This window comes from Stegostoma tigrinum, chromosome 29 (genome assembly GCF_030684315.1).
Source record: "Stegostoma tigrinum isolate sSteTig4 chromosome 29, sSteTig4.hap1, whole genome shotgun sequence".
NCBI classification, from domain to species: domain Eukaryota; kingdom Metazoa; phylum Chordata; class Chondrichthyes; order Orectolobiformes; family Stegostomatidae; genus Stegostoma; species Stegostoma tigrinum.
This window is the reverse complement of record NC_081382.1, coordinates 32,008,631-32,069,578: the sequence shown is the minus strand read 5'-3', so window position 1 is coordinate 32,069,578 and position 60,948 is coordinate 32,008,631. Positions and strand designations below refer to the sequence as shown.

At 45.1% G+C, this 60,948-nt stretch overlaps 1 protein-coding gene across 1 annotated transcript; it reads left to right on the top strand.

Moving 5' to 3' along the window:
• The first annotated feature begins 750 nt into the window (after nucleotides 1-750).
• stom (stomatin) lies at nucleotides 751-49,526 on the top strand. The gene is made up of 7 exons (XM_048558799.2): nucleotides 751-924; nucleotides 10,504-10,607; nucleotides 12,249-12,321; nucleotides 32,326-32,408; nucleotides 32,523-32,726; nucleotides 37,980-38,114; nucleotides 45,934-49,526. Exons 1-7 carry the CDS (start codon nucleotides 777-779, stop codon nucleotides 46,126-46,128), a joined length of 942 nt encoding a protein of 313 aa, XP_048414756.1. The 5' UTR covers nucleotides 751-776; the 3' UTR covers nucleotides 46,129-49,526.
• The last annotated feature ends 11,422 nt before the right edge of the window (nucleotides 49,527-60,948 follow it).

The following is a 60,948-nucleotide window of genomic DNA, read 5'->3' as shown; positions in this document are numbered from 1 at the left end:
CCAGCCACGACAAGCCCTTAAACCACAATTGCGCCCCCCCCCTCTCTCTCTCTCTCTCTCTCTCCTCCACACACAGTCAGTGTTGGGTCACCTTCGTTTTCCTTTCCTTTTTTCCACTGTTTAAGGGCCTGTGACGAAAGGACAGGAAGAGGCTGTTGGAGAGGGAGACAGTGTCAGAGAAGGAGAGAGAGGGTCAGGGAGAGAGACAGGGTGTCAGGGAGGGTCAGGGAGAGGGTGTCGGAGAGGGACAGGGTGTCGGAGAGGGACAGGGTGTCAGACAGAGTCAGGGAGAGGGAGATGGAGACTGACTGGATGTCAGAGAGGGTCAGAGGGAGAGAGTGTCAGTGAGAGGGAGAGAGTGTTGGAGAGGGACAGGGTGTCACTGAGAGGGAGAGAGTGTTGGAGAGGGACAGGGTGTCACTGAGAGGGATAGGGTGTCAGTGAGAGGGAGAGAGTGTTGGAGAGGGACAGGGTGTCAGTGAGAGGAAGAGAGTGTCGGAGAGGGACAGGATGTCAGTGAGGTTGGGGAGGTTGGGTGTATGGGAGAGGGTGAGAATGAGAATGAGGGAGAGAGTGAGGATGAGGGGCTGGGAGTTTGAGGATGAAAGGAAAGGAAATTGAGGAAAAGTTCGGGTGGAGTGAGGCTGAAGAGAAGGTTGCTTGAGGGTGAGGGAGAAGAGTAAGGATAAAGAAGAAACAGAAGGAGGGGGTGGGAGAAGGAGGTTTAAGTCCAGCCCAGAGGGAGGGACAAGCAGTGACGCGGGGCTGGAATGTAAATGTTTCTGGCGGAGAAGCAAAGCAAGCGGAGTCCCTCCTCTCGGGCGTTTGTGTCTAACAGAGTGATCCCGGAGAGCGGGCAGATCCCAGCGGCAATGGAAGCGGATGCATCCGATCAGATCAAATCTCGGCGAGTCGATGAAAAAGGTTACAGCGGCCGCTCTGTAACGGGATGGGGGGTGGTCTGTAATGGAGAGGGGGAAGGGTGGGGGTGGTCTGTACGACCGGGGTGGGGGGAAGGCAGGCGTGCGGTCTGTAATACCGGAGGGGGGGTGGGGTTAGGTCTGTAATACGGGGGGAGGGGGGGAGGCCTGTAATACGGGGGGGGGGGGGGAGGGAAGGTCTGTAATACCGGAGGGGAGGGGGGAAGGTCCGTAATACCGGAGGGGGTGTTTTCTGTAATCCGGGGGGTGGGGTGCGGTCTGTAATCGGGGGGGGGGTCTGTAATACAGCGGGGAAGAGGAGGTCTGTAATGCGGGGGGGTCTCTAATACAGTGGGGGAGGTCTGTAATACGGGGAGGCGGTCTGTAATACCGAGGGGGCAGTGGGGGCGGTCTGTAATAGGGTTCTGTACTACTGTTGGGGGTGGGGGACGAAGAGGAGAGCGATTGTAAAATCGGGGGCGGGGGCTTTATTATGGGGGTGGGTACTGTAATACCGGGGGTGGGGGAGAGACTGTAATCCGGGGGGGTGTGGGATTGGGGAGGGAGGCTGTAATCCGGGGTTGTAATGTAATACGGTGTGGGGGCGACTGTAATACCGGGGGAACGGGGGCTTTAATCTCCGGGGTCGGGGGGGTACTGTAATACGGGGATGGAGACTGTGATACGGGGGAGGGGGTAAGGGAGATTATAATAATGGAGGTGGGGCGTCAGGGTTGACCTTACTCATCCCTCTGTTCCCCACTCGGACCCTGCCTCACTCCAGCTCTCTCTCAGTTTCACAGCTGCTGCCCCTGCTCCCCTTCCCCACACGGGGCACCTTTGGCTGCCTTAAAGGATGCAGATGGTGGTTTTAAATCAGCTTATTTTTATTTTGGAATGTGCACCTTGGTGGGCAAAACAGTGCAAGTTGATCATATGGAATTTTCGGTGGATCTTATACTGATTGGTATGTAGAGGGACTTATAGAGACTGCAGGAAAGAGACATCGTGTCATAATGATTCATGTTCGTCAGTTGCAGTCCTATAAACAGTGATCCCAACAGAGGTGTGAGCCACATAAGATGCAGTATTTGTTTACTGTGTGAAGCATTTGTTTTGTGGAAAACATGTTTAAAATGAGGAATGTGACTGGAGGTAGATTTTTTTGTTGGCCTTTGCAGTAAATGTTACAGAAGCTGACAAGGAAAATTATATCATTTGATTTGGATCAATAATTCTTCCTTTTAATTTAGTTTTATTTTGTATGTAATTTTGGTTCTGATTTGCTTCCTGTTTTCCTTGCAGCATTTAGTTTAATGCACATAATGGGGAAGGCTGCCTGTTGATAGTTTATCAACCCCAGTTACTTGCACCATTTTTTTACATCAAGGAGTGGATGTAATCTATTCCCAGCTGACCAGAGTGACTCTGGGCAGGTGGCTAAAAGCCAGATTCCTGGCCACAGATGTGGCTTCTTTCAGGAAGTCAATATTATTGGAGCAGCCAAGTTTGTGAAAACAGAAACAATATAAGAAACAGAAGCAGGGTGGTGTCCTGGAGCTCGTTCTGCCATTCAATATGTTCAGAATTTATCATTCCTTCAGCACTTTATTGCCTGCTTACTGTTTCCTTTAAATTCCCTGAGCATCAAAACCTCTGTCTCAGCCATGAATGTACTCAGCAGAGGAATATCCACAACCCCATCGGGTGGAGAGTTCTACAAATTCACAACCTTTAGTGAAGAACCTTCTCTTCATCTCAGTCCTTATCCTGAGACGTGATGTGTTCAAAACTCCCCTGTGATGAGTAAACTCAGTAGGTCACACTGTTTTGAGATTCCCATCAATTCTAGTGGCCAGGTTTCAGTTTCTGGCAATAAATTATTGAACAAGGGCCTGTTGTAAATCATCCTTGTGAGGTGAACCTGTTCGATTCAAATCTGCACTTCTAGTTTCTCAGTAACTTTCTCAAAGGCTGTCACTTTCATCGAGTGGTTTACTTAGGAAACTCCCTGCTAACCTGCAACTGGGCTTGCGTCCCAGTCAAGCAACTAGCAGAATGCCCGAATCAATCCTGTGTGAGAATAGAGCTGGGGTCTCATTGTGATGCTTCTCACAGTCAAATAGCAGACCCAGACCCACCATGCAGCTGGTTGACAGAATGGCCATTACCCATGGGCTTCCATTACAAGAGTGAGTTGGAAAATATTTTGGGTGGATGGGTAGAGACAATCTGGCAGATGGGAAAGAAATTCCACTTATTTTGACACTTTAAATTATCACTTTATTTGTGACACTAGCGCAAGTGTACGATCAGAACCATTGTGCCTTGTTAATTCCTCGCACTACTGCAACTGCAAGTTGCAACCACAAGTACTTCAGACAAGTATGTTATCTTCTTTGAGTGATTTGGATTAAAATCTATAGGTGTACTGCTGGGTATAACGATTTCAATGATGTGAAAATTTCTTGATGTTCCAAGCATCCACCAAGCTGTGAACATATCAAAAAAGAAACATGCCCTGCGCATTTCCTTTAAGTTTACCTCCTTCACTTTAAAACAATGGCACCCAGAATTCGACATTTCCGTCTAGGAAAATGACAAAAGAATCCTTGTCATTTCTGCTGTTTTGTTTACTGCAAATGTATTTCCCATCGTACTTCAATATCTTGGGTTCCATTTGTTAAGTTTGAGAATAAATAGTGAGCAGGCTGTCTTGTTTGTGCGCTGGGTCAAGTTTTCAGTTTAGCAGTTGTCCAAAATGGTAATAATCTTTCTTTCGGCTTTTCCTCACATGACTCCTAAAGACGACTCAGAATTTCAGGTTAACAAAAAAAGTTTTTTAGTCATAATTTCATCTTCGCCTGATTTTTTTTTTATTTTCAAGCTCTTTGTCAGCCCTCTTCACGTAAGTTTGTTCTTGATAATTTACAACAGACCTCTGTTCAATAGTTTGCATCATCTGCAAAACCGCTCTGAAAATGCTCATATAAAGTGATCATATTCTGTTGCCAGAAACTGAACCTGGCCACGAGAATTGTTGGGAATCTCAAAACAGTGTGACCTACTAAGTTTAGACCTCCTCTGCCCAACTTCTTCTAGACACACAGAGAAAGCAATGTTTCAGAGGAGACAGTTCTAAGCAATCTAATTGAGGGAAGGCAACAAAGCATGTGCTGAAGGGGCATCTTGCATGGATGTGAGTGAAAGATACGCTGCACATTGCTGAATAGTGTGCAGTTGGCTTTTAGCTGGTCTGTTTTCGGCGTGCAGAACAGGAGGCTGCCAGTATAACATTGTCACCACTAAGTCTGATGATAAATGCAAGCTGATGTTCTTTGCCCTGAAATTGATGTGAATGCGGAACCCATAGCTGTGTGGAGTGGTTGAGTAAGATTGTGCAAATGAATTTTAAGGGTTTGGGGGTGGGAAGCTGGATGAATGAGAGAGGTATCAGTAGCGGGATATGCTTGTACAAAGGGAGGGAGAGCAGGTTCATAAGGAATTATAAACTCCAGTATGGACCATTTGAACTGAATATCCTGGTTCTGTCCTGTAGATATTTTTTTAGATTAGATTCCCTACAGTGTGGAAACAGGCCCTTCAACCGGGCTCCTTGAAACATCCCACCCAGACCCATCCCCATCCCCCTATAACCCACACACCCCTGAACAATAGGGGCAATTTAGCATGGCCAATCCACCTAGTCTGCACATCTTTGGACTGTGGGAGGAAACCGGAGCACCCAGAGGGGACCCACGCAGACACTGGGAGAATGTGCAAACTCCACACAGCAGTTGCCCGGGTCCCTGGTGCTGTGAGGCTGTAGTGCTAACCTCTGAGCCACCATGTTGCCCTATTTCATTGTCATCGATGTGCTGTACTGTATATCCTATTTGTTATTCAGGGCTATTTCAACTGAGGTAGCCCTGTGCTGTTGGCATAGAACAGTACAGCACAGGAACATATCCTTCAGCCCACCATGGGTGCGCTGACCACAATGCCATTCTAAATTAATCCCCTCTGCTTTCGCATGGTCTGTATCCCTCTATTCCTTGCCTGTTCATGCATCTGTCTAAGGACCTCTTAACTGCTGCTGTTCTATCTGCACTTACCACCTCCCCTGGCACCTACCACCCTCTGTGTGTTCAAACAAAAACTTGTCTTGCGTCCCCCCTTCACTTTAAATCTGTGGCCTTCAATATTCCATGTTTCCACCCTGGGGCGGGGTTGGGGGTGGAGACAGACTTAAAAAATATCCTTGCCATTTCTGCCACTTTGTTTATTGCTTGTTACTTAGTGATGAATAACTACATTATACAATCCCTACACTGTGGAAGCAGGCCTTTTGGCCCATCAGGTCCACAATGATCCTTCGAAGAGAATCCGACCCAGATCCTATCCATGTGATCTTGCATTTCCCACCCAGGCTGCACATTCCTGGACACTAAGAAGTAATTTACTGTGGCCAATCCACCTAATTTGCACATCTTTGGACTGTAGAAGGAAACTGGAGCTCCTGGAGGAAACCCATACAGTCATAGGGAGAATGTGTGGAATTTGAACAGTCAGTGGCCCGAGGGTGGAATCGAACCTAGGTCCCTGGAGCGGTGAGGCAGCAGGGCTAATCACTGAGCCACCGTGCTGCCTGATGGTTATTTAGCTGTATTTATATTTTTGTAAACTGCAAGTGTTTTCCCCATCTTTCTTCAATATCTTGGATTTCATATGTTAAGTTTAGGAATAAATAGTGAGCAGCTCTTTTGTTTGTGTCAGAGATAGTAGGAACTGCAGATGCTGGAGAATATCCAGAGGGAAGAGGGTAACATCTTCAGGATTTCCGGAGGGAGGAAGGTCTAGGCCTGAAATGTCAGCTTTCCTGCTCCTATGATGCTGCTTGGCCTGCTTGTTCACCCAGCTCTGCACCTTGCTATTTCTTGTTTGTGTGTTGCTTTTTAGCAATAGCAGGTAAATCATTGACTAAAATGGACATTGCACATCGGTAATTACCTTCATCTTGGCTTATCGTCATATGACTCCTCTGCCTAAGGTTTGGGGATAAAGACCATTGTGCTGTTTGTGCCAGAAATCTGCACCTTGCCATGTGTCTGATTCATCAGCAAAGCAGGATCTTTACATTTCTCTCACATTTAAATCATTGGTTCCCCCTCCTCTATCCAATCTTTTCCAATCTCTGCTCCCTAACATCACCCTTGTGCAACCCTCCTCACTTTAACTTCATCAATGGCTGAAATACCTTCAGCATTTCCTAAACCTGTCTCTGGTCTCCTGACAATGCCCCACTCCAAGCTACAGCGTGGAGCTGGATGAACACAGCAGGCCGAGCAGCATCTTAGGAGCACAAAAGCTGATGAAGGGCCTAGAGCCCGAAACGTCAGCTTTTGTGCTCCTAAGATGCTGCTGGGCCTGCTGTGTTCATCCAGCTCCACACTTTGTTATCTCGGATTCTCCAGCATCTGCGGCTCCTGTTATCTCTCTCCAAGCTACTGCTGCTCCTTTCACCACTTGGTCACTGTCTTGCTACAAAATGTTTCCTCAGCACTTCGGCTTCAAGAGATCCATTAAAATCCCTTCCCATCATGCTTTTGCCCCGAGTCCCTCACTTCCTGTTTCTATCACTTCCCCTCCACTACACTCCTGTTCACTGGCTAACCTGTTTGCCACTCGTGAAATGTCGGTTGTACAAATCGCAATGATATATCAAAGAAAAGTGGTCAGTATTTACCCCTTAACCAAAACAAGCTAAGCTGATATCCGCTCATTTCCACATTCCCTTTCCCACATTCCAAACGGGGCTGCACTTCATAATAATTAATTGAACACAAAGCACCTCAATGCACTCTGGTATCAAAATGGGTGCAATACAAATGCAAGACTTTTTTATTGCCTCGGTCACCACTGGCATCCCTTTGTATGTAATGAAACATCAGTTGTTTGAAGCTAACAGAATGTCGGCTTTCTGTAGTCCTGTTTGAGGTACTGAGTCTGATTAAAGTCTCTGCTGTGGGTCTTAAAGATGAATACTGCAGTGTTAATTACCAAGTTAAATAAAAGGGATTTATGTAACTAGTTTGCATCATTCAAAGATCGCAACTAAGCAGTTTGTTGCAGAGTGAGGCTCATTACAAATGCAGAGGGGAATCCTTCTCCTAGTTGTCGTGTTGTTGCTAGAATTTCATGAAAGCACAGCAGTGGAATGTGTCGTTTTTGTGTTGTCCACTCAGAATTGTGAAATCTCCAGCCATGCAAACTGTAACTTGACTTGTATTCTAGAAAGAGCACTTTCAGCTCTAGTGCTGGTAGGGATAATGATGAGATGATAAATTTAAAATCAGTCTTATTAGCTCATGCGTAGGGATGATAGTAGCATAGTGGTAATACCACTAGACTAAAAAAACAAGATGATAAATCCCTGGGGACATTTGATTCCAGTGCAGCTAGAAGTTAATGAATGAATTAAATTGAAAGTCTAGGCTCAGTCATGGTGATCACAGAACTATAAGAAAAGTTTCCATCTGGCATACTAATGCCAACAAAGAAGGAGAGCTACCATCGCTACCTGGTTTATCCTCGACATGACTCCAGACCCACAGCAGTGTGGTTGCTCCTTAGCTGCCCTCTGAAATGCCCCTAGCAAACCACTCAGTTTAAGGGCTGTAAGGGACAGGTGAAACAATTCAGACTTAACCAGAGAAATCAAACATCTGACAAAGAATAGCGTTTCTTTCCTCTCTTGCTTTCCCCTTTTAATGTATCATACCAAATACTCTCAGAATGTGTTAAAATTAAATTATTTTATCACGGCCCAGTGGGAAGTGTGGGGCTTGGGTTAAGTGCACAGAATGTATATGAGGAAGATGGGGAATCTACTTCCTTAGTGACAAGGCCTTCTTAAAAGATTGAAATAAAAACAGGAAATAATCAGTTAAGGAGAGAGAAACTGAGTTAACATTTCAGATCAATAAGCTTATTAATCAAACGGAAGGATCATCAGCCTGAAATGTTTAACTTGGTTTCTCTGTCCACAGATGCTGCATGACTTTGCTGAGTATTTACTGTAGATGCTCAGCAACTGAAATATTTTGATTTTAGCACAGAGAACAGGACAAGTAGAAACTCACGGACAACAAAGTAGATTTGATGGACGTCGGTGAGACTCATCTCCGTAACTGCAGAAAATTATTTCTTTTTTTTTTATAATTGTATGATCAAAGCCAGAGCTGGGAGATGTAAATGTGTTGCAATAGAGAAGGAGCAAATGTTGGATTTCTCACATCCTTCACAATCCAATTAGGAATAGGATTAACAACTGGGGAAGCTATACTGAATACAAGCCAGAAAGTTGGTGCCTTTAAATTTTGAAAAGTTTCGAATGTTTATTTTAATTTCATTGATATTTGTAATTTGCCCAGTAATTTAGTTTCGTGAATATGAGTGTTGGCGAGCATTGACTGGAGATTGCAAACTGCCCTTGAGAGCTGGTGGTGAGCTGATGGCCTTTGGAATTGCTGCATGCTGTGGGTGTGGATGTAGGGTGTGTTCACCGGGTGGGTTTTGACCCAGTGACAGTGGAGGAATGGGTGAGGCGTTCTAAGTCAGGAGGTGTGTGACATGGAGAGGACCTTGCAGATGTCGGTCTTGCCTTTCTCACTAGGAGGGGTCCTGGGTTTGGAAGGTGACTTGGCAAGTTACTGCAGTGCATCTTCTAGGTGCTGCACAACTGCTCCTGTGTATCGGTGCTGGAGGGCAAGACTGTTTTCAGGGGTGGATGCAGTGAAGATCAAACAGGCTGCTTTGTCCTGGCTGAGGTTGAACTTCTTGAATGCTGTTAGAGTTTCACTAACCCAGGCAATTGAGGAGTATGCCATCCTACTCCGAACTTTTGCCTTGCAGATGCAGGACAGGATTTGGGGCATGAGGAGGTGAGTTACTCGCCAAAAAATTCTCAGTCTTTGTCCCTGCTTTTTTTTTTGTTGGGAATTGCTGGCTCAATTGGTAGAGGGCTGTACATTCAAGTTTTATGCCTGGCTGCTACTTCATTTTGGGTCTGGTGGTGCAGTGGTAGCGTCCCTACTCTAGCCCAGAAGATTTGGGTTCAAATCCCATCTGCCACTAACAGTTCTAACCTGTTCTTGTGGCCATGAATTTACACAGCTGCTGCAGTTCAGTTTTGGATCTCCTAGGATGTTGATAGTGGAGGAATTCAATGATAATGATCCAATTGAATGTCAAAAAGAAATGGTTAGATTAATTTTCTCAGTGAAGTTTGTCATGGCCTGGCACTAATGCAACATAAATGCTACTTGCCAAGTGAAGTTAATTAATATCTAGGAGGCAGATAGTTTCTGATGTTTTGTTATGGAGATTGTTGAATTTTTGATTTTAAGTTTTTGCTTTAACAAGTGAATTGCATACAGATATAATGTGTGCTTCAAGTAATGCATCTAAGCAGCTTTTACATTTGCGTTCTCGTGTCAGATAAAAGTGAATAATTAATGAGGGACAGAAACAGATGTCTGCATAATAAAAGTAAGTAAACAAGGTACTTCTGTTGCTGGACAGAAAGGGTTTTGCATTAAATATCTCAGCTTTGTGTTCTTGGTTTTGGATGCTAAATAGCCATATCAGGATTGCACAGATAGTTGTGTGATGCAGTAATTTCACAATTCCTTCTGTTCCAAATTCCAAAACTCTTTCAGAAGACATCCTTCTTAGAAAAGCGTTCACACCCAACTCAGTTTTGAATAGACGAGCCATCTAACCCATTCTGAAGAAGGGTCCTGACACGAAAGGTCAAGCTTTCCTGCTCCTCTGATGCTGCTTGGCCTGCTGTGTTCATCCAGCTTCACACCGTGTTATCTCAGGTTCTCCAGCATCGGCAGTTCCTACTATCTCTAATTTATATATGCTATAAATATTCTATAATTTCCCACTTCCACCCCACTACCTAAAAGGTCTGGATTTGAAATTTTTTATAAAATGTCGGTATTTCTGTTTTTGCCGTACTTTTGCATTGAGGCACTGACCTGTTGCATGCGGATTGACAATGCCTGAATATTTAATCCTATCACTAGCTCCGGGTTTGTAAAAATTCTGCTAGGAGCAAGTTCCTTGTTTAACTTTCTAAAGAACTAATCAAACTTGGGGCTATTTTTTTAAAAAAACCACCGTGGCCTTGCTCTCTCCCTATTCACGGACAATGCAAGGATCATCATTTGGATGACACCAGAGGGAGGTTACAGATTGAAGTCACAAAGACCCAGTACAGATGTGATGGGTTGAACAGTCGTGTGTGCTTCAAGCTTTGATCAACCTAAACCAGTAGGGCCAATCATGATAGCTATCCCATTTGGGTTTGTCAGAGGCTTTTCTAAATATCGCAGCAGATGGATTAATCTGAGCTTCGTGTTGCTGCTTCTGGAGTACCAGTGAGTTTGGGGCTTTCTGTCTGGATCCCATTTCTATCATTAGTGTATTGTGTCTGATTCATTGTGTATTGGTGAATAGCGTCAAGCTATTTTATAAGAAAACACTCAAGTCCATTATGTATTTGTCTTGACAGATCAGACCAGCGGCAGCCTTGGATGTTGCGGTTGGGTCTTGGTAATATTGTCTTATTTCTTCATGGCCGTCAGCTTCCCCCTGTCCATCTGGTTGTGCATTAAGGTAAGGCCACGGATATATTACAGAATCAACCTTAACAAGAAGGACATGAGTAATTAGACTCCAGTGCTTGCAGTGTGAATGCCTGACTCATTTTTAGTGCAAGGGACCAGTATTGATGCCTTTTGTCCAATGCCTTCCCATAGCAGTGGCTTTAAACTGATTTATTTTCCGTGCGAGACAAGAATTCTGTACCTAGAGGTTTTAAATTTTTAAAAGAGCAAAACAAAATGGGAGTAGCCCCAGTGGTTACTTGGTTATCCCCATTGTTCCGATGTTTTGATAATTTGAATGAATGTCTCCCTGACCAGTATGGATTGCAATGTGTGAACTGCATGAATAGGTCCAACCTTTGAGTAAGAAATGCTACTCATGTTTGACTCTTAAATCATCAAAGAACCTTTTCAGTGTGTGAAGAATATTGTTGTGCCATTGCCAAAATACCTTACAAACCAAGGGATTGGAATAATGGGGCAGGTTTGAAGCTACTCCTTTGCAAATTACCTTGTATTTTGTATCCCTGTGAGTGGAAATTGTAATATATCTTTGAAGCTGGCAGTTACCTTTTTAGAGCCTCGCACTGCCTCCGACTTGATTGTAGTGCCAGGAGCTGTATTCATCTTCCTAATGTGCACTCTGCGTTGAAATGAGGGATCTGTCAAACACACAGAATGAGGAATGACTGCCTGAGCATTGTGCACTGTTTGCATCTTCATTGCAGTGGCTATACAATCAGATGTGCTTTGCTAAAGTTAATGAGATCTTTCAGGGCTGCTTGAGGCCCAGCAATGTGGGTAATTGTGATACCTTTCCATTTTGGATAACCAGGCACTTGCTTGCTCCCAGCACCACATACACCCCATTTAAGTGCAAAGGCATGCTTCCTGTTACATTACCCAATGGCTTGAATCCCTCCAGCCCTCCAACAACTATTTCCATTCGCATGAACTTCCAATTAAGATTCTTCAGTCGCTTAAAAGTGACTTGACTTGTATTAAGCTAGCCAGAAAGTGATTGTATCCAAAACCTGTCCCAGATTGGCAGTATTACAGTGACAGTTTGCCCTTTTTAACTGACAGAAACACCAGCCCACAGCGTTGGAATTCATGAAATCGTAGAACCCTCATAGTGAGGAAAGAGACCATTTGGCCCATCAAGTCAGCACCAACCGTCCAAAGAACATCCCGCCCAGACTCATTTCCTAGCCTATACCTGTAACCCTGTATTTCCCATGGCTAATCTACCTAGCCTACACATCACTGGTCACTATGGTCAGTTTTCCTTGGCCAATCCATCTAACCTGCAGAACTTTGGACAGTTAGAGAAAACAGGAGCACGTAAGAAACCCAAGCAGATGTGGGGAGAATGTGCAACTGTCTTACAAACAGTCGCCCAAGGATGGAATTTAGCCTGGGCCCCTGGCGCTGAGAGGCAGTGGTGTTAACCACAGTGCCACCCTTATTTCTTACTGCCTTACATTTCTTTAAAATGCAACGGTTCTTTCTTCGTCTTTCACCATTTGACTGCAGCCCAAACTCTTGGTAGTTTCTGAACAATGTATATTAAACAGAACCAAAATGGGATTTTTACATTTTAAATGTTTAATTCTTTTCTTCCCCTCCCCCCCCACCTTCTGTGTCACAGATTGTCAAGGAGTATGAGCGAGCTATAATATTTAGACTTGGGCGCATTCTGGCAGGAGGAGCTAAAGGACCAGGTAAGGGCAAGGGAAAGTTAAACACCAATCTAAGTTGTATTTCTGAATTTTAATTGGTTTTCTTATAAAATTCTTTTTAAAAATCAACAATCTTTTTGTGTAAATCTTCCTTATGCATGTCCTTCTTGTTGTCATGAATTTGGGTGATGCTTTGATGTTGACATTTAACTGCCTAGAATGGGAATTCTAGATTATGTTATATAAACTAACCTGTTCTGCTAGAATCTGAAGTCCTGAAATCTCTCTTTACATTTGTTTGCAGCACAAAGGTTGTGGGGGCGGGGGATGGGGTGGTGTCATTTGGTCCCCTATTCTGGCTCTCTAAAAGAACACTTCTGTGTCATTCTTACCCCCCCTCCCCCCCACCCAATAACCCTGCATTTTGTTTTTCTCTCCCAATTCACTCCTGAGCCATAATCACATCTGCCTTCATTGCAGACTCAGATCCTAAAGACCTGCTGCATGGAAAAGATATCCCTCCGGTCATTGATAATGGGAACTGCAGATGTTGGAGAATCCAAGATAACAAAGTGTGGAGCTGGATGAACACAGCAGGCCAAGCAACATCTCGGGAGCACAAAAGCTGACGTTTCGGGCCTAGACCCTTCATCAGATGACGGGATCTCTGATGAAGGGTCTAGGCCCAAAACATCAGCTTTTGTGCTCCTGAGATGCTGCTTGGCCTGCTGAGTTCATCCAGCTCACACTTTGCTATCTTCCCTCAGGTCATTGTTGGTTAAGTTGGTACCCTCTGACCCTCCTCCTTCCTCCATTGACAATGTTTTCTCTCTATCTCCGTTGTCCAAAACCCTCGTGATTTTTAACACTTTTCAAATATCCTTTCTAGCTTCTCTTCACTCAACCAAAGTCCTTCAGCCCTGGAGTCGTTCTAATAAATCTGTTCAAAAGCCTTTTCTAAAAAGTTACCCCTGCTTCTAGTTAATTAATGCCTCAACTTTAAAATCATCAACCTTTTTATTTTCAAATTCCTCTGAAGTACCAGCCCTCCTTTATTTGTGTAACTTCTTCCAGGTCTTCAGACCTTGAATACCAACACTGCTCCAAGGCTGCGTTTTTTTTTTAAGCATCTCTGATATAAACTGTTCCACAATTGGGTGGCTGTTCAAGACCTTAAGTACCAAGAATCCCTTCCCTAAACCTCACTGCCTTTATACTTAACCTCGGTCCTTCCTTTTGGGCCACTCCTTTTTGAAATTGACTTCTTTGACCCAGCTTTCGGTCACCTTTTCGCTAGCCGTCATGTTTGCGTAAGGCACCTGTGAAGTGCCTTGGGAGGTTTTGTGTTGCCAAAGGCGCGGTGTACACATGTGTTTTTGTGCTTATTAAAAGCACGATGAGGTCAGCAGTGTATGCAACGCCATCCCCAAACAGAACCCTTTTAAAGGTGGGCACTTTGGTGCGGTTTAGGGAAGCCGTGACCCAATGCATGTTGTATTGGGGGCTCTGTGTAGGTTGGTGTGGCTCTTTTAAGGTGGTCTGTCTTGACTATTTAAAGCGGCATGTTTGCTGAAGAGACTCAGTGGTTGCACGGCTTTGATAGAATACCTTCTGTGAGAGTCGCCTTTCCTCTTTTGACTGACCGGTTCAGCATTACGATTGCAAAAATAGATGCTGCTTCTTTTTTTTTAAAAGAAGATGTTCTCCTCTCCTCCTCTCAAGGCACTAACTTGCGCTGGGGTTTGGTTCTACATGCGTTGTCAGCCAGCCCTCAGCAGGTACGTCCGCCTAAGTGGCTGTTGTTGATTTTCAATGCAGTTATTCTTTGTGCTGTTGTGACCCAGCCTTCCACTCCAGTCTCGTCATGGTGCACAGGGGTTTTGGGGGCCAGTCCAACCAGGGATTTCCCCCTCCACATCCCCCCCCACTCAGTACTGTTAGTGATTGTTGGAGATGGTGGAAGAGCAGGGACGCGGGGGAAAGGGGACAATGTTTAAATGACTTCCAGCCTCTTGCTCCCCTCCTGACTGCCTTGCCACCCCCCTAGGTTAGGAAAAGTGTTGCTGCTGTCTCACCCACCTGTTAAAATGAAAAACAGCACATTATTTAATGTCAGGCGAAGATCAATATTTTACTTAGTCTTAGTGGGGAGGATTTACTGCTCTGATCCAAATGCTCTTCAATTTTTCACAGTGCTGGTGTGAAATATGAATTTTACTTCTGTTTTCTTTTCTCTCACCTGTCCCAGTTTATGGCTACCTTCTTTCAAGGGTGCCTTACCTCCCTGTGACTGGTGGTCAGCTCTTTGACTTAGGTCAGCTGATGGGCTTGCCAGCATTTCCACAGTGTTCCTGTTTTCCGTTTTAAACTTGTATTCCTCCATCCATCTAAATTCGAATGTACCATCAAGAAGTTCTTGAGATGTGAGCGGGGCTGCGTAACCCACCATGTCATCAACCCCGCCCCTATTTCCCTCCAGAAGAAGTACCTCTGCTAGACTTTTTAACCCCTGATTGAGTCCTGGGGTGCCCGGAAGTAGCAGCGATGCTGTGCGTTTTCACATAAGTTTAAAGTTTGACTTCTCGCTGCAGAGTGTTATCCTGCTGGAGCTGGTATCTGAAGCAGGGGAAAAGTATGAGAAAGTTGGGGGAGGGGGTTAAAAAGAAACCTCCTTTGTTAATCATGGAAAGAAAGGAACTAATGTTGATGATCATGTCCATGCCCTCAATAAGTGGGTTTCAGGAAATTAGCTGATTCACTTGTACTGTTCGACCACTTGTAGGCGATTCTGTGACCAAACAAGAATGTGTACACCAGTGAAAGTTGGTGTGTCAAATATAGCCCTTTTTTTGCATTCTAACGTGTGTGCTTTTTGAATATGTGTCAGTGGATTTAGTTTATTGGAAATAAACCAGTTCCAGCAGCTGCTATTAACATGAATGCTCGGCCTCCCTGTGTATCACAGAACCCAGCCACAGTGTTATCATTCAGAAACTCTGGTTTTGTACATTTTGCCCAGTCGATTTAATCTCTTGGCAAGATCCAGAATATATTTTCCAAAACCTATCTCATAAGAAGGGTACTTCTCCAAGCTCCTCCATTACCCTGGTGTTACTGTAGAATTCCATAGAACGTAGAAGTAGCATGGAAACGGGTTGTTTGGCCCACTGTTTTTTGTTACTCATTCATGGGTTGTGGCAGTATTGGCAGGCCGCATTTCTTCCCCATCCCTAACTTACCTTGAAAAGGTGGTAGTGAGATGCCTTCTTGAATTGCTGCATTCCACACGCTGTATGTATTACTACAATGCTATTAGGGAGGGAATTCCAGGATTTTGACCCAGTGACCGTGAAGGAACTAAGATGTCTTTCCAAGTCAGGATTGTGAATGGCGTGGAGGGGAACTTGCAGGGGGTGGTGTTACCATGTATCTGCTGCCCGTGTCCTTCTAGATGGAAGTGGTCGAGGAATTGAGTATAGGAGCAAAGAGGTCCTTGTGCAGCTGTACAGGGCCCTGGTAAGACCGCGCCTGGAGTATTGTGTGCAGTTTTGGTCTCCCAATTTGAGGAAGGACATCCTTGCTATTGAGGGAGTGCAACGTAGGTTCACGAGGTCAATTCCTGGAATGGCGGGTCCATCATATGTTGAAAGATTGGAGCGACTGGGCTTGTATACACTTGAGTTTAGAAGGATGAGAGGGGATCTGATTGAGATGTACAAGATCATTAGGGGATTGGACACTCTGGAGGCAGGAAGCATGTTTCCACTGATGGGTGAGTCCAAAACCAGAGGACACAGTTTTAAACTAAGGGGTAGGCCATTTAGAATGGAGTTGAAGAAAAACTTCTTCGCTGAGAGAGTGGTGGATATATGGAATGCTGTGCCCCAGAAGGCAGTGGAGACCAAGTCTCTGGATACTTTCAAGAAAGAGATGGATAGAGCTCTTAAAGATAGTCAAATCAAGGGTTATGGAGATAAGGCAGGAACAGGATACTGATTGTGGATGATCAGCCATGATCATAATGAATGGTGGTGCTGGCTCGAAGGGCTGAATGGCCTACTCCTGCACCTATTGTCTATTGTCTGTTGATTTGGAAGGTGCTGCCTGAGGGTCTTTGGCGAATTTCTGCAGTGCATCTTGTAGATAGTACACACTGCTGCTACTGTTTGTCAGTGGTGGAGGGAGTGGATGCTTGTGGATGTGGTGTTAATCAGGCGGGTTGCTTTGTCATGAATGGTGTCAAGTTTCTTGAATGTTGTCGGGGCTGCACTCATCCAGGCAAGTGGGGAGTATTCCATCACACTCCTGACTTGTGCCTTGTAGATGGTGGATAGGCTTTGGGGAGTCAGGAGGTGAGTTATTTGCTGTAGTATTCCTGACCTGTTCTTGTAGCCACTGTGTTTATGTGGTGAGGCAGGACTTAAACAGTTAATAGTGGGATTCTGGGGAGTGTTGCCGAGCAAAGATATCTAGGGGTGCAGGTGCATAGTTCCTTGAAAGTGCGGTAGAAGTAGACAGGGTAGTAAAGAAGGTGTTTAGTACACTTGCCTTCATCAGTCAGTGCATTACGTTGTAGGAGCTGGGACGTCATGTTGCAGCTGTACAGGCCATAGGTGCGGCCACTTTTAAGAATAATACAAAATTAATCAAAGGTTTGGATTTATTTTTCCTGGATGGTGTTGAGCTTCTTGAGCTTGGGAGCTGCACCCACAAGGTAACTAGAGAGTATCCTAGCACAGCCCTGACTTGTGCCTTGTTGGCAGCGAAAAAGCTTTTGGAGTCGGGTGTTGAATTGGTTACTGCGGGACACCCCAGTTTCTGACCCGTTGCTGCGGCACTAGTGTTGTGACCCATCCGGTTATGCTGCTGGTCACTGCTGACCCCCAGGATATCAATGGGAAGTGTTCAGAAATGGGTAATACCCTTGGCATTCACTGGCATGTCGGTAGGATTGAGTGGAGGGCTTTGGAGAGAGAGAGAGAGAGATATTGTGGCCCAGGCAGTTGAAGGCACAGGCGTCGATGATGTTATGCCCAGGTCAATTAGGAACAGGATGAGGCCATTTTTCCTCCTCACTGTGCAGCTCCATCCTGTTCAAAATTAGATTCCTACAGTGTGGAAATCCACACAGACATGGGGAGAATGTGCAAATTCCACACAGACAGTTTCCGAGGCTGGAATCGAATCCGGGTCCCTGGTGCTGTGAGGCTGCAGTGCTAACCACTGAGCCACTGTGCCAATATGGCTGAAACCTACCTGGGACTGAGCAGGTGTCTGGCCTCTGACAGTCCACAGAGTGCCAGCATCTCAGAAGTTTCTTCCAAAGCCAGTTGTGGAGGCATGGCAGCATGCACTCACCAAAATATGCTCCTGGCTCTTATTCAGCTCAAGTACCCATTAAACTATTGGTATCTGAGCTGGTGGTGGGTTCAAGAGACAGTCTTACTGGAGCTTGGAGAGGGAAAGGCACTGTTTCTGCATCTTTCTTCAAAGCAGACTATGCAGAGGTAATAACTTGAGAAATGGAGTAGAAATTTGGGGATACCATACATTCACAGTGGTAATGATGGGAGAGTGGCACAGCACTTGACTTGAATTTGATTTGGTTGCCTGGAAATGGACATCTCAACATCAGTACGAGCAGCCACAGCTGACTCTCATTAAGATAAGAGTTCTCTCCTTATATGAAGTGTACATCAGGCAGTCCACTGCTCTTCTTGATTCTCTCACCCTCATTTTCATAGAATCACTGCTGTGTGGGAGCAGGCCCTTCGGCCCAACAAGTCCACACCGACCCTAGGAGCATCCCACCCTGACTATCTCTCTATAACCCACCTAAGCTACACCTCCCTGAACACTACAGACAATTTAACATGGCCAATCCACATAAACTGCTCCTCTTTGGACTGTGATTTGTTGATTTAATGAACTGAATATCCTTACTATGACAGGATAAACACGGACAGTGGGTTTCAGTGCTAACTGTTAAAAAGCAAATAATGTTTGAAGAACCATTTGAAAATCAGTGGAAATGAGAGATTCATCTCGAACTCGAGCAGCTGCTTCATCCCACTCGCTTTCCCACAATTGATTTTAATTTACTTCAGTTTCCCCTGTCTGTCTAACTGCTGTGCTAAAACATTGGCTATTGGTCCTGGCTTTCTTTTTCAACATAGCAATTCTTTTATTGTTCATTCTTGAAATGAGAGCGCTTATTCCCAACACCTAACTGGCTTGGAGAACCTGTTCATTAACCACTGCTGTGAATCATCACATGGATCAGGTACCCCCTCCAGAGGGTTTTTCTGTTCGCCTGTAGTGTATTGATAAGAGAGGGCTCCTGTGGTGAAGTGATAGAGTCCCTGCCCCTGGATTGGGAGATGGGTTCATGTCTCACTTGCTCCAGAGGTTAATAGTATCTCTGAACAGGTTGACTGGGTGAAAAAATACATTAAGTTTAAAAATTATAAAACTGCTTGGCTTTCTCACCTTTACAGAGGGTGTTTCTAAATCTGCCATGTTACTGTCTGGCATTACATGTAGGTCAGACCAGGTAAAGGCAGAAGATCCGTTCCCTGTACATTAGTGAAACAGATGGGATTTTTTTGAACAAGATTATTAGTTTCACTTCGCGTTTTATTCCAGATTCAAGCTTAATTGAATTTAAACGTCCTCGGTCGTGGGATTTGAACTTGTGTGTCTTTAGATCATTGATTCAGCTGCTTGGACTACAGGTCCTGTAACGTTACCTCTGTGTTCCTGTACTTCTCATCTGTGTGGTTATTTTTCGGCGAGACTTGGTTCTGTGATGGTGTAGGCTACCTCTTCTGTTTCAAAAATAAATCTTACTGAGTCTGGACAAATGAACTTGTTTTGGCAAAAGCACTGGACTGCTCCAGGATGGTAACTGTTGTGCAAAGTGAGTATCCTGGGTTAGTGCCAGGGTTCCTGGTGTGTGGTAATCTTATCTGCCAATGGTGCACCTTGATTCCAAACCCTATCTGAGGAGTCTGGCTGGGAAGTGCCAACTTGCCATTATGCCTAACACAGCTGTGATGCCTTGCAGTCAAATAGTGTGCTGCCATTTGCTGGGGTAACGCTGGCATGCTGAGTGGCCACTTGGAGGAAGGTATGTTCAAGAGACCTGCACCCATGGGTCTGCGTAGTGCAAACTATGAAGATTGAGAGAGAGAGAGAGAGAGAGGACTAAGAGAGAGGGTGAAGTAGACATTGCACAGGAAGAAAATAAATGACAACTTGGCCATAAATGGCAAAGGAATGTCTGGGCCCATTATTCATTTGTTTGGTTTTGTTTCAAAATCTTATCTTGCAAGATCTGATTGTGACAGACCTCCTTTGGCAGAGAGAGTCAGACTTACTGAAGGAAAGATGTTATCAGTTATTAAAGCAATGGCAAAGCGAAAAGCATTAAAGTTACATTCAGCTTCTGACTTCTCTCTGTAGTTGACTGGCCCAATGATCTTGTGCAACCTGATTCTGCAACTCGGTCTAATAACCTGGAGAGAATTTACACACATGCATGCTGGCCCACATGCACAGGCACTGTACTCTGTACTAGTCAGTTTAAATGGTGCTTGTTAAAAATAGTTTTTAAAATACTTGTGCCCTCGCGTTCAACAACTTTATAAAATGGCTAAAAGTTGCAGCAAATCCCTGTTTAATGCTTTTAAAATGTCTTTTGGAGACTAGTGTGGAACTGTGAGCAGGCTACTCATTCCCCCTCCCCTGTCTTCTTGCTTCTCCTCCTTGCCCCCTCCCCCCAGCCCACCCCTTGGCATCTCACTTCATTTCAGTGCAGAGACTGTAGGAGCCAACATGCATCGCATTGTAAGCAATGTCCGTCCCTTAAAATACTCCAAAACAAAATATGCGTTGCCAATGCCTTGAGCATTAGTATGACCATCAGTGATGAGACTGAGTAAATTTGGGCTCAAAAAGCAAGTTTACCACATATTGTAGAGTTTCTCCTACAATGGTAATAGTTCAGGGGCATTGCTTGCCCAGCTGCCAGTCAGCAGCAAAGCATAGCGCAGCCCTGATGCTAAATCTCCAGCCTAGCTCAAAGCTGACTCGTGCGGTTAATGTGAATTATCACAGTGAGGCAGGAAGTGATATTTCGCTATGGTTGGGACTGACAATCAACCTCTGCTTGATTCTAACCACATTATACCTGACCTCCTTGCTGATACCAGGCTAAAAACTGTTTCATTCCTTTTGAGGGCAGAGAAATATTTTCGTTTTTAGACAAAGAAAAATCAAGATTATTTTACGCCTGCTCTGCAAATCAATACAATTATCAAAATAAGTCGTGGAATTTGTGTCCGATTTTACAAGTAGTGCACTGTTCCTTGGCTGCACTTCTGAGAGAAAGTAGGTTGCTGACATTTCCCAGCAACTGATCCTTACTTTTGATATTAAAGCTGGTAATGTTCTCCCCTTGCTCATTGTATTTTAAAGAGTCTGTCGGGAAAACCCCACTTTCGTTCTTTTGGCTCTGGTAGTGTTGAGTATAAAGTGTACATCTGAGACCAGTTTTTTTTAATTGCAAATCCCGTTATCCAATGTGAGGTCAAAGATCCCTGTGTGAGAGGCAAACTTTCCATTATGTCCTGTAACAGTTGAACATATTGCAGACCAGTTTCGGGCAGATGAGGAGGCAGTGGCCTAGTGATATGATCACTCAGACTATTGATGTTGGAAACCCAGGTCATAATCTGGGGACCTGGGTTCAAATCCTGCAGTGGTGGGGTTGATTTCACTTCTGTGAAAGTCTGGAATGGGGATCCCAATGATGCTAGTGACATACTTGAAGGAAAAAAGCCACCTGGTTCACCAATGTTCTTAAGGGAAGCCAACCTGCTGTCCTTTACCCTGGCCTATAATTGACTCCAGATCCACAGAAACATGGTTGACGCTGAAGGTGGCCATGTATAATGGTTTAGGTGCTCGCATTCCTGTAAATAGAACATTAGAACATAGAACGTTACAGCACAGTACAGGCCCTTCGTCCCTCGATGTTGTGCCGACCTGTCATACCGATCTCAAGCCCATCTAACCTACACTATTCCATCTATGTCCATATGCTTATCCAATGATGACTTAAATGTACCTAAAGTTGACGAATCTACTACCATTGCAGGCAAAGCGTTCCATTCCCTTACTACTCCGAGTAAAGAAACTACCTCTGACAACTGTCCTATATCTTTCACCCCCCAATTTAAAGCTATGCCCCCTCGTGCTCGCCGTCACCATCCTAGGAAAAAGGCTCTCCCTATCCACCCTATCTAACCCTCTGATTATTTTATATGTTTCAATTAAATCACCTCTCAACCTTCTTCTCTCTAATGAAAACAGCCTCAAGTCCCTCAGCCTTTCCTTGTAAGACCTTCCCTCCATACCAGGCAACATCCTAGTAAATCTCCTCTGCACCCTTTCCAAAGCTTCCACATCCTTCTTATAATGCGGTGACCAGAACTGAACACAATACTCCAAGAGCGGCCGCACCAGAGTTTTGTACAGCTTCACCATAACCTCTTGGTTCTGGAACTCGATCCCTCTACTAAGAAAAGCTAAAACACTGTATGCCTTCTTAACAGCCTTGTCAACCTGGGTGGCAACTTTCAAGGATCTGTGCACCGAGATCTCTCTGCTCATCTACACTACCAAGAATCTTACCATTAGCCCTGTACTTTGCCTTCAGGTTAGGGCAAAATGGGGCAAAAGAAAATCCTTTGTGACAAGTACAACATAGGTTTTAAATAACAAGTATTTGCAGGTTGCCTTCATGTAGATTTCGTTCATAATACAGGGTTTGCAAACAGGCCATTCAGCCCAACAAGTCTAGACTGGTATATACAGTCAGTTCCAGCCTCCTGTAAATCCACTGTCACAATTGTCTGTTCCTCCTCCTCCTTTCAAATGCTTGGTCCAACTTCCTGTTTTCGATACATCTGTACAGCTGGCTTCCAACTCTCCCTGAGGGAGCATGATCACATGTTTGCACCCACTCTTTGAGTAAAGAGGTGTCTTTGTGCAGCTCATGAGCTCACCGAAGCTCCTTGGTTTTCTTTCTGTGGCCTGTCAGAGTTGGTTCAGCACCAGCTGTTGCAGTTATTTTTAACTAGGGTCGGCATTACTGCCACTTAGTGTGTGATGTTATGCAACTATTGGACAAGTTTGGACTTGCAACCGAGGAAGTGAAGCTGAGATTCTGGAGGATGTGAAAACAAAGCCTGGGCCATTGCAGAATCCCGTGTACCCGGGTGATTGTGTGCATCACTCTTGGGTATTCACCTTTCTTTTCACATCTGCCAACTCTTTCCGCTCAATGCCTTTAAAATAGACAACCAAGATATCTAATATCATTGCAACATTACTATTGGTCTGGGCTTTCCAATTGCTACGTTTCTTGCGTTAACCGAGACCAGGATTTGGCCCCTTTCCGCCTGTTCTGCTGTTAAATATGATCGTGGCACGGTGGCTCAGTGGTTAACACTGCTGTCTCACAGCGCCAGGGACCCAGGTTTGATTCCACCCTCGGACGTCTGTCTGTGTGGAGTTTGCACATTCTCCCCGTGTCTGCGTGGGTTTCCTCCGGGTGCTCCGGTTTCCTTCCACAGTCCAAAGATGTGCAGATTAGGCGGATTAGCCACGCTCAATTGCCTGTGGTGTTCAGGGATATGTGAATTATGTGGGTTACAGTGGGGTGGGTCTGGGCGGGATGCTGCAAGGGTTGGTGTGGACTTGTTGGGCCAAAGGGCTTGTTTCCACACTGTAGGGATTCTATGGGTGATTCTCTAACTTAACACCAGTTATCTGATTTTTACACACCATACCCACTGGTGGCTTTACTATCCAAACATTTCTCTGTCTCCTCCTTGAATATAAGTCACCTGGCCTCTGTCTTTGTGAATTCCACAGATTCACTACCCTTTCTTCATCTCAGTGCTAAGTGGTATATCTGTTATCCTGAGACTTTGTTCCCTACTTCTAGACTGCCCCAACCAGGAAAAACATCTTTCTGTATCTAGTCTGTTGTAGCTCTGTTTGAAATGAATGAAATTCGATCTGATCTCCTCTCATTTTCCTAAACTGTAGACCCAGTTGAACCAGCCTCTCCTCATAGGACATAGCTGCCGTCTCTGGTATTGGCTTAGAAAATCTCTCCTGCTCTCCCTCTACAGCAACTGCATCATTCCTTAGGTCGAGAGGCTAAAACTGCACACAGTACTCCAGATCCAGTCTCACCAAGGCCCTGTAAAACTGCAGTAAGACATCCCTATTTCTGAACTCCAGTTGCATTGCAATGAAGGCCAATATACTATTTCAGAAGCCACAAGACACCAGGTCATAGTCCAACAGGTTTATTTAAAAATCACAGCCTGATGAAGGAGCAGCGCTTGGAAAGCTTGTGATTTTAAATAAACCTGTTGGACTCTAACCTGGTGTTGTATGTCTTCTGACTTTGTCCACCCTAGTCCAACACTGGCACCTCCTCATCAATATTCTTTTTGCTTTCCTATTTGCCCATTGCATCTGCCTGTTTAATTGCCTGGCGGGTGAGGACATCCAAATCCTTTTTGTGCATCCACATTTCCCAATATATCACCATTTAAATAATACCCTGCCTTTGTGTTTTTCACATCAAAGTGTAGAACTTCATATTTATATTGGGCAGGGTTGAGTGCGAGAGACAGAGAGAGGAAGAAAATTAGTGAAGGTTAGCTTGTTTTTCTGGTCTGCCACAGAGCTAAATGTTCAGCCGCAGCAGGAGACCGGCAGTGCTGATTTGACCTTCTTTGCCATCTGTTTGCCAGCCTGTGCCATGCACTTGCCATTGTGCAACCCGTGCTTTGTTGGCATTCAGCTGACTGCTTATCGCCGAGACCTTCCTTTAGAAATAATAAAACAAAACTTGGAAATGTTCAGCAGGTTGATTTGAAAGAAAAGTAAAGTTTCAATTTTGTGTGTGAGTCTTGTAGCAAATTCCAGGAAATGCAACAAATTCTTTGACTTACCCCCGTCTAACAGAAATCTCTCTTACCACAAACAAGTGATTTGTCACCGTTTTATCCCCCAATCATTTGCAATTCAATGGCCGCAACTCGCTGGACACTTAAACTCACGTGTTTGTACTCCAGCAAGAGGTTAATGGTTTAGCTCCTGCACTGTGAGTTATCTAAGGCAGGGTTAATGGACCATGTCTTCATAATGCACCTTTAATATAGCACTAAAAGAACAAACAAGATGTGACAAGATAATAAAATGTGAGGCTGGATGAACACAACAGGCCAAGCAGCATCTCAGGAGCACAAAAGCCGACGTTTCGGGCCTAGACCCTTCATCAGAGAGGGGGATGGGGAGAGGGAACTGGAATAAATAGGGAGAGAGGGGGAGGCGGACCGAAGATGGAGAGTAAAGAAGATAGGTGGAGAGAGTATAGGTGGGGAGGTAGGGAGGGGATAGGTCAGTCCAGGGACCTCTACATCGCCGAGGCCAGACGCCAACTCTCCGACACCACCTCCTACCGCCCCCTCGATCATGACCCCACACCCGAGCACCAAACCATCATCTCCAACACCATTCACGACCTCATCACCTCAGGGGACCTCCCACCCACAGCCTCCAACCTATTGTTCCCCAACCCCGCACGGCCCATTTCTATCTCCTTCCCAAAATCCACAAACCTGCCTGCCCTGGTCGACCCATTGTCTCAGCCTGCTCCTGCCCCACCGAACTCATCTCCACGTATCTGGACTCCATTTTCTCCCCTTTGGCCCAGGAACTCCCCACCTACGTCCGTGACACCACCCACGCCCTCCACCTCCTCCAGGACTTCCAATTCCCTGGCCCCCAACATCTCATATTCACCATGGACGTCCAGTCCCTATACACCTGCATTCCGCATGCAGATGGCCTCAAGGCCCTCCGCTTCTTCCTGTCCCGCAGGCCCGACCAGTCCCCCTCCACCGACACTCTCATCCGCCTAGCTGAACTCGTCCTCACCCTCAACAACTTCTCTTTTGACTCCTCCCACTTCCTACAGACTAAGGGGGTGGCCATGGGCACCCGCATGGGCCCCAGCTATGCCTGCCTCTTTGTAGGTTACGTGGAACAGTCCCTCTTCCGCACCTACACAGGCCCCAAACCCCACCTCTTCCTCCGGTACATTGATGACTGTATCGGCGCCGCCTCTTGCTGCCCAGAGGAGCTCGAACAGTTCATCCACTTCACCAACACCTTCCACCCCAACCTTCAGTTCACCTGGGCCATCTCCAGCACATCCCTCACCTTCCTGGACCTCTCAGTCTCCATCTCAGGCAACCAGCTTGTAACTGATGTCCATTTCAAGCCCACCGACTCCCACAGCTACCTAGAATACACCTCCTCCCACCCACCCTCCTGCAAAAATTCCATCCCCTATTCCCAATTCCTCCGCCTCCGCCGCATCTGCTCCCACGATAAGACATTCCACTCCCGCACATCCCAGATGTCCAAGTTCTTTAAGGACCGCAACTTTCCCCCCACAGTGATCGAGAACGCCCTTGACCGCGTCTCCCGTATTTCCCGCAACACATCCCTCACACCCCGCCCCCGCCACAACCGCCCGAAGAGGATCGCCCTCGTTCTCACACACCACCCTACCAACCTCCGGATACAACGCATCATCCTCCGACACTTTCGCCATTTACAATCCGACCCCACCACCCAAGACATTTTTCCATCCCCTCCCCTGTCTGCTTTCCGGAGAGACCACTCTCTCCGTGACTCCCTTGTTCGCTCCACACTGCCCTCCAACCCCACCACACCCGGCACCTTCCCCTGCAACTGCAGGAAATGCTACACTTGTCCCCACACCTCCTCCCTCACCCCTATCCCAGGCCCCAAGATGACATTCCACATTAAGCAGAGGTTCACCTGCACATCTGCCAATGTGGTATACTGCATCCACTGTACCCGGTGCGGCTTCCTCTACGTTGGGGAAACCAAGCGGAGGCTTGGAGACCACTTTGCAGAACACCTCCGCTCAGTTCGCAACAAACAACTGCACCTCCCAGTCGCAAACCATTTCCACTCCCCCTCCCATTCTCTAGATGACATGTCCATCATGGGCCTCCTGCAGTGCCACAATGATGCCACCCGAAGGTTGCAGGAACAGCAACTCATATTCCGCCTGGGAACCCTGCAGCCTAATGGTATCAATGTGGACTTCACCAGTTTCAAAATCTCCCCTTCTCCTACTGCATCCCTAAACCAGCCCAGTTCGTCCCCTCCCCCCACTGCACCACACAACCAGCCCAGCTCTTCTCCCCCCCCACCCATTGCATCCCAAAACCAGTCCAACCTGTCTCTGCCTCCCTAACCGGTTCTTCCTCTCACCCATCCCTTCCTCCCAACCAGCCCAGCTCTTCCCCCCCCACCCACTGCATCCCAAAACCAGTCCAACCTGTCTCTGCCTCCCTAACCGGTTCTTCCTCTCACCCATCCCTTCCTCCCACCCCAAGCCGCACCCCCATCTACCTACTAACCTCATCCCACCTCCTTGACCTGTCCGTCTTCCCTGGACTGACCTATCCCCTCCCTACCTCTCCACCTATACTCTCTCCACCTATCTTCTTTACTCTCCATCTTCGGTCCGCCTCCCCCTCTCTCCCTATTTATTCCAGTTCCCTCTCCCCATCCCCCTCTCTGATGAAGGGTCTAGGCCCGAAACGTCAGCTTTTGTGCTCCTGAGATGCTGCTTGGCCTGCCGTGTTCATCCAGCCTCACATTTTATTATCTTGGAATTCTCCAGCATCTGCAGTTCCCATTATCTCTGAAACAAGATGTGACACCATGTTTATGCAATATTCCTTGCAATGTGACTCGTGTTTAAAAATTCTCTCCCTCTCTTTCTAATCCACTTAATCTTTGCACTGCTCCGTTCTATTCAGTTAGTTGCTCAAGATGCATAGCAAAATGGGGGGGAAAATAATGTATCTAGAAGAATTATTTTAATCATCTTTTATTCTTTAGTGGAACATGGGTATCTCATAGGAAGCAGTAGGCCATTCAGCCCATTGAACCTGTCCTGCCATTCAATACAATTATGGCTGATTGAACACTTCAGTGCCTTTCACGTATGCCATCACCTTGTCTCTGCCAAGGTCAGGATTTGTTGCCTGTCCCTAATTAACCCTGAATCTGAGAGGCCTGCGAATCCTTTTTAGAGGGCAGTTAATAGTCAGCCAGTTTGCTTTACACCTGGTGTCACAAATGGGCCAGGCCACTTGAGGTTGGCAGATTTCCATGTCTCAGCCAGATTGATTTTTGCACAAATGGGTTCATATTGAGATGAGCTTTTGTTAACAGCATTTAAGCAGCATCAGCTGCTGTGCTGGTCTTAGCGAAGTGAACATGCAGGAGCGGTCGAGAGTAAGCCGGGAAGTTGCTTTAATCACGGTTTGGAATCTAGGCAGAGGGTGAGCATTGCAAGAAGAGAAGGAGCCTCACAAGTCAAGCATCTTGAGTTGTTGTGGATCAGTGTTGTGAGGCCTGACAGACCAGAGAAGTAGTTAAGCAGGGGTGGGTGGGTAGTGGCAGGTGAGTGGAATCCATTTGGGCAACGTGGGATGGAAGCCTGGAGCTGGGAGGCTCGGAGACCAAAGGCCTTTCTCAAAAAATGTAAACTGGGAGAGGAAAAGGAGCAAAGCTGAGAACTGAACTTGTGGCTTTGGTCCCTGACCTGACACTTAAGCCATGGAGAGGTACATGCTGTTCATGTCCAATACAGATTTAACCAGGTTCAGTAACAGACAGGAACATCAGCTTATAGCTGAAATGCTGAACCTGACCCTTATCCATGCACAGCAGACCCAGCCAGTTGGTAGCCTGATAGTTGAGCAAGGCTGTCCAGCAACTCCCTGCTTATGCTCGACTCAGTATCTGGGGGTTGCCTGCGGTGAGACCAGTGCTGAGAGCTGCCCCTTGGCAGACTGTCCCCTGTAGGTTAGGGAGCTAATGTCAGTGATCACAGCAATGAATGGGGGTGAACTTCCACAGCTACAAAAGTGTTATGGATTATCCCCAAATGCTTCAGTTTCATTAACAGATGCGCGGGAAGTTTTAATATTGCTGGGGAAAAAAAACCTCCTTTTGGATCAGAGTGAGATTCTGTGGCTCCCATCTGTGACTTTTTTTGCCTAAAGGGAGGTGTGTGTATATGTGTGAGAGAGTTGGTGAGCGAGAGAGTGTGCGTACATGTGAGAGACCAGGCATCTTTAAAATGTGATGTGAAGTGGGGGCCGTGCCTGGCGCCTCCTGCCCTGTAGCATTCCTCCTGTGATGGGGTAAATAGAGAATAGCCTCCCAAATGTAAGCCAGACCATGCAAGGATGTTCGATTTCCTTCCCTTTCCTAAAAAAAAAATTAGTGAATCTCGTGGATTTTTGTGACACTTTCCAGCTTTGTGGCTACTCCCACCGAGGCTAGCTTTTGATTCCTGATTTTAATTGATCGAATTAATATTCTAGCGGTTTCTGTGGTGCGATTTGAACTAGTGACCCTGGAGCATTAGGCTCCCTCTCAACCGGCTCCCTACTTTAAAACTGCGCCCCTCTAAAACTTGTCACCCTGAGAGACTCAGTCTGTCCTTGGCTCCAAGTCAGCTTTGGCTGTGAAAAGGCAGCTTTAACCATTGTTCTGAACTGTGCCTGCTTTGTAAATATTATTGATAGAACAAGGTGTCACTGTCAGAATATTGCAAAAACTTGGACAGCTAAGCCTCTTGTGGAGTTTTTCTACACTGTCTCTCATGGAGAAGGTGGACCCACTGTACATAGTACTCATGTGGCATGAAAGCTAGAGAGAATGTTTGTTTTTTCAGAGATAGTAGGAACTGCAGATGCTGGAGAATCTGAGATAACAAGGTGTAGAGCTGGATGAACACAGCAGGCCAAGCAGCATCAGAAGAGCAGGAAGGCTGATGTTTTGGGTCTAGACCCTTCATCAGAAATGAGCCCATTTCTGAAGAAGAGTCTCAACCCGAAACGTCAGCTTTCCTGCTCCTCTGATGCTGCTTGGCCTGCTGTGTTCATCCAGCTCTACACCTTGTTATCTTTGTTTTTTCTTTTTTTGTTTTAAACTGTATCAGATTGTACAGTACCCCTGATGTGACTCACTGCTGTGAGTGTCTTCTGGGACCTAGACCAGGGTGACATTGATGTCTCTCTCTGCGGTGTACAATATACACCGTTTTAACCTATTCTTGGTTAACCCATTGGGGGCTGAATGTGAAGGGGTGTTGAAAGTTGGACTGACCCCTGCACTGAGGCTGAGGAGATAAAAAGGACACCAGGAGAACTGAGAAGAGATGGCCTAATTTTCTGATCCCAGTTGCCTGTCGTGACATGATTAGACTAAATTCTTTGGGGCTTGTTAAATGGACCCTAACCAGATTAGTGTAGGTGGATGGATTCCCTTTAGAAAACTTCATGATGTAAACAAGCTGTATCCAGATTCTATTCCTGAATTATCCGGTCTTCGCAAGACAGCGTTCTGCTCCATCGTCAGCGAACGTCTGGACTTTCAAATCCTTTTGCCTTTTCAAGCAACTGTTGAGAATGTGTTCTGGTCAGAAAGTGTGCAGTGAAGCTAAGAAACCATTCTACCACACACCACTTTCAAATCGCTGGGATGCCTTTGTTTTTAGCAGCTTTCGTCTTTCCCAGTTCTTCGTTTTAAGACAGCATTGTCCTGACTTCTTTGTGTCTGTGAAACTAAAACAGAGACTCCGTGCTCTTCACCATCTTCCTCCCACCTCACTGTCGTTGTCAGGTCAGCGTGGATTTGACTCTTAAGCCTCTTAAAAGGACCGCATATTCACCTGAGTCTGTCACTTTGGGATGGATGTGTGGGGTGTTTTGGGCGATGCAGGAATGACAAGGTGACACTGCCTTGTAGTTAAGAGAAGGCTCTAAACTGTGGGAGTAAGATGTCAGAGAATGGGAAATATTCCCTTCTGTTGGATAACTTGTGTGGAGGAGCATCGTGCCCTGTTTATCATGGAGGGGGATTTATCCTTTTTACCGTCTTCGTTCGGACTAACACAGCAACATGATGCCAACAACCACAAGAGGTCATGGTGAAAATGAACAAACAATTCAATCTAGATGTACCTCTTTCTTTCCTTTTCCTTCATCAACCATAAGGGACAAGCTACGAGGCGAGGGGACGTGTGAGGCTTCAGCCTTTCTTGCTCAAGCTTTCTACCTCTACCACTCTCTCACTGTAACGTATATACACAAACTCATACACTCGTGTGCGCACTCACTCACTCAGTCAGTCAGTCACGCGCACACACACACACACACTTGTTATCTAAGTCAGACACACACACACACTTGTTATCTAAGTCAGACACACACACACACACACACACACACACACACACACACACACTTGTTATCTAAGTCCCTCACACGTGTGCACACACACACACACACACACACAATTGTTATTTAAGTAAAAGCACTGCCTAGAGGACTCTGAGGACTATGTAAATAAAGGATGTGCACTTGAAATTGAGCACGAAGGAACATGCTGTATATATCAATCCAAGTATTTGCCTCCAGGCACGTTGCTTTTCAAACATGAGACATATTTGAAGTATCTAAAGATAGATAAATGGAATAAGATGTCCCTTAAGATCGTGACCAGTTGCAAACAACCATGTTATTACTTTGGGGAGGAGGGAGCAGGGGAGAAAGAGAGGGAATACGGTGATTTTAGGAAGCTGTGTAATGAACGCTGTCCTGTCTGGGGGTGGGGGGGGTTGCAGGAAAGGTTGGTGAAAGGAGATTCAGTGGTAACTTCCAGAAGGGAAGTGGATCTGGGGCGAAGGGGTCATTCAGTGAAATCCTGTCTGACCTTTGGCCTGACTTCATCTGTCTGCCCTTGCTCCTTAACTCTTAATCATTTTAGTTAACAGAAATCTGACAATCTCTGCTTTAAAATATACAATTGATCGAACATCAGCTGTTTGTGGAATAGTGTTCTGATCCTTTGTGCATAGAGGCACTTAAATTTAATAGGGAGAGTAATTTATGATGCAGAATGAAGCCACTCAGCCCACTGAGTGTAATCTGGCACCCCACAAAGCAAGCTGGCAGTCCCATTCCCTCGTGTAGCCCTGTGCATTTATTACCCTTAAGCACACCTCCAAATCCCTTTGGGAATTATTGAGATCTTATCAAAAAGAGGAGCAGAGTCAAGAGGCTGACTGACCTGCTCCTGCTCTTTCTGTCTTTGTTTTACAGGCCAGAATAAAATTATCCTCCCGTTCATCTCTGTAAATATGGCCTGTATAGTCCTTATGCAATCAGCTGGTGTGCACTGTGTTGCTGTTCTTTTATCTAAACCTGTCACAGTGCTGTACGCCTTTATCAGATCTTCCTTCAGTTCCCTTTGCTCCAAGGGGAATGGTAAATATTTTTGCACTTCAGAAGTTATTAATTAAACCAACGTTTCTTATATGAAACCGGTGACGATTTGACTATCGAATCTGGGAGACCGCTCTCTGTAACACCTTGCCCATTGGGGCGGCACACTGTCTGAACTGCAGTCTCCTGTTATCTGAGCTGTTTTGTCAAACTATGTACTGACATGTTGGAGCCAGTCTGTTGCATAGCCCTGTTGTATTTGTGTGTGCTGGGGGAGGAGAAAACTCCTGGTGCTTTTAAAAATAGTTCAGTGCAGTTGGCGCTGGGAGCATACTCAGCTGCCAGAACTGTTTAGAACTAAAATGCAAGCATTAAGTTGTGTACTTTTCTTAAAAGAATGTCGGGCTTGTCACCATAATAAGTATGCAACGTATCTGAATAAAATGTTTTTAACGTGTACCATCGTTTGACAATGTTCACCTTTTGAGCAATTTCAGGACTTCTGTCCTAGGCAGTGAAACCTACAGTAATAATGGCACTTGTATTATGTTTAATTGACAGTGTTTCCATAACTATTCTAATTTATTTCCTTTCCTTTTTGTTGTAGGGCTATTTTTTGTCTTGCCCTGTACTGACTCCTTTGTTAAAGTAGACATGAGAACCATTTCCTTTGACATTCCACCTCAAGAGGTAAGATGTTTTAAATGTTCAGTGTTATACCGGGTACAATGATGTTTCAGATCCCACACCCTTCCAATACCTAGTATTGATGTGTTTTCTTTTAAAAAAAAATCCTTTGTCTAGATTCTCACCAAGGACTCCGTGACGATCAGCGTTGATGGAGTTGTTTATTACCGCGTTCAGAATGCAATCCTTGCTGTTGCGAACATCACGAATGCAGACTCTGCTACCCGACTGTTGGCGCAGACCACGTTAAGAAACGTGCTTGGAACAAAGAATCTGTCTCAGATTCTGTCAGACCGTGAGGAAATCGCACACAACATGCAGGTGCGCACAAGATAACCTTCAATTTCATGCCTTTCCTCACACCTTCGTTTTCCCCCAAAAGGTGGGACTTGCGATGAAAATATTTGTAACGCTGCGCAAGCTTTCACAAAGTGCAAAACCTGACCCTTTTTTTTATTGAAATAAAAACCGTGTGGAGCTTGAGGTCCCTCAGTACACATACAGTTACGGGCTGTGACATATTATTCTGTGTCAAACATGTAGCCTAGGAGGATTTGCAGTTTCCAGAATCTGAGTGATCTGTCTCCACTGAGCCTTTGTGGTGATTGTCTCGAGCTTTAGTGCGTCATCTGCATGTTTTCATGGCCCTAGAAATGTCAACAGCTCTTTATGTTACACATGTGTTTTGTGTGCCTGTACATTCTGTTTGACGTAATTGGCCCTATTTATGATAATAAAATGTGAGGCTGGATGAACACAGCAGGCCAAGCAGCATCTCAGGAGCACAAAAGCTGACGTTTCGGGCCTAGGCCCTTCATCAGAGAGGAGAATGGGATGAGGGTTCTGGAATAAATAGGGAGAGAGGGGGAGGCGCACCGAAGATGGAGAGAAAAGAAGATAGGTGGAGAGGGGAGTATAGGTGGGGAGGTAGGGAGGGGATAGGTCAGTCCAGGGAAGACGGACAGGTCAAGGAGGTGGGATGAGGTTAGTAGGTAGGAGATGGAGGTGTGGCTTGGGGTGGGAGGAAGGGATGGGTGAGAGGAAGAACAGGTTAGGGAGGCAGAGACAGGTTGGACTGGTTTTGGGATGCAGTGGGTGGAGGGGAAGAGTTGGGCTGGTTGTGTGGTGCAGTGGGGGGAGGGGACGAACTGGGCTGGTTTTGGGATGCAGTGGGGGAAGGAGATTTTGAAGCTGGTGAAGCCCACATTGATACCATTGGGCTGCAGGGTTCCCAAGCAGAATATGAGTTGCTGTTCCTGCAACCTTCGGGTGGCATCATTGTGGCACTGCAGGAGGCCCATGATGGACATGTCATCTAGAGAATGGGAGGGGGAGTGGAAATGGTTTGCGACTGGGAGGTGCAGTTGTTTATTGCGAAGCGAGCGGAGGTGTTCCGCAAAGCGGTCTCCAAACCTCTGCTTGGTTTTCCTAATGTAGAGGAAACCACACCGGGTACAATGGATACAGTATACCATGTTGGCAGATGTGCAGGTGAACCTCTGCTTAATATGGAAAGTCATCTTGGGGCCTGGGATGGAGGTGAGGGAGGTGGTTTGTGGGGCAAGTTGCAGGGGAAGGTGCCGGGTGTGGTGGGGTTGGAGGGCAGTGTGGAGTGAACAAGGGAGTCACGGAGAGAGTGGTCTCTCCGGAAAGCAGACAAGGGTGGGGATGGAAAAATGTCTTGGGTGGTGGGGTCGGATTGTAGATGGCGGAAGTGTCGGAGGATGATGCTTTGTATCCGGAGGTTGGTGGGGTGGTATGAGAGAACGAGGGAGATCCTCTGGGGGCGATTGTGGCGGGGGCGGGGTGTGAGGGATGTATTGTGGGAGACGCGGTCAAGGGCGTTCTCGACCACTGTAGGGGGGAAAGTTGCGGTCCTTGAAGAACTTGGACATCTGGGATGTGCGGGAGTGGAATGCCCCATCGTGGGAGTGGAGGCGGAGGAATTGGGAACAGGGGATGGAATTTTTGCAGGAGGGTGGGTGGGACGAGGTGTATTCTAGGTAGCTGTGGGAGTCGGTGGGCTTGAAATGGACATCGGTTACAAGCTGGTTACCTGAGATGGAGACTGAGAAATCCAGGAAGGTGAGGGATGTGCTGGAGATGGCCCAGATGAACTGAAGGTTGGGGTGGAAGGTGTTGGTGAAGTGGATGAACTGTTCGAGCTCCTCTGGGGAGCAAGGGGCGGTGCCGATACAGTCATCAATGTACCGGAGGAAGAGGTGGGGTTTGGGGCCTGTGTAGGTGCGGAAGAGGGACTGTTCCACGTAACCTACAAAGAGGCAGGCATAGCTGGGGCCTCCATGCGGGTGCCCATGGCCACCCCCTTTGTCTGTAGGAAGTGGGAGGAATCGAAAGAGAAGTTGTTGAGGGTGAGGACGAGTTCGGCTAGGCGGATGAGGATGTCGGTGGAGGGTGACTGGTCGGGCCTGCGGGACAGGAAGAAGCGGAGGGCCTTGAGGCCATCTGCACGCGGAATACAGGTGTATGGGGAATGGACGTCCATGGTGAAAATGAGGTGTTGGGGGCCAGGGAATTGGAAGTTCTGGAGGAGGTGGAGGGCGTGGGTGGTGTCACTGACGTGGGTAGGGAGTTCCTGGACCAAAGGGGAGAAAATGGAGTTCAGATAGGTGGAGATGTGTTCGGTGGGGCAGGAACAGGCTGAGACAATGGGTCGACCAGGGCAGGCAGGTTTGTAGATTTTGGGAAGGAGATAGAAACGGGCTGTGTGGGGTTGGGGAATAATGAGGTTGGAGGCTGTGGGTGGGAGGTCCCCAGAGGTGATGAGGTCATGAATGGTGTTGGAGATGATGGTTTGGTGCTCGGGTGTGGGGTCATGATCGAGGGGGCGGTAGGAGGTGGTGTCGGAGAGTTGGCGTTTGGCCTCGGCGATGTAGAGGTCAGTGCGCCATACTACCACTGCGCCGCCCTTGTCTGCGGGTTTGATGGTGAGGTTGGGGTTGGAGCGGAGGGCTGCCCGTTCTGCGGGGCAAAGGTTGGAATGAGTGAGAGGGGTGGAGAGGTTGAGGCGGTTAATGTCTCGACGGAAGTTGGAGATGAAGAGGTCGAGGGAGGGTAGGAGGCCTGGGCGTGGTGTCCAGGAGGAGGATTTGTGTTGGAAGCGGGTGAAGGGGTCAGTGGAAGGAGGGTTGGGTTCCCGGTTGAAGAAGTAAGCATGGAGGCGAAGGCAGCGGAAGAACTGCTCTATGTCCAACTGTGACTGGTATTCGTTGATGTGTGGTTGTAGGGGGACAAAGGTGAGCCCCTTGCTTAGGACTGACCGTTCGTCCTCAGTCCTATTTATGCTCCACTTAAGCCTCCTTTCCACCTTTCTTTGCCTAACCTCATTTAATACATCCCATTTCTTAGTCACATATGTTTTTGCAGATTCAGTTTCATTTCTGTGCATTTCTTCTGGATAAATGTGGTGGAGTATGGGTGGAGGGACAGTTTAATGCCCTTCAGACAGCCTCTTAAATGTGTAGCAAAGCCTCCTGTTAATCATTTAGTCCTCAGTTGTGCTTGAAGGCAGTTATCAGTTCCAAGTACTGAGTAGTGCCAAAGTACAGATGCAATTGTACCAGACAAGTAAATACTTATCATGTGAGGGTTGGCTCATGCTTGCACACATCTGTACATGGAACAGGCTGGCTTGATGCTTGGGAATTGGTTCAATGTGTATTTTGTTCCCAGCTGTGACCCAATATTTTCAAGCCTTTGTTTTAAAGTTCATCTTCACTAGTTAAACTCATCTCACAAGTCCTCAGTTCACTATCTGTCTCCCCTCCAACACTACCACAAAAAAGTTGCCTGCGTGTCATTTAGAGTTTAGAGCACTGTCTCCTATCACCTGCCTTTGAAGATGTGCATTCATGTGTGACCAACTTCAATCATACCCCACTCTGAGAGAGACTGGTCATCGTTTATATGTCAGGGAGGAATTGAATGTTTTCACTGATGTAAATTTGGAATATTCTGAGATTTTCAATAAAGAAAAGGGGTCAACAAAATACTGGTCATGATAAATGGAGCAGATTAGGAGTATCCATCTAATCCCTTGAATTTGCTCTAATATTTAGATCTATACTCAAACTGTAGTTGAACTATTTACATCTTTACTTGAACCAATTAGACTGCTGCAGATCACGCGATACACTTTCCCCATAAATCCTTTGTCGATTGTTGGGAGAATACCATCTGGTTCACTCATGCCCTTTAGGGAAGGAAACTGCCATCCTTACCTGGTCTGGTCTACATTTGGCTCCAGATACACAGCAATGTGGTTGCTCTTAACTACCCTCTGGGGTGGACAATAAATGCTGGCTTAGCTAGTGATGCCCCTTCATCCTGTAAATGTACAGAGTAATATAGTGCTCCATCTGAGGTCTGTGCAATTGGAGGACCACTTCCTTGGTTTTAAGTCCCAAGGAGGTAAAGGCCAGTATTTACCCTTGAGGTAAAGGCTATTATTTCACTAACGTCTCTTTATTTAAATGACTTTTTCTATAAATGGACTTGCTTTTCGAGATGGTCATCCAGACCCCATTGCACAGCACCTAGCTCCCCACCATTTCACAATAAAAAATCTCTTGGCTCTCTTTTGATCCAGCATGAAACACTTTGTAACCCATCGCATTTGAACTGCGTCTGCCATGGTTTTGCCCATTCGCACTGTTTGTGGCTTTTGGTGTTTTCAGTTCTCGTTCTAACTTGATGCAGATCTAGTGTCACACATTCCAACTCTCTGTCACTCCCTCTCTTTATCCACGTCATTAACATATTTGTTGTAAAGCTTGCTCCTGAAAGAACGGCGCCATGTGATTCGAGCTTCTATCTGGCAGCTACACAATTACTTGCTGCAGGGGAAAATTATGACTCTCAGAAGTTTTGTAATGTAGTTTGACCCTGATTATTGAACTGTTAAGACTTGATTGGTTATGGTTAGAATATTTCAAGTTTGGGCCTTGAGCATTGTGCAAACCACCTTCAGAATCTTAATGATAGAACAGTTGCACGCTCCAGGTAAGCTGCTGTGTTTTCCATTGCTTCATCATTTATTGATATTCATAGCTGCAATTATCCTCCCTCTATTTCTGTTGTCTTTCTGCAATCTGTAAGTCTTCAGTCATTTCCGTTTCCTTCCAATTGGCACAAGGGAAAATTGACCAAAGCTCAAGATTCTTTGGCTTGTGTTTAGGTCAAGGAACTACACTCAAACATTAACCTTTCAAATGGGGAGAGTTTGCTTTTTCCTACTGTCTTCCATTTTATCCCCATCATAATAACTGTGTTTACATCCAATGAATGGGTGATTCTTTCAATATTCTTCACACACACAGTCCTCATGCGTAATTTATTGTTCAAAAGGAGTCACTTACGTTGAGTTATTTTAGTTTACGATTCTTCTTTTCTTCTCCCTTGACAAGCCTAATCAGGAAGAACATGGCAATGTTTTCGAAAGTATGCAACTTTGTTTGCTCTTCCCCCTAAATTTTGAGGGGAGCAGTGGGGAGAGTGAAGGTTTGGACCTTGTGTATCAGGAAACTCACTTTTTCTTGTAACTCATTTTCTCAGACGACACTTGATGTTGCAACAGATGAATGGGGCATTAAGGTTGAGCGTGTGGAGATCAAAGATGTGAAGCTACCTGTCCAACTGCAGAGAGCAATGGCAGCTGAGGCTGAAGCGTCGAGGGAGGCTAGAGCCAAGGTAAGCACAACCAGAGCAAATGCTCAGGCAGAACCAAAGTGGTGAAATACTGAGGGGTTTCTTTTATTTTTAACTTGGCTCTTTTATTTCAAATGAGTGTCCTGCATTTGGTGAGGTCATGTCTGCTTTCGTTAAAGACCCTTTCCAGTCCACCACGGCTTTGAAACCTTAGTCCCATATTATTTCTCCCACTGATGTAAGTAAGTGCAGTAAATGTTGGATGGTAAATGGGTGCTGGGGGAGAACTGGAATTTTTTAAATTCACTCACGGGTTGAGGGCATCGCTGGCCAGGCAGCGTTTATTTCCCATCCCCGCTCCCGAATTTCAGATTCTTTCCATCTAAATTGTGGTATGTGATTAGTTGCATCATGGATTGTTGCTTTCTCTTGCTATAAACACTGCTGCATAACAAATACTGTATTTGGATATTCAGTTGTCTTCGTGCGATCAGCAAATCTATTTTGATGGCCAATGCTTTAACACCAAGGTTACTTGATAGTCCTATCATGTATCTGTATTGACTCGGGCTATCTTCAGTCTATATTAGCTGGTCTGTTGTCCCACATCATTAGTTAGTGTGGAGTTAGTGCTGATGTTTTGATTTGTTAAAATTAACACAAACGTTTGCATTTTCTTGCTGCCTTTGTAGCTGAGTGAGATCTGCTTTAGTCAACAGTGCATTTTAGACTTTGTTCAGGGCTAATAGGTCCTGGGACTGTCAGTGTTTTGCACAAAAGACTGCGATGGCTTGGCAGGAATAAACCCTCTGCTGCAGCTCATTACCAGAGTAGATCTTAGCAATGATCCAGTCTCAAAACTCTAAACATTTGTACGATAAAATATTTGCCCAAAGGAGTTGTTATTCTACAAGAGATTATGTGCAGAATAGGAAAAAAAAGGTAAATAATTAAATACTGGTTTTTCATGGGAAAATGTTACAGTACAGAAAGAGGCCATTTGTCCCATTATTATGCCCTTTGTGAAATTTGGCCTGCCGTGTCTAACACAAGTACCCTACTCTTGGTCCTGTAGATCGAAGCGCTTAAAGGTCACACCCAAGGGGTCGGTAAATGCAGTGGGGGTTATTGTATCTACTGCTCTTTTCAAGGAGTGATCACCTCATCCTCCCTCCCTTTGCATGGAAAACGATCACTCCTCCATTCCCTGCTACACCTTCATATTCTCTGCTGTGTAGTTATTGACAGTTTGCCAAGAGAAATTGGGTTGTTCTTTCCACCCATGTCACATTGTAAGCTGAATTAAATCTCCCCTCTGCTTTTATTGCGAAGGAAAGAACCCCAGGCCTTTCCACTCTTTCTTCCTTCATTTTGAAATTTTCCTCTTCTGGCAATATCCTCTTCAATGTCTTCTGTACCCACTCTGATCGTTTTCTTCCTATCACACAGTGATAAGGACAGTATGTAATACTGTAAGCAGTGTTTTATACACATCCAACATATCTTCCCTGCTCTCGGCCCTGGCTTATAAAAGGGAGTATCCTATACTCTGCCTTGACCTCCATTCCCCTTGTGGATCTGTACATGTCAAGATCCCTCTATTCCACCTCACCTGTCAATCCTGTTATTTATTGTGTATTCCCTTTTGCCTTATTTTGGCACCCAGATGCACTGCTGCCCTAGATGGGTGGGGAAGGGTGTGGGCAGTGACAAAGTGGTAGCATCGCCGGACTACTTATCCCCTATCCTGATGGAGGGGGTTTGAGTTCAAGTCTCACTGCGCTGATCCAATGGAAAAACGTGACCAGTGCTGATTGTCCTTAAATAACCATCTACATCACCAGTGATCCTTTCGGGAAGGAAGCTGCTGTCATCACTTGGTCTGGAGTACAAGTGACTCCAGACCCACAGGAATGTGGCTGACTCTTAACTGCCCTCTGGCCAATCAGAAATGAGCGATAAATGTTGACCTGGCCAGCAACACCCACATTCCATGAACAAATTACAGATAAACACTTCTTCAGATTGAATTTTACTTACTATTTTTCTGTCCACCAATCCAGTGCAGCCAAGTCTATAACTTTCTTCCTTCAAATCAACCACGTGACTTCATCTGAAAACTTCTTAATCATGCTCCCCTACATGCAAGACTAAATCATTTGATTATATTACTGAGGTTTAGAAGAATGAGGGAAGCTCTCATAGAAACTCTTGAAGCTAAAGGCATCAAAGAAAATGGGAAAAAGTAGGCACAGCGGACTAATTTAGATAATTAGCCATGATCATAGTGAATGACAGAGCAGGCTCAATTTCTAGTTTCTAGATACCACAAATAGCAAGAACTGTTGTACTGAATCCTGCACTTGTAACTTTCTCTATATTTGATGTCACAATCATAGAAAAAATTTGATTTTCTGGTTTCCAAGTCTGATTGTTTCAACCCATGAAGTGCAATTAATTGGAGCTTTTACATAAAGACAGTGAATCAAACCTGGTTAATAAGCTGTATCTGAATTAGGGAGGCATGTGCCTTTATTGATGCAGTGTTTACACTTTGTAAAGATGTCTCTACTCATTCTAGCATCTTACCGGATATAAATAGATAACCACAAACGCCAACTTGCATGCTAAATAAAACACCAAAAATGCTAGATGAGAAAAGACAAAGTTCCAGCTAAACCACATGCTGCTGCAGGTGGCCTGCAGTCACCTGTCCCTCCTCAGGTTTTACGCTCGGAGTATATCATGTCTCCAACCAGGGTAGTGGTAATGTTGCTGGATCCAGAACTAATGTTATGGGTTTAAATCCTACCATAGCAGATAGTGAAACTTAAATTCAGTAAACATCTGAAATTAAAAGCTGGCTGATTGGTGACCAGGTAACCACTGTCAAATTGTTGCGTTAAGACCCATCTGAGTCACTCATGTCCTTTTACGGAAGGAAACTGCATCTCCTGGCCTGTATGTGACTCCAGATCCACAGCTATGGCTGACTGGACATTTGGGGATGGGCAATTAATATTGGTCTAGCCAGCGACACTTACAGCCCAGAAATGAAGTTTAGAAAATCTCAATGTATTTTACTTCTCAAAAATGTTTGGGATACTGGGAGAAGGATGTGGGAAGGTGACTAAAGGTACGACTGCCGAGGTCTGAACGTGGGGTGTATATGTTCCTTCAGGAGCACTTCATGTCCAAGTACAAAGTTCAAGTTCCAGTCCAGAGGCTTGTGTGCACAAAACTGGCTCGACACTCCAGTGCAGTACTGATGGAGTGCTACACTGTTGGAGTTGCCATCCAAACCTCGACCCCAGTTGCGCTCTTGCGCTCTCAAGTGGATGTAAATGATTCCATGGCACCATTCTGAAGCTGAGGGAAGTTACCTCAGAGTCCTGAACAATAATGATACATCAAGGAACATTGCAACACAGATTATCACAATGCTGGTTGTGGGAGCTTGCTGTGTTTCCTCTGGTAAAACAAGTAAATAACTGACAGTACTCTGAGACACAAAGGCAGTGAATAGCATGATAGAAATGTGAGGGTTTTTTTCTGGTAACTAAGACAAAAATGTGTCTTCTAGTGAGGTGAGGAGCATTTTGACCTCCAAATGGAGAATGAGGAATTTCTAAATCCTGTAAATGGAGGAAGTGTCGTGATATTTGGTTTTTATGTTGTAGCACTTTCAGCATCTGAGGCGTTTGATGTAACATTGGGGTTTGTGGGGAGGGCATGTGTTTCTCATGCACTTTCTTATATCTTTGGTGCATCATAATCCAATGTTATCCTTTTACCAGTGTAATCACTATGTGTAGACAGAGCAAATGAGTTGAATGATCTGTTAATGATTTTTGGGGAGGAATGTTGGCCTAACAGTGCGGAGCATTGTCTTTGCAATTCCCTTCCTTAAAAGGCAGTGGATGCAGAATCTTCAAATAACGAGAAATGGTGTGGACTTTTTTTGACATGTTGCAAGCTGAGGTTGCCCAGAACACATAGAAACATATAAAACTATGAAGGGAATAGATAAGGTAGAAGCAGGGAGGTTGTTTCCACTGGTGGGTGAAACTAAAACTAGAGGGCATAGCCTCAAAATAAGAGGGAGCAGATTTAGTACTGAGTTGAGGAGGAACTTCTTCACCCAAAGGGTTGTGAATCTGTGGAATTCCCTGCGCAGTGAAGTGGTTGAAGCTACCTTGTCGAATGTTTTTAAGGCAAAGGTCGACTTTTGAACAGGAAAGGAATTCAGGGTCGTGGCGAGCCAGCAGGTAAATAGAGCTGAGTCCACATAAAGATCAGTCATGATCTTATTGAATGGCAGAGCAGGCTCGACAGGGCAGATAGCCTAATCCTGCTCCTATTTCTTTATGTTCTTATGTAACAGCTGATAGAAAGCAGGCCCATTCTGAAGTAGGACATGGCATTAACGGGACAGAACCAGGACGTTTGCCCAGCAAGTCGATGCCAGCATTCACATTGTCACACGATTCTCTGTTCTTCATCCAACTCCACTTGCACACCTCTCTTGCAAGTTTAATGAGCTTTCCCTTAAATGTTGTTTAGCAGGCTGCATATTTCCTCCAGTGTTTCGATGTTACTTCTCGGTGGTCCTGGCCAAGCTTTTCATTGGTTCATTTGGGAAGCCACCAAATACAGCTGTGTTTTGGTTGATTGTAAGCCAGGGACTCAACGGGAGCAAAAAACATCCTCAAAATGCTTCCAGTTTCCTCTTGAGTCTCCTGTACAACTAAAGTCTGAGTTGAGCGTTTGCTTCAGGAGGTGTAGTATTGAGGTCGGATGGTGCAATACAGCACACTGTCCACCTCCTGGACTGATAACTGATTTGCTGATGGGATGTGAAGCTGCAATTTTTTAAAAATTCATTCACGGGATGAGGGCATCACTGACTAGGCAGCATTTATTGCCTATCCCTAATTAACACGAGGGCAATTAGAGTCAACCACACGTTGCTGTGGGTCTGGAGGAGGGAGGGATGGCAGTTTCCTACCCTAAAGGACAATAATGAACCAGATGGGTTTTTCCCGACAATCAACAATGAATCCATAGATTCCAGATATTTATTGAATTCAAATTCCACCACCTACCGTGGTGAGATTCGAACACAGCTCATTGTAACATTACCTGAGTCTCTGGATCAACAGTCCGGTGATAATACCACCTCGCCTGAAGCTACTAACTGAGCCACAGCTAAAATCACATCAAATGAGCTGTAGCAATTTTCCCAAGATGCTTAGACAGCACCTTCCAACTCTATGACCACTTCCATCGAAAAGGGCAATGGCAACAGACGCATGGGAACACCACCCCCTGCAAGACCCCCTCGAAGCCACTCAACATCCTGACTTCGAAATATATCGCTGTTCCTTCCCTGTCACTGTGTCAAAATCCTGGAATTCCCTCCCTAAAGGCATTGTGGGTCAACCTACAGCACATGGACATCAGCACACCAAGAAGGCAGCTCACTGCCACCTTCTCAAGAGCATCTCAGGATGGGCAATGAATTCTGGGCCCAGCCAGCAACACCCACGTCCCATGAGAGAATTTGAAAAAAAGGACAGGTTGGTGTCATTCGTATAAATGACCTGTCCCCAGTTATGCCTCCCTGCCGTTGCTCCTTCACCATGCCCTCCCCATGTCACAGTGTGACCCAGGGAGGCATCTGCCTGGGAGTTCAGAGGCATGTTGGCAGGTGGTGGGGCTGTGCCTATTTTCCATCCACCCCCTCCCTTCAGGTTCCACCCGCCCTCAGCAGCCTCTCCACGGCAGGAGGAGGAAGCTCCGTTCCCGTCTGCCCCCTGTGCCTGCCACTCTGGGCATTGTCGGTGCATGCTGGCCGTGCTACCATCTGGAGTGTGCCACCTTCACCTGTGAGCGTGTGGGGCCATCTTGTGTTGTGGATGCTCACTCTGTTCCAGTCACTGGATCCTGCTGAAGTCACTGCGGCTGGGCCTTGCCCAGTGATTTGAGGCGGTCCAACTCTTTGGTGCTGATAGAATGTGTTAGGGGGTCCACAAAACATGACTCCAGTCTCAGGGTTGAATACTCTGGTTCTCAGTAAGGTCCTGCCCTGCCCAACTCCTGTAGAAATCTGAGGTCCTCCATCCTTCTCTTTAGAATAAAGACATGTGACAGATGGTTCAATCTTGTGACATGTACACGTGTTCCTTCTTTAGTATATCATTTCTGCATCGCTTCAATGTGTCCATGTACTTTTAGTACAAGACAAAGGTCAAAGCTATTCATGATACACTGTACGGTCTTGTCAATGTTTAACACCACTTTTCAACACTTAAGTTCTATCCGCCTGGCAATGAAGCCAGTGTTTTTTTTACATTTGCACGGCCCTCTTAATCATTGCCATTGCTTTAGCGATTCGGTATCTGCACCAACCCTACCCCCTCACCTTTTCTCAATGAGGGTGCAGTCTCATATTGAGGTTTGTTTCTTGTTCATTGACCACCTCCACCACCATTCTCTCCCCTCCCCCTCCAACCATCACTATTCCTTCTCCTCTCCTCCCACCGTCACGGCCTCCCCTCCCACCGTCACTATTGTTATCACCACCATTACCCAGTTGCCACACTTGCTGCCATTTGCTCATCTTTATATTGTATGCCCGAGGACACGTGGCTGTTTTTTGTCACAATGCACACGGCAGTCCCAGCACCAATCCTCGTGGAAGCATGCCCGTACTTTGCTGATGGGGTTCAAGGTCTTCCCTAGGATTTGAGTAAATCCTTTAGACTGCGTCATCAGTGGAGCACTTTGGACTGCAGTGTTAAAAGCTGTATTCTCTCAGTGTGAACCTGATGTCAGTTCCTGCCTATTCAGTTGGATGTAAAATACATCTCACTTAAAGGGAAGAGGGTTCTCCTGCTGCACGGACCTGTGTCCCTCCCCTCACTGACACCGAACAAAAGAAATGACCTGCCTACTTAACTCTGAGATAACCGGGTGCAGAGCTGGATGAACACAGCAGGCCAAGCAGTATCAGAGGAGCAGGAAAGCTGACCATTCGGTTCGAGACACTCCTTCAGAAAAAGGGCCTAGACTCAAAACGTCAGCTTTCCTGCTCCTCTGATGCTGCTTAGCTTGCTGTGTTCATCCAGCTCCACACCTGGTTATCTCAGATTCTCCAGCTTCAGCAGTTCCTACTGTCTCTGCTTGTCACCATTCGCCTGGACTAAGTGCCTTGCTGCCTCAAAAGGAAGCAGTTGAGCATGGAGCACTTTGAGGTGCTTGGATTGATATTTATCAGCCCCTCCCAAACTCTCTCCCCAAGGTTTGATTCTTATCTCTGGGTCCGTTCTGAAAAAGGGCCTGACTCTAAATTCACCCAAAGCACAGCTGTTCGGGACACCGCTGAGGAAATGTGGATTGGGTGGAGGCTCAGTTGAAGTTTTGTTGGAACTGCCTTTACAGATCTTGCAATACATGCATTCCCTACCCCCTTGAATTTTTCCAACCGCAGCTAAACACGTCAAAACCACAACATTTTCTGCCACATTCTAGGAAGCTTTCTCCTTTAACAAATGAGTTCTGTCTTCCTTGTGGTTTTAGAATCCCTACTGTGCCATTTGGCTCACGGAGACCCTCCAAAGAGCATCCCACCCAAACCCAACCCCTTATCCTATCTCTGTAACCCTGTATTTCCCAAGGCCAATCCACCTAACGCGCACATCCCTGAAAAATATGGAGCAGTTTCCATTGGCCAACCCACCTAACCTACATGTCCCTGGACACTATGGGGCACCTTCCCATGACCATCCCACTTAACCTGCACATCTTTGGATGTTGCCAAGTCTGTTCCAGATCACTGACCCTTTTTTTGTTCTCACAGGTAATTGCAGCCGAAGGGGAGATGAACGCATCCAGAGCGTTGAAAGAAGCTTCTATTGTGATCTCAGAATCTCCAGCAGCCCTACAGCTTCGCTACCTGCAGACCCTCACCACTATCGCTGCAGAGAAAAACTCCACCATTGTATTCCCTCTGCCAATGGACCTGGTGCAAAACATAATGGGGGCAAAGAAGTGATGTCACTGAACACCAGTCTCGACCACAGTTTCTACATATGTTTTCCAATGACAGACAATTTTGGTTAGAATTACTTTTCATTCTTTTTTCCACATTGTAATAATAGCAAGCAAGGTTTTCGTTAGTGATGGGTTAACAGCTAGACCTATAAAAGAAGCGCCATCGAATAATACTTCACTATATGTCAATGCTTCCACTTCTGAACAATTTGATTGTATTTGTTAAAGCAGTGAGTCACAGCGGAATGTACACCATGAAGGGCAAATTCATGGCATGCATGCACTAGTCTCGGAACAAACTGTTTTGTACAGTTCTGTCGTCGTAGCATCAGCCTGAATGTTTTTTAGCCAAACATAATGGCTTCACCAATGAAACTCTAGAAAGCCATAATGTTTTCTGTCCGTTTACTAGCTTCATTTAGCGCAGTGACATAAAGAAGCCTTTGTCAAACTCTCACCTCAATACGGCTACAAGCCTAGCAAAACCCAGTCCAGTTAAATCAAACCAATACTGTTTAACTTTGCAGTTTAGAATCCTCAGGAGGACTTCTGCTTTGACGAAGGATCTAATTATATCATGCCATTCAACTTGTTAGACTCCAGTGTTTCTCGCCCCACCTATACTCCTGTTTATTTTAAACAAGCCTTTAAATATGCAACATATGTAATTAGAAGACTTGTATCACATATCATTTTATATAAATCCATTTTAATTTCTGTGATTTGTACAGAGCTACTTGTTTTGAACTTTGAGATGTTGAAATTTTGTGCCCATTTATTGTGCCTGTACCAATATGTCAAAAGTCTGGATCAAAATGAGTGAAATTTAAACCATCACGCTCACCCGAGACCCTAAAAGTGATCTACAACCTCAATTTAGAACCCTGCTGCAGTCTGAAGGGCCGGTATGTTTGGTGCGTTCAATGTTAAGTATTTCCAGTCTTTCTTAAAAAAAAGTTGTAGAGTGAATAATGATCTGTATCTCACATCATGTTCCTCACCCCCAGCCGTGATGCTAATGTGTAATAGTTTGTCTATTTAACCTCTCTGACAAAACTCATTGCTGGTGGATGACTACTTGCTCAGTATTAAATACAGTTGTGTGCCCCTCCGTTGACACTTTAGACTGGGCAATTATCAGCTCAGGCCTAATGAGACACCCTCCATGTGTAAAAATTGGTTTCATTCCAAATTGCAACCGGCCCTCTCCACCAATCTAAGTTTGTAGGATTTCCTTCTTTTTAAACTATGACTACACATTTCTGACTCTTGCTTCAAGGAAAGTAACCTTTTTAAGTGGCCCCCAGCCATCTACACAAGGTACAGCACTTAAACTGAATAGGATGAATAAATCACATGTTTAGATCATTGCCCATTATACCTATTTCTTATTGGATTGCTTTTAATGAGGTAGTAAACATCACAGACGTTAAAAATTCCTATCAGATCTTTTGTATCAAAGTCTCAATTTTGTTGCTGAGTTCATTGCGTTGTGAATCAATTGTTGGGTTATCTTTGTGAGGAAATCTGAAAGAAATGTCACTCCAAGGGGTGCATGATGTCACCGTTCTGCCTGAGAGTTTTATAGGGGGAATGCTGCCTGTCTTAATATATTGCCCAAGTGAGTCACTGATATCTAACTGTGGGGCAGTGCATGGAGCAGAGTAATTCCTGTCCTGATTCGATGGGGAGTGAATGAATCCTGGGCAGACTGTAGCAACGTTATCACTGCAGAGTTCAAACCAGACTCTCCTTTAGAGGCTGGTGCCATTAATACCATAATTGTGACTGTTGTCTCTGTGCCCTGGGAAATGTGTTGTCTCGCAGTGCTCAGCAAATACCAGACCAAACAACGACCAAACACCCAGGCTCATTTTTGAGGGGGCAGTGGGTGTCGTTGGTACAGTAGAGCTGTTTTGGTTCTTGGTCGTGCTTGGAAGGTTTAAAATCTTGACCTGATTGAAAAGAGTAAATTGCTTCTTTTAAGAAACTCACTTAATGGTTTCATTCGAGAAGTGAAATCTGTTTGAACCATTTGTTAATTATAGTTTGTAATGTTGCTGTAGAAACTTTGTGGTTTTAATAATTTGCTGTTCACTGACAGTAAACTGAGTTTCACTGTGAGACTTGTTACATCATTACACCAAAAAAAAATCATTATTAAAAGCCTACTGCTTAAGTACCTGTAGTCCGAATGAATGTGCTTGTCAATAGAGCCATTGCAAAATTATTGCCGTCCCAAATACCAAGGCTGGAGAAACATGGACATAAGCAATAAGGGTAGAAAAGTACGCTCATCAGTTCGGTATATGACAGTGATGTTTTGGTGTACATATTTCATCTGAGAAATTGTCAAATCACATCAAATTCAATCAACTATGTGTCAATACCATTTTTTTGTGCTAATGGTCTGAAATAGATTCGATTTGCATTTGATTAACTCTCTTCCGCTGAAGCTCATTCAGCCATGGTAATGTGATCATATATGTGTCAATGGGCAGTAAATGTATTGGCAGTGGGGGAAATAAACATTGGTACTGGATGAGACATTGTACGTAGTGCACTGTCACTTTGAACTTGAGTGCTGGTTATGAGTGCAACCCAGACCAAAGTAATCAAAGTAACTAGTTGTGTGTAACATGATTTGGATCATTTTGCTCTAAATAGCAGTCTTGCTTCACTGTCTCCAATGACCACTTATCTTCCATGTGGACTAAATTACACTCGTATCATGGGAAATGCTGCTTTTGAGATGAAAATTGGGCCATGTCATTGGAGCAGAGTGAAGGGAGCTTTGAACTGTATCTGGCCATACTGTACATCTGTGAGCACATAACCTTGGCAGAGAGAGTTGGCTTATCCTTCACTATGGAGAGTACAAAAACAAAACTTGGCCAGAACAAATTTCTGGAAATTACTTTTACGTAGTTGCCTTGTTACTGTTTGTGATTCACTTATTGCTGAGTCAGAAGCAGCCCACCACTGCAGATGAAGTCTTTCTTCAGTCACTTAAAATTGCCAATTCGTTTTATGTCTTTTAAATCTAAAACCTACAGCCAGTTGGAAATTGGGCCTGAGTCTGAATTGGACATGAGAACAAGATACTTTTCAAGAAACCAAGACAGCCAGAATAGATTAGACTTGCCCCAGGTTGACCCAGGCAGGGTTTTGGAGGCCTTACAACTCATTGCAGTGTACTGTATAATTTTTCTGCTGAAGTTTGGGAATGTAACAACTTAGAATGTATGCAATATGTAACAACCAAGGCAATTGCTTATCTTCCAGAAGTTAATCTGCTTTTCTTTGATCATTTATGATTTTAAAAGCATGTTCAATAACTGGTGTAGTGTGCTTTTATATTTAAGCTTGCAGTGCATTTAATAAATGTTATTAAATCAAGTCTCCTTATTTGTAACTTTGTTCCTCACATTCTGTAAGTGTCTACTTTGTGTTTCTCATTGAAAGAGCACCCAAACAGGCGCACAGTCATCAAATGGTTGTTGCAACCAGTCATGATCTCAGTACAACGCAGTGCTTTTCAACAAGCTGCATGTATGGGGAAAACTGTGACCTGGGGACAAACAACTTTGCATTTGTATAGCAACTATTGTGACAGTTCTGCCAATCATATTTCTGAAAGGTGGTCACTGTTTGAGGGAAACATTGTGACCTTATGTACGCAGCAAAATGCTGCAGGCAGCAGTGATATAAATGACCAGGTATTGTTTGTACGATATTGAGCAGTCAGGATAAGTCCCCTGTACTTTTGCACATTGTGCCTAGGCATTCATATACTTATGGGTACAAGGGTAAAAGAGAAGTTCTGTTTAATATACATCTAAAGTCTGGCACCCCTGGCATTGCAGCACTCCCTCAGTGCTGCATGGAGATGTCAGCCTAGCTTATGTACTCAAGACTTAAAGTGGGGCTTGACACTGTTGCCAAAAGTGAGTATGCAGGAGGAACTCAGCTCTGAAAAGACAAAATCAGAGTTAACATCTGGATGCTGGCAGACCTGCTGAGTTTCTCTAGCAATTTCTGTTTGAGATTTCCAGCATCCATACTTCTTTGTTTTATTTTTAATTCCTAAGCTACTGGATTCAGTGTTCAGTCCTCGAGGCTGTAAAGTGTCTAAGCAGAAGATGAGGTGTCGAGTTCTCGTTGGGACATTGCAGCAAGCCCAGGTCAAAAACGTTAGCCTGACAGAAAGTGGGTTATTGAAATGGCAAGCAACTGGAAGATTGTTCTGTGTATAGTAATTATCCCAGAGGTGTTCCATGAAGCAGTCAGTCTACATTTGGCCTCACCAGTGAAAGGGCTTTTAGATGACTGTGTCCCATTCTCGTTGCCCTACTACAGAAAGGATATTATTAAGCTGGAGAGGGTTCAGAAGAGATTTACCAGGATGCTGCCAAAAATGGTGGGTTTGAGTTACGTGGGTAGGCCAGGACCTTTTTCACTGCAGCGAAGGAAGTTGAAGGGTGAACTTATAGAGGTTTTTAAAATCATGAGGGACATGGGTAAGGTGAATGGCAAGTGCCTTTCCTGTATGGTGGGGGAGTTGAAATGTAGGGGTCATATTTTTAAAGTGAGAGGAAAAAGATTTAAGGACGTGAGGGGCAAGTTTTTTTTATGCAGAATGACTTGTGTTTGGACTGAACTTCCAGAGGAAGTGGTGGGTGTGAGTACGGATATAACCATTAAAAGACATTTGGTGAAGTGTATCAATAGGAAATGTTTGGAGCAAGATGGGCCAAGCGCAGGTGGATGTAACTAGTTTAGTTTAAGACCGTGGTCAGCATGGACCGATTAGACAGAAGGGTCCCTTTCTGTGTCCCATAACACTGACACCACGCTGTGAGCAGCGATTGGATTGAAAGAAGTACAAGGGAAATGCTGGAAGGCATGTTTGGGACCTTGGACAGTGAGGAAGGAAGAATTGAATGGGCAAGTGTTGCACTTTTTGATGGGATTGCATGGAAAGATGCAAATGGTGGGTGGAGGGGGAGGCATTAGGAATGATGGAGGAGGGAACCAGCATGTTAGAGAGGGAATGCTGACAGGGGAAAGTGTGTTTGGTGGTGGCATCCTGCTGGAAGTAGCAGAGGATGGTCCTTTGAATGTGGAGATCAGTGGGGCGATATTTTATTCAATATGAGGTGGGAGATAAAAAGCAATAAAGACGAGCAAGTGAAAGATCAGAACGGAAATCCTGTTGGGAGAAGAGCAGACCTTCAAGGTCAGCATAACTGGAAGAGAAATGGCAGTGAATTCAGCTCTCGAATACTGCAGATGCTGAACGATTTCCAGCCGTACCCTGCAGTATTTTGTCTTTTTTGAACCTGTGACCAGCTGTTTCAGAGAATCAAGCTGTGCTGCCAACGTTTATCTCGTTGGCTCTCCTCATTCTTCGTCTTGGGTTAAGTATTCATTCTCATGTGTGTTAATTAATAATCTCATTAGTTTCGTTAATTCAAGGAAACCTGGTTAAATTGGCTCCTTATAAAACATAATTTAATCTGGGTCTGGGAGAAAGTCACATGGGAAGAAGCCTTTCGAAATTAACCTTGCTGCAGCCAAATGGGGGAGTTTCTAAATAAAATAGGAGCTGGAGCTTTCTTCCATAACCAGGGCCTGAAAGGTTTGAGCTATCCTGTCTCGAACTGGAGTGATTCTGACTAATAATTACGTCAAATAACCAAAAAAAACACAATCAGGCCAGATTCCATTCTGGGATTTGGCTTGTCCAATTATAACATCAGCTGGGATTGTAACACTGATACATACCTGCCCCAGCAAGAAATGTCTCCTTTTGGCCTCTCTACCGTCAGGAGTAAGCACTTTCAAGTAACATTCCTTTTCCTAACTCAACTTTTCCTATTACCTGCCTGCATCTGCCAGTTTCTCCCAGGCTGTATCTAAGGCGACAGGTTTAAGATATGCAGACATTGAGAAGTAGCTGTGGATCCATGTCAGTCGCTACTATATTTGACTTCTGGTCACAACAGGACCCTCTTGGGGGCAAGCAGTTGGTATGAAGGCTGATATTTGGTATTAAAATTATGAGGCCCCCTGGGAAAGAAGCAAGGAAACCATCTGAGTTGAAGGACCTTGTTAGACAATAAGACCATAAGAAATAGGGGCAGAAATAGGCCATTGGGCCCATCAAGTCTGCTGCACGATCCAACAAAATCACGGCTGATCTGATAATCCTTAGCTCCAGTCAGTTGCCTTTTCCCCAAAACCCCAGATTTCCTCAATGGTTAAAGACCTGCCTACCTCAGCCTTGAATGTGCACCTTATGACCCAGTCTTCTGCAGTGAAGAACTCCACAGATTCACAAAGGAAAAGCTAGCTGCAAAGAGAAACTGGAACCATACCAGATCAAAGCAGCCCAAGCTCAGTTGAAATTCTTATATTCAGAGGTGAGATGTAATGTGCTTCAATTAATTGTCATGTCACCTTGAATTCTGTGTGGTAGCCCAAGTTAAACGAGGACTACTGTAATCTCTCGGTCACTGTTAGTGAGTTTATATCTATTCCTTCAATTTTGACTACTTCTTTTGCTGATGGAGCAATGATGACTGCTCAATTTATCACTTATAGTGAATTGACAACTGGTGCTGAGTGTTTCAGTCATTATTGGATTAAAGCATCACAAATTGCTCAGATCACATTTAATAGCACATTGCTGGAAAAACCAGGGCAGATTTGCTTCTTTAATTTTATCTTTCTTCTCTGCTTGTTGACCTAGAATCACCTCACATTCTGGAAACGGAGATATTTGAAAATTAAAAGCTTGGTTGGGTTCCCTGCTGTTAAAGCTTTGCGCATGTTCATTTTCTGCATCCCTGTGAATTTTGGATTAGCTAATCCACAAGTAAAGGAAAAACACAAGACAACGGCAAACACAACACAAGAGGGCCCAGAATTAAGACATTGGTGTTGGTTTTACGCTGATCCGACAATTGACATAGTGTGAGGTTTAAACATTACAGCCGTGATGTTCACAATGCCAAGTTTTGCAATGGAGTCAAAATTAAACCACATTCAGTTTTGAATGTTGCACGAATGGGATGGTTGCTTCTTTTGTGTTTTTCTTGATTTGTTTATTTTTAACCTTTCACTGATTGGCCAAGGTTTGGGAAGTAGAAAGAATGCCAACCCCACAGTGCCAGTAGTGGCTCTGTTACATTAGGGATATCTTTATCAATCGACCTGGATCAAGAAGTAAGTCCCTGATAATTCACTGACACTGCAATCTGACCCCAAGCATAGAGTGAAACCATTTTGCAAAGATAAGTTTAGGAGATGGATACTTTCCATGCACATAGTTCTTGGTGTTACTCACCAAGGCTGACCTATGGTCATGAGACTCCTTCCAGCGATAATTTAATTAAAACCGTCATCATTTCCTTCTATTTCTTTTTCCTGCACATAGTGATGCCAACAGCTTGGACATAATATCCCCATGAGTGGAGGTTACCACAAAGAACTCTCCTCAGTCTTTCCCCACGTCTGACATATAGTGGCTCTCAGGTTAAACCGCCACCAGACATCTCTCTCTCTCTATGTCTCCCTGTCTCTCTCTCTCTATTGACAGAGCAGCACTATTGTCTAGTAAGACAATTGCAACTTTATGTCATGCCTCCTTCCATGCCTCAAGCCCTCTTTGTTTATGTACTGGTAGGTTTCACATACTAGCCACTTTCAAGGCACAAACTGTTCCTCCTGAATGTTCAGAAATCAATTTGGTATTTTAGACAATACCGGGACTGTGCATCTAAAACTGATGCGGATGCACCATCGTGAAAAGTTTTAGTTCAGACTGGAGCGATCCTTCTGAGTGACTCCATTCAGCAGCTTTAATCGCAACAATTCTCAATCTGAAGATGGTTGGAATGGCATAGCAGAGCGCATGTCACTATCACGGGATATGGTTCACACGGGAAATGGCTAATGTTTGTTGCCCAGTGTTGACTGTTCTGGAGAAGGTGGTGGTGAGCTGTCTTCTTGAACCACCACAGTTTATGGGATGTAAGGTTACTCTCAATTCAGTTAGACAGGGAGATCCAGGATTTTGACCCGGGAACCGTGAAGGAAGAGCAATACATTTTCAAGGCAGGATGGTGTGTGGGCTGCAGGGAAACATGTAGATGGTGGAGACTATCTGCCCATCCTGCTTTGATTTTCATCTTATTAGTAACATCATTGGTGCACCTTATTTTAAACAGGAGGTTACAGTAAATATGGATCCTCTCGGGGTATTGCTGACAATAGAGGATGTGAAACAGTCACATCATACAGCACAGAAACAGTCCCGTCGGCCTAACTCGTACATGCAGATCAGGTTTCCTAAACTGAACTAGTCCCACTTGCCTGCATTTGGCCCATATGCCTATAAATCTTTCCTATCCATGCACCTGTCCAAATGGCTTTTAAATGTTGTAATTGTACCTGCCTGTACCACTTCTTCTGGCGTAAACGCACCACCTCCTGTGTGAAAAAGTTACCCCTCTCACATTAAACCCGAAACATATGGTCATCGTTAACTTCTGGTTAGATCAATGTTCTGCGCTCTACCACTTCATTTCGCCTTTCATCAGAAGTTCCTATGGTATTTGCATTCTAATTATGTTCACCACAGGCACAGCAGTGTAACTCATACCTGGCACACAACAGTCTAGTTATGAACCAAAGCAGTCCTGCTATTGAGCCTCTTTATATGAGTACTCTTTTTTTCTCCAATCTGATTTTGCATGCAGTATGGTGTTTGAATATGACTCAGCGTGGGACAACAAGACAGTGATTATTTTTTATGTTGCAGGCCTACTTCCTCTTCATTAGTCTCGCTGCTGCTTGCCAGTTGCTGGATTGCAGGAAACCACAGGGATTTTTTTCTAGCTCATTTGATCCACAGGTGGCCTTTCTCTTTACAGGTTTCAGAGCTCCCTGCCCCTCTCTCAGAGCAGAAAAAGCAGCGCAAAGTGCAGTCGATGCTGAAAAGCTCTCACTTTAACTGTGTGTCCTCCCTCTTGAGTTTGATAATTGAGCTGGAAGCCAGCCGAAGCAAATCTCTGGCGGCAATCTACTTCGCTTGACTTCCTGTGTCTGTGATGAGAAGGCTCGAGTTTAATTTGACAATGCAATATGCAGGCCTCCATGTTTGTGATTATTTTCTTAATCATTTCCTTCATTTGCTGAGTGGGTCAGGAGTGACCTGGAAGATCTCACAACATATTTTTGGAAGTGGACAGAGTTTTGAATGCAGAACCGTCCAGCATAACGTGGAGTTTTGAATTCCTTTCCCCTATTTTTAGTGTACCATTTAATATATTCACATCAAGTTCATGTGTCCACTATTTCAGCGGTGTTTGTAAACTGTTTAAAAATAACTCTGTGCACTAATGTGCTCACAGAGGAATTTTAACTCAATGACCTCCCAACTTTCCCGTCTTCTCTCCCTGATTAAGTAGCCGCTGTCACTTGGCTTCCCCTGTGGTCCCGTTGGGATAATGAACTTTCCATGTGGGTAATCCAATCCCTGGTTCAAACTGCAGCATTCCCACGTAGCCAAAGGTTGCCAGACCCTCTTGGAATTGTCTGGAGTCTCCAGGAATTGAAGCTCAAACACTGCTGCGTGCAATCCTGTGGAAAAGTACTACCAAAGAAAGACTGGATTTTCTTCGACATGACCCTTTATCAGATGGAGAAATACTGAAATTAATGAAGGAAGAAGCTCTTTGGCTGGCTGTCTAGCATTGTTTACTTGGATAAGGAGTAATGTTGTCTTCCAATATGTGTAAGGAGGACGTTTGTCAAACAGATAGATGTGTTGGACAATTAATGGCTGGAGGGTGAGGCAAGAGAATGATGAAACCTCCAGGGATGGATGGCAACGCCCAGCGATCCTACCATGTAAGGCAGGGACTCCCTTTAAGCTACTGCGCCTCCCATAACCTCTTTGTCCAAGGGGTGGCACGATGGTTCAGCAGTTAGCACTGCAGCCTCACAGCGCCAGGGGCCCGGGTTTGATTCCAGCCTTGGGCAACTGCCTGTGCGGAGTTTGCATATTCTCCCTCTGTCTGCATGGGTTTCCTCCCACAGTCCAAAGATGTGCAGTCTAGGTGGATCAGCCATGCTAAATTGCCCCGTAGTGTTCAGGGGTGTGTGGGATGCTGCAAGGGACAGAGTGAACTTGTTGGGCCGAAGGTCCTGTTTCCACACAGTAGGGAGTCTAATCTAATCTAAGCCTTTGTTGATTGCCATCAAACCACATCTAACAAAAGAAATCTGCTGCCCTTACTACAGCAGGCCAAGCAGCATCTCAGGAGAACGAAAGCTGACGTTTCGGGCCTAGACCCTTCAGGGGTTACCTTGGTTTGTTATATTGGATTCTCTAGCATCTGCAGTTCCCATTATCTCTGATCATAACTTCATTGAACCTTGATGCAGGGTCAAGGGGCTGAAAGCCTTCTCCTGCTCCAATTTCTAATGCTCCTAAGTTATGGGACCTTATGAAAACTATCAACATTTATTTTGCTGAATCTAATACAATTGTATGCATCGACTTTTTTAAACTATCATATAAGCATTGTTACTTGCCAGATATAACAAAATAGACATTTTCATGTTATAAACATTTCCTACCAGAGGGAGACACACTTATTTAAAAAGTAATCGAATCACCTACAATAATCTGAGAAATTAATTTAGAAACAAATAGAAAGATACATCTGCTTGTTTCAGCACTGCTGCATATTGCACTGTTTCTAATTGTCCGGAAGGCTAGTTAAAAGTCCATTGCTTCAAGTCCGGAATCACCCATAGGCCAGTCCAGGAACACAGCAGTTTTCCTGCTGGAAAGGAGATGAGCAAACCACAAACAGTGGTTATACAGTCACAGTTAGGCCAGCTTTCAGTTCCAACGTCACCATCTGCCAAAGTGAGATTTGATCCTAATCACTAATCCCCACAATCCACCCCCACCCCAAGAATAGCAACCAAGTTTGCTGAATTACCAGCTCACTAACTTGGCCACTGTGGTTAGCATTGCAGCTTCACAGTGCCAGGGACCCGGGTTCGAATCCAGTCTCGAGTAACAGTCTGTGCGGAGTTTGCACATTCTCCCCATGTCTGCGCAGGTTTCCTCCAGGTGCTCCGGTTTCCTCCCACAGTCCAAAGATGCGCAGGCTAGGAGGATCGGCCATGCAAAATTGCCCATAGTGTTCAGGGGTGTGTGGGTTACAGGGGGATGGGTCTGGGTGGGATGCTCCAAGGGGTGGTGTGGACTTGTTGGGCTGAAGGGCCTGTTTCCACGCTGCAGGGAATCTAATCTAATCCATCACCTTCAGAAATATGTGGCCTGTATATAAAACTACATAGTGGCTGCTCATGACACATTGTGCCATTTACACACAGTAGCAGGTGTGGGTGCATGACTTTGTGTGTGTTCTTGGCCGGTGGGGTTGGGTGAGAGCAAGGTGAGAGTTCTGGTCTGTTCTCTTCAAATATCTGGGCTGTGCCAGCTGTTTGTGTCAGGTGCCCATGTGGTGGAAGTGACATTGCGAGCCCCTGCTCTGGGCAGTGAGTGCCAGCTGGTTTTTCTCATGTCATCAAGATGGCGGTAGGGTAGGGCCCCTGAGCCTGGGCCATTCGGCCCATCTGCTTTTCTTTTTTTTACTCACTGGCTTACTTCTCTTACAATAAGCAGCTGTGTCATTCTATTTTTTTCTAATTCTTAAAACTACTCAAAATGGCACCAGATCTTGGCGACAGGGGGAAAAAAATTTTCACTGGATTTTACTATTTTTCGCACTGGAAAAAAAAGTGAGAATAAAAACAGTCATTCACTCAAATTATTTTGACTGGAGACTATCACAGCCACCATATCTGATGTGGATTTGTCCTTCAGCAGTAAATGCTACAGCTAACCAATCACCCCAGGGCATTAAGGTCAGCTGCATTAACACAGATGTGAGACTACCTCACAGTCCGAGTGTCTGCTTGAGCTTAGGACACAGTACGGCCAGAGAATTGCCAGAGAGTATTCTTGTCCCTGGTTAATGGATGATCAGACAATAGGGCTCCCTCTCTCATTACAGACAGAGTTTGACCGGCCAACCAGCGTTTCTCTCATACAATCACGCAACCAGGTATAAAAGCAAAGAGAAAACTGCGGGTGTTGGAAATCTGAAACAAACTACAGAGTGCTGGAGAAACTCAGCAGGTCTGGCAGTATCTTGTGGAAAGAGAATCAGAATTAACGTTTTGAGTCCGGTAAGACAGTTCTGAATATGTCATTGGAGTTCAGTTCTTGAAAAGTTAACAATACTGACTTTGGGCAGCACGGTGGCTCAGTGGTTAGCACTGCAGCCTCACAGCACCAGGGATGTAAGTTTAAATCTGCCCTCAAATAACTGTCTGTGTGGAGTTTGCACATTCTCCCCATGTCTGTGTAGATTTCCTCTGGGGGCTCTGGCTTCCTTCCACAATCCAAAGGTGTGCAGGTTAGGGTGGATTGGCCATGGGAAATTGCTCTGTAGTGTGCAGGCTATGTGGATTAGCCATGATCAATGCAGGGTTATAGGGAAAGGGTGGGGGGAAGCTGCAAGCTCTTTGGAGGGTTGGCACAGACTTGATGGTGTGAATGGCCTCTTTCTGCATTGTAGGGATTCTATGATTCTAACTGTGTTTTGCTCTCGCACAGATTCTCTAGCCTTCTCTGTGTTTGTTTCAGATTTCCAACACCTGCAGTATTTTGCTTTTATACCTGGTTGTGTGAGAGAAACACTGATTGGCCAGCCAAGCTTGACTGGATGGGGATTGGTTGGCTCAGCTGGCTGGACACAGTGTGCTACCAACAGCATTAGTTGGTGGGTCAATTCCTACACTAGCTGAGGTTACCATGAAGATCTCGCGATGCAGTGACCTTCAGGTTAAATTCGCCACCAGCTGTTGATCCGTAATGAGACAACGGCCCTATAGTACATTTATCTTTCACTTCAACTGAAACCATGCCACTTTGACACTAGCTGAGAGGGTGAGTGGGGGCCTCAGTTTAATGGCTCATCTCAAAGAAAGCACAGCATTCCTTCAGCATTGCGCTAAGCTGCACTGCCCTGTTATATATTCATGTCTCTGTGGTGGAGTCCACAACATTCTAGCTGGGAGCAGATTGTCACCAGTGAGTTCAAGCTGACACAATGTGCAGCCATTAATTCAGATGGGACTCAGTTGCGCTATCCCTTTTTCTCCTATTGTTCAATCGATGACAGATGCTTGTAGTCTAGAGGCAACTTGGATGAAGAATCAGTGGATTAGTGATGTTCATGAGACTATTCAGCAGTATGTGTCCCTGATTTGAGGAGAGGTGGAAACTTGTTTGGGTTGATAAAAAATTTGGTTTTAAGATTTTAAAAAAGATTTTAAGCTTGTATTGTCACCACACGTCACCTTCTTGGGTACAATGGTACCAAGGTTCAACACTTAGGTAGAGGTAGTAACACAGAGAAACAGAGTTAAAAGTAAGGCATTGCCGCTGTTCCTAGTGTAAGTAGAAAAATAAAGAAACTAAGTTGTAAGTAAACATTATAATCTTTCCTAATATTAAGTGAAAACTGAAGGAACAAAGGTCAAATTCCACAGACTTTCTTTAGTGCTTTCAGTCTCCTCCACTTTGGCTCAGTCTCTGGGAAACTTCGGGCTTCCTGCTCCCGATGCTGCAGATACCGGGGCGGGGTGTACTTCATCAACATCCCAGGCTTGCTCTCACCACGGTGGGCTCAGGCCCACAGCTACGTCCCAGGAACCAGAACTCCAGCTGATTCTCCCAGGAGAATCAGCCAAGCCGGATCATGTAAACCAGCACCTTCCACCTGGCAACATGCATGACTTTGTCAGGTTTCATTCTCGCAAAGCAATGCCTGTGAACAACCGTCAGGGGAACGTTGGATAGTCTTCTGGATGAAATTGCAACAGATGAAATCAGAACGCACACTCACTTCAGCATTAGCTGAATATTTGCAGATATATCGGGTCACAGTAATTCAAGATATTCCTCAATACCCTATTGAACATGGCCAAATGATCACAATTGCTAAAATCCGTAACAATTTATAGATTCTACAATAGAATGAGTGACTTTCAGTTTAAAATAGGAAGGTGGTGGCTGCGTGTAGATGGGGTGAAGAGAATGGTTACAAATTCACTAGTTTTACGCTTTAAAAAGAAGGTAGAGATGGTGATAGTATCATCCTGATGGCATTAATCCAGTATGAATTCATGGCAAAAAAGTCTTTTTTTAAATGTGACGTATGGCCTTTCCAAAGGTAATGTGCTGAACACTTGGGAAGGGTGAATTCGTTAAATTAGGCTCATCACAGAGCTACCTTCTGTCACTCATTTAACAAAATGTCTGGCTACTAAGGAATGGCTGTGCAGAAATCTGAAAGTTTACATGTCACTGTTTAATGAGCCTAACTCCAGCAGCTCCGTTTGACTCTGCTTGCTTTGTCACCCAGCTGCAGGAACCATCTCCAATGTCCAGGACTGGGAATCGCTGACTTCATTCTACAACAACTTAAAGAAATTTAGTTTGAAATTAAGCAATGGTCTTTCTTCTGCCTTTTGCAAGAAGGAGAATGTTTTTCACATCAGCAGTGATGTTCTGCTGTCTCCTTTTCCAAAGTAGGGATTACCTTGTGACAGTGATTCTAAAACAAGGCATTAAATGGAAATGTAAGTTCTAAAGAACAATTTGCATTTATATTGGAAGAGCCTTAATTAGGATGTTTCTATGTACTTTGCAGGCCATTAAGTA

What these genes read in the sequence shown, in the direction of transcription:
- stom (XM_048558799.2), top strand. Translation starts at nt 777, where the DNA reads ATGTTTCTGGCGGAGAAGCAAAGCAAGCGGAGTCCCTCCTCTCGGGCG. An exon ending in CCATCTGGTTGTGCATTAAG is followed by an intron (nt 10,608 to 12,248) that starts GTAAGGCCACGG and finishes TCTGTGTCACAG; the next exon opens with ATTGTCAAGGAGTATGAGCG. An exon ending in CGAGGGAGGCTAGAGCCAAG is followed by an intron (nt 38,115 to 45,933) that starts GTAAGCACAACC and finishes TTGTTCTCACAG; the next exon opens with GTAATTGCAGCCGAAGGGGA.